The sequence below is a fragment of the Mercenaria mercenaria genome, chromosome 11 (genome assembly GCF_021730395.1).
Source record: "Mercenaria mercenaria strain notata chromosome 11, MADL_Memer_1, whole genome shotgun sequence".
Taxonomy (NCBI): domain Eukaryota; kingdom Metazoa; phylum Mollusca; class Bivalvia; order Venerida; family Veneridae; genus Mercenaria; species Mercenaria mercenaria.
The window spans coordinates 2,701,091-2,773,179 of record NC_069371.1 but is presented as its reverse complement, the minus strand read 5'-3'; the positions used below and the strand labels follow the sequence as shown (position 1 = coordinate 2,773,179).

At 33.8% G+C, this 72,089-nt stretch overlaps 1 protein-coding gene and 1 long non-coding RNA gene across 2 annotated transcripts; both read left to right on the top strand.

Moving 5' to 3' along the window:
- The first annotated feature begins 44,195 nt into the window (after window positions 1-44,195).
- Window positions 44,196-53,132, top strand: LOC123532672 (uncharacterized). The gene is made up of 4 exons (XM_053518404.1): window positions 44,196-46,375; window positions 47,252-48,105; window positions 50,947-51,011; window positions 51,148-53,132. Exon 4 carries the CDS (start codon window positions 52,280-52,282, stop codon window positions 53,129-53,131), a length of 852 nt encoding a protein of 283 aa, XP_053374379.1. The 5' UTR covers window positions 44,196-46,375; window positions 47,252-48,105; window positions 50,947-51,011; window positions 51,148-52,279; the 3' UTR covers window position 53,132.
- Window positions 53,133-63,170: 10,038 nt separating this feature from the next.
- Window positions 63,171-71,305, top strand: LOC128546977 (uncharacterized). Its single transcript, XR_008366241.1, has 3 exons — window positions 63,171-63,469; window positions 64,045-64,138; window positions 70,988-71,305. It is a non-coding gene; the product is annotated as an uncharacterized LOC128546977 (long non-coding RNA).
- The last annotated feature ends 784 nt before the right edge of the window (window positions 71,306-72,089 follow it).

Here is a 72,089-nt window from a genome sequence, read left to right as displayed (position 1 = left end):
ATAAAAATAATACATTTGTGCTTTTCTACATTGAATTTATTAAACTCGTTGAATAAAATTGATAAAATACTCGGGAGAGAAGAAAAGACACTCCCGTAATATCCTCTTTTTGTTTAACGAACAACTAGAGTGAATGAGTCGACTGATCTATGAAACATTGCAAATAGTTTTCAGCTTACCTGGTTCCCAGTTGACGTCTTTTATTTCAGCGCACGTGTTGCCGTCCCATGAACATTCGGAAAACCGGAAGTTATCAGTCCGCTTCAAATTTGTAACCATACATACTGTAGAATCTAACATACATGAATATGGATTAATCAGACTGAACAATTGATATAAACGTAACAGTTGTTAGATGCTTTTGTACCTTTAAAAATTTTATATTCGCAAAAAGTCTGGCTGAAAAAGACACTAACTGACAAAATGGAAAGTCGTAATGATTACAAATCGTCAAACACAAGACTTTATCATTAAAATGTAATTACATTAAGTTGTAAGTGAAATGGAGAATCACGTAACTTTACGCAGTTCAAATCATAGCATTTCATGTGAACTTCATTACGATAATTTCTAAACCAAATATTTCACGAACACTCAGCCCGTTATGAAGGACATGATTATGCTAGGTTATCCGAAGACATGATGGTTACGTATACTCACCGTATTAGAAATTTTAAATCTGGAAAGAAAATTAACATATAATCGAGATAATGAAGTCGTCGTCAGTGTATTTCGCAAAACTTAAAAAAAATCAAATTTAAAGTATGGTTCCTTGTTAATGTGAAAATTAAAATTTTAAGAAATAGCTACTTCAGTGCAATTACCTGTTATAAGTAGAATGGTCACTAACAGTTGCGTAGTTCCGTGAACATACATTGTAATATGGCGCACTATAAACAATGTTGTATTTGAATATAACGACCGCCTTGAAGTAGAATAGACACAGCAAGTCCAGCAGCTTTTATACTACATAACAATACTTACACTATTGTCCGAGTCAAGTATTTCGTAACAAGGTTTTCATGTGTTTCTTTTGGAATGTTAGAAAATGCTACTGATATTTTACGTCACTCACATGAAAAGCAAGAGTGGAAGTATTCATTATTTTATCAGGAAGTTGGAACGATTTTCATAGTTAGACGTTGTTAAACATTATATCATAAAATTACATAATTTTGTAAAAGTTCAATAAAATTTGAAAATGAAACTGGAAATTACAATGCATTAATAATCTACACTGGAATTTTCTAATGAAAAGTACACATTAAAAAGCTGAATGCATCTTCAAAATTCAAACAGTTAACATGACGAGAATTCTGTTTTAAAAAGAAGCACAAATTAGAAAAAAATCTCGTGCTGTTCATCTAATGAATCAAACAGTAGATAGAACTATTGTGGCGCTTTTTTTTATCGTGCTATCATTTTCAGTTTGAAATTAGTTTCCACGTAATATCATATTAACTGCTTTCCGTTATTCGTCTCCCGTAGCTAATAAAATATTATCGCTCCTAGCCAGTCGTTTAGCTTCTCGTGATATCGACTGGAAATTAAAAATGTGTGATTTTTAGTTTTGTTTAATGTTCAATATGTTACTAAGACCATATTAACTATTCTTACGTACGGGAAATCATATCATTTTTTGTTATCTTTTGTATATGTACATACTTTCTCGAGATTAGCGGATTACACAGCTTCACTGAACGATTTGCATATTGAGTAACACCGCCAATAGCCTAGCAATAAGGCTAACGTTGCACAAAAATTGGTTTGAGAGCGTATCAATTTGAGAATTCTTTGTCTGTGCCGGCTACAATTTCATGTCCTAATTTCAAAAATAAAACAAGGCATATCGTACTACACATACCTGTTGAAAGGCAGATTTCTTGAAAGAAGAGTTCTTTTGAAAAGATCTTCGCCCTTTTCAAGATTCAAATTTATCTTACAATGCCTATTACCTTAATCCATGCCGAAACACATACATTTAATACACGTGTATCATAGAATTTCGAACATAGAGCCTCTGCAATAGCTTGTTCACAGCTTGTCACTCAGCTTGTCTATCGCAAAGATTTAGCAAAGTGACTAACAAATCTCTGTGGTATCCCAGCTTGTCTATCGCAAAGATTTAGCAAAGCGAAACAAATCTCCGTGGTATCTCACTTGTCTATCGCAAAGATTTAGCAAAGCGAAACAAATCTCCGTGGTATCTCAGCTTGTCTATCGCAAATATTTAGCAAAGTGACTAACAAATCTCCGTGGTATCTCAGCTTGTCTATCGCAAAGATTTAGCAAAGTGAAACAAATCTCCGTGGTATCCCAGCTTGTCTCTCAGCTGCCTATCACAAAGATTTAGCAAAGTGAAACAAATCTCCGTGGTATCCCAGCTTGTCTCTCAGCTGTCTATCACAAAGATTTAGCAAAGTAAAACAAATCTCCGTGCTATCCCAGCTTGTCTCTCAGCTTGTCTATCACAAAGATTTAGCAAAGTGAAACAAATCTCCGTGGTATCCCAGCTTGTCACTGAGCTTGTCGCAAAGATTTAGCAAAGTGAAACAAATCTCCGTGGTATCCCAGCTTGTCTCTCAGCTGTCTATCACAAAGATTTAGCAAAGTGAAACAAATCTCCGAAGTATCCCAGTAGTGCTTCGGTCTTTTTCGTTGTTTTTAGAAAAAAAAAAGTTTACGTAATTTTATCGATTCGTTGAGACAGACCGAAACACTTACTATCCAGTATCGACGTAGATATAATACGTTCGTTTATTTTGTTGGGTTTAACGTCGCACCGACACAATTATGTCATATGGTGACTTTCCAGCCTCGATGGTGGAGAAAGATCCCAGGTGCACCTCCGTGCATCAGAACAGACATTTAATTAATATCTAACTTGAACATTTACAGTTCATCGTTACATACAAATAAAGTGATACATGTATTCAGCAATGTAATGAATAATGACAAATGAAAACAAATAAAAGGAAAATAAAACATCTGTGGCTGTCAGTATCTGATTGTGACTGCAGCTGCACAGGTTTAATATAACATAATCTGATAAGCCTTTTTTTTCGCATTTAACTCTACTGACAAAATATCTACTCAAAGACGAGTAGATGCAGTTCAAAACGATTTTGTCATCGTTAAGGGAAATAATAAATATATTTCTGACAGCACTTAGGATAATGGCAACAGTTATAAACTATTTATAAAGGAAGCGATAGCATTTTAAACGAGATATTTATCTGCTTCATGTTTTAGACTGATTAAATGTAACATTTACCTATCTCAGGAGTACTACAGGTGTATACAATTTATTGTAAAATGAGAATGTCCATTGAATTTTAATAGCCACTTTAAGATGTGAATACAGTTATTCTGTTAGATATATATCAGAGTAAAGGAAATCATGACATCCATAGTAGTATAAGAATTGTTTGTGCGAAAACAGTATAACCTCATTTGACCTTTTGACCCTTGGTCAGGACTGGTCAATGCCGGACAATTTAAAAACCACAGGTTTTAAACCCAGTAAAAACCGACTAAAAAGTTTTAAAGTTAAATTTAAACATATATAATATAAGATGAGTTTACAAAATAAAATATATTGTTTGAAAGAAAGAAAATTTACAGATAATGTAAATCCTCACTTTGTTACAGCAAAAAACGGGAGGCTAATGATAAAAGCAAAATGTAAATCTTGCGGAAAAACGAAAGCAAAATTTGTTAAAAGTACTATCAAAGCAGGTAATTTAGATATTCATAAAGCAATGTTACCTTTATTACCTAAAAAAGGTTTAACACTTCCAGGATATAACTATTGTGGACCAGGAAATCCTTTAGATAACGGACCTCCTGTCAACGAACTGGATGCAGTATGTATGGACCATGACTTTTGCTATGACAGTGGTGTAAAAAAGAGTACATGTGATAAGCAAATGCTTTCCAATTTAAATAACACTAAATCAAAAACATTTGAAGAAAAGATTGCAAAACATTTAGTTGTAAAACCAGCTATCAAAACGAAATACAAACTTGGGTTGGGACAAAAATCAAAAAACGGGAAAAGGGGGTAGAGTATACCCCCGGAATCACATGGAGCGATGAATTAGCAGAAGAATTACACAAACCAATTAAAAGGAAATTTAGGAAACGAAGAGTGATAGTTAATGACATTGATGATACTTGGTCAGCTGATTTAGTTGACATGCAAGCTTTTTCAAAATACAATAAAGGAGTAAAGTACTTGTTAACCGTTATTGATATATTTAGTAAATATGCTTGGATTATTCCATTAAAGAATAAAACTGGAGAATCTGTTACTGAAGCATTTGAAAAAATAATTTTAAAAGGGCGATTACCAATAACTTTATGGGTGGATGAAGGAAAAGAATTTTATAATAAAAAGTTTGAATCATTTTTGAATAAAAATAAGATTAATATGTATCATACATTTAATGAAGGTAAAGCTGTAGTAATTGAAAGATTCAATAGAACTTTAAAAAGAATAATGTGGAAATATTTTACAACAAATAATACTTATACTTATTTAGATAATTTGCAGGATATGGTTGATAAATATAACAAAACAAAACATTCTAGTATAAAAATGACACCAACCGAAGCCAGTAAAAACTTAAATAAAGGTACTGTTTACTTTAATTTATATGGTGATTTAAAGATACCAAAGAGCAAAGCAAAATTTAAAATTGGTGATCGAGTTCGCTTAAGCAAACTTAAAAGACATTTTGAAAAAGGATATACACCAAACTGGACAGAGGAAATATTTATAATTTATAAAATTAATAATACAAATCCCAGAACATACTCTATTAAAGATTTAAATAATGAAATAGTTCAAGGTTCATTTTACGGACAAGAACTTTTACCTACTACACAAGAAGTTTTTAGAATTGAAAAAGTTATTAGACGAGACTATAAGAAAAACAAGCTTTAGTAAAATGGAAAGGTTACAATGAAAAATTTAATAGTTGGGTACCATTTAGTGAATTGGAAGAAATTTAATTTAGAAAATAAAAAGTTTAATTATATAAATGAGTAATAAAAATCTAATTTCTAATAATAATGGAATAGAAACAATAGATCAATTAATTATTCACTTAACTAAACTAGCTGCTGCTTACAGAAAAAGTTATAAATTTTGTGGGAGAGTAAGTACTAGGTTATATATTACAGCAGGTGTCTTTGGTTGTTCAGCTGCATTAGCACTTGTTCCAGCTATTCCTATATTTGTAGCAGTTTCTGGCACTGTTCCATCAGTAATTACCATATTTACTAACAGACTAAAACTTGACGACAAGAAATTTATTTTAAAAGCACATCATCACAAAATAAAACAACTTATAACAAAAGCACGAATTGGAAAAGTAAATAAAGAAGATCCAAATAAAGTTATTCAGGATATTTTTACAATACTATTAGAAATGCAGGAAGAAAAAAATTATTCAACACCTCTTGAAATGCATATGAAGGAATTTAAACTTAACGGATATAAAAGTAAAAAAGAAGAAGAGTTGTATTAAAGGTTATTAAAGATTATTAAAGATTATTAAAGATTTTTTTCTATAAGTATTCTATATAAATGAGAAAAACTATATCAGTTGAAGGTAATATTGCATCAGGAAAAAGTACGTTTTTAGATATTATTAAAGAATATAATCCTAATTTTAATATAATTCCAGAACCAATTCACGAATGGCAAAATGTTATGGACTCTGATTATAATTCATATAACCTTTTTGAACTTGCTGCTCAAGAACCTTCCAAATATTTATTTCCTTTTCAGCTAACAACTTTAAATAGTCATATAAAAAAGTTATCTTCTGCTAAACAGTTTGATGGTGTTTCTGTCCTTGAACGGTGTTATTTAACTAACAGTAACGTTTTTACAAAACAACATCACGACAACGATGTTATAAATGACCCCGAGTGGGCAGTATACAATCTTTTCTTAACTGATCATATTATAAAACCATATGGAAAAAACCCAATTGATGGATTTGTTTATGTTAAAACCGATCCAGAAATATGTTTTAAAAGACTTCAAAAAAGAAACAGAACGGAAGAAAACAAAGTTGGTTTAGATTATTTAGAAAAACTACACAAATTACACGAAGAATGGTTAAACAGAATGTTTCAAGAAGGTATTAAAATTTTAACAGTTGATAACAATTTAGAAAAAATGACTTTAAAATCTTATTCAAAAGATATAGATAATATAAACAAATTTCTCAAATCAATATAATTTCATTAGGTGCGTTTTTAAAGATTTTTTTCTATAAGTATATTATATATAGATGGTTAATAGAAAGGTAGATAGAATGATTATGCCAAAATTATCTAGCACTTTAGGAGAAATAATGAATCCAGACAAAAATTCATATAAGAAAGTTCTTAAAGAAGAAATGTTATTAAATCAAAACTTGATCAAATAGTTAGCGATGAATATAAAATCATGTCATTGATAAATTACAAAATGTTATAGATCCTTATCTTTTAAAAATAATTTATTTGAATGGAACTGCGGTTGTCTATTAACTGAAGAGAAATGCTGAAAGATTATGTGATTGTCCCAGACCAAATAATATTCGAAACAATCCTAAAAAAGTTATTGTAACCGACTGTGATACTAATGAAGAAAAACATATAAAAGCAATTATGCAGCGTCTAAAGACCTTGGTATTAATTCTGGGTTAATAACAATGTGCTGCAAAGGAGAAAACCGAGTAAAATGTGGAATATCAAAAACTAATGGAAAAAGATATAAGTTTAAATATTTTAATTCTTCTTAAAGATAATTTAAAACTTTATTTATTTTATTATTTTTTTAATTATTTTTTTAATTATTTTTTTAATCCTTTTTTGCTTAACGAATTTTATTTTCTAAATATAATATATAGATGGAAATCGAGAGATCTACAAAACAATATTATAAGAAATTTGAAATTAAAATTACATATAGACAAGATCCAAAGAATCAATTATATTTAACTATAAACGACTCTTATGAAATACTTAAATCTGAACTTAAAACTTTAAAAGGTATAAAAATAAACGTTGTTTTAAAATTAACTTTTGCAAAAATGGACAAAACTGATACAATATATAAATCAGCTTATTTTCAATCAAAGGCTTTAGAAATTATTAACACAAATGAAATAAAAAAAACTTTACATCAAGCTTTTGATGAAATAATAAATAGAATTGGTAATTGGATTTCTGAAGGAAGTGGCTGGAGAATAGAGTCAGTTGATGCTCATTATATAAATAGATATAAGTATAGTCCATTGGCTGCTTCAAGTTATTTAGAATTACCAAATAAACTACAAAATTCAATGAAAGGATTAATAAATATAAAGAACGATGATAATGAATGTTTTAGATGGTGTCATTTAGCTTATAAATTTCCTGTTAAAGAAAACCCTCATAGAGTTTCAAAATATAAAAAACATATAAACGATCTTGATTATACTGGAATTAAATTTCCTGTTACATTAAATCAAATACCTAAAATAGAAGTTTTAAATGAAATATCATTTAATATATTTGGATATGAAGAACCTACGGGAATTTATCCATTGTACATATCAAAATATCAATACGAAGAACACTGTGACATGTTGCTAATTACTAATGATAAAATAACTGATGATGACTGTAAGAGGGTTAAAACCACTGTAGTCCAACATTATGTTTGGATAAAAGACTTTAATAGATTAATGAATAACAAAACAAAAAATACAAACAAGAAACATTTTTGTAGATCTTGCCTGCAACATTTTACTCAAGAAAGAATATTAAATGAACACATACCAAACTGTTTAGCTATTAATGGTATCCAAGGTGTAAAAATGCCAAAAGAGGGAAGTAAAGTACAATTTAAAAATTATCATAAAGGTTTAGCAGTACCTTTTGTAATTTATGCTGATTTTGAATCAATAACTAAAAAAGTTTTAACTGCTTTACCATCAACTGAATCTTCATTTACTGAACCATATCAAAATCATATAGATTGTGGTTACGGCTATAAAGTTGTTTGTTGTTATGATAACAGTTATACTAAACCAACCCAGATTTCTAGAGGTCCTAATGCAGTTTATAAGTTTATTGAAAAAATGCTTGAGGAAGAGGAATATTGTAAAGAAATATTTAGAGATAATTTTAACAAAGAACTAAAAAAGATGAAAGTGAATTTAAAAAACAAAAGTTTTGTCATATCTGTGAAAAAGAATATAAGGAAAATGAAAATCCTGTCCGGGATCATTGTCATATAACAGGAAAATTCAGAGGAAGTGCTCACTCAGAATGTAATATTAATTTTAGACTAACACACAAAATTCCTGTTATTTTTCACAATTTAAGAGGTTATGACGGTCATTTCATTATGCAACAAATAGGGAAATTCAAAAAAGAAATTAATGTTATTCCTAACAATATGGAAAGATATATGGCATTTATGATTTCTGACTTGGTCTTTATTGATTCATTCCAGTTTATGTCTCAATCATTGGATAACTTAGTAAAAAATATTCCAGAATTTAAATATTTATCTCAAGAATTTGATTGTGAAAGCATTAATTTATTAAAAACAAAAGGTGTTTATCCATATGATTACATGGATTCATTTAAAAAATTCAAAGAAACAAAATTACCTTCTAAAGAAGATTTTTATTCAATTTTAAATGAAACACACATATCAGACAACGAATATGAGCATGCTAAAAATATCTGGAAAAAATTTAAAATAAAAACAATGGGAGAATATCACGATCTATATTTAAAAACTGACGTATTACTTTTAGCTGATGTATTCGAAAATTTTAGAAAATTATGTTTAGAGTACTACAAATTAGATCCTTGTCATTATTTTAGTAGTCCTGGGCTAGCTTGGGATGCAATGTTAAAAATGACTGGAATTAAGTTAGATTTAATAACTGATATTGATATGTATCTTTTTATTGAAAAGGGACTGAGAGGAGGAATAAGTTATATTTCAAACAGATACAGTAAAGCAAACAATAAATATATGAAAGATTATGATCCTAAACTTGACAGCAAATACATTATGTACCTCGACGCCAATAACCTTTACGGTTGGGCTATGTGTCAACCTTTGCCCTCTGGAAACTTTAAATTTATATCCGAAAAACAATTCAAGAAATTAATTGCAAAAGGTAAAAGTAATTTTATAGTTGAATGTGATCTTGAATATCCAAAAGAATTACATAAAACCCACAACGATTATCCTTTAGCTCCAGAAAAAATTAAAATACCAGACGAATGGCTTTCCAATTATAGTAAAACTATTAAAGAAGAATTTGAAATAGGAAAAAGTAATGTAAAAAAATTAGTTCCAACTTTAATGAAAAAACAAAATTATGTAGTTCATTATAAAAATCTTGAACTATATACACAATTAAGGTTAAAAGTAACAAAAATAAAAAAAAATATTAACTTTTGACGAAAGTCCTTGGTTAAAAAAGTATATTGATTTTAATACTCAAAAAAGATCTAAAGCAAAAAATTCATTTGAAAAGGACTTTTTTAAGTTAATGAACAACTCTGTATTCGGTAAGACGATGGAGAATTTACGCAAGAGGATTAATATTAAATTAACTCATGATGAAAACCTTTTATTAAAATATATAGCCAAACCTTCATTTGTTAGTTCAACGATGTTTAACAAGAATTTGTTTGGTATTCATAGAATAAAAGAAAGTTTGTTATTAAACAGACCTTGTTATGTTGGAATGTGCATTTTAGATTTATCAAAATATTTAATGTATGATTTTCATTATAATTACATTAAGGAAAAGTACGAGGGTAATTGTAAATTACTATTCACTGACACTGATTCATTATGTTATGAAATAAAAACCAAAGATGCATATGAGGATTTTTATAAGGACAAGGATTTATTTGATAATAGTGATTATGATAGTAATTCAAAATTTTATTTCGATAATAATAAAAAAGTAATTGGAAAATTTAAAGATGAAGCTGCCGGCATTCCCATTGTTGAATTTGTCGGATTAAGAAGTAAAATGTATTCATATTTATTAGAAAACGAAGTTAACGTTAAAAAATGTAAAGGAATTAAAAAACTTGTTGTTAAGAAAACAATAGTTCGTAAAAATTACAAAGATACTTTGTTTAATTCAACCCAAAGTAATCACACCTTTAAAGTTATTCGTTCTGATAAGCATAATCTTTCCAGTTATGTTATAAATAAAACATCTTTATCATGTTATGATGATAAAAGATATATTCTTGATAATGGTATTGATACATTAGCTTATTCTTAAATTAATTCTTAAATTAACTCTTAAATTAACTCTTAAATTATAGAACCATAAATTGTTAACTGAATATTTTTAACGTTTTAAGAATTAATATAAATAACATCATTTATTTTAAATTTATTAGCATAATTAATAGAAATAGATTCATTTTTTCTGTTATTTGTTACATTGTAACTTTGAAGAATTACATTTTCTTTATTTTTTAGTTGTAATTTAGCTTCTCCTTTATCTAATTTAATTGCATCAACAAGAATAATTAAAATGCAATTAAAATTAATTCTTACATTATTACCATTTTGAACTGAACCAGGACTAGCATTTAGTTTTCCATTTAAATTATTATTATTATACCACATTTATATAGCACTCTTTTCATGCACTTGTACACGTTCAAAAGTGCTTTACAGAATAAATTGCAAAAATACAAACAAATACGTATACAAAGATAATGCATTCCACATTAACAAAAATCATGAATGAAAACAAGTATAATTTAAAAAAACAAGATAAAAAAAATAAATGTATCGGTCAATTAACAAAATATTGTACAAAAAAGTGGGTTTTGAGCAGGCTTTTGAAAGCAGCTAGCGTGTCAGCTTCCCTGATTTTGACAGGAAGAGAGTTCCAAAGCTTTGGAGCAGTGCACGAAAAGCTGCGATTGCCATACATCATGGTATTAAATAATAATCCACTATCGGTATCTTCGGTATAACATGTTAAGAACAATGGAGGTTTTCTTATTAATTGTTTTTCTAGTTTATTTACTTTTTCATTTATATTATTAAATATTCCCATTATATTAATTATTCCAGTTAAATAAATGTCCTTATTGGTTAAAATAATTTATAATAGTTTGTTCATTTTGTTTTACATTTTTAATTTTTAGTATTTTATACAATAAATCATACAACGGTACTTTATCCTGTAACATTTTAATGAAAAATAAACAATAATAACCACAAAGTGTACTTGTTTTGTCTTGATATTGAACATTGTTGTATTTTACATTTGGTATATACTTAATTACTTCTTTCGGCGGAGGAAGTCCAAATGGATCGAAATACATATTATTTAAGTAACAAACCCAATGTGTTCCAGGACCAATAGAGTCGTCCAAATTTATAATTCAACACTCGTCCTTTACTTTTAATTTTAATAAATTATTTCTACTAAACACTCCCCTAAAGTTTTTAATTTTTAATTGTTTTACCCATTGTTCAATTTCAAAGTTAGAAATTGGTTTGTTTATAAATTTTATTTTTTTTTACTATAGGAATTCGTCTGTAAGGTCTTTTCTGAGAATCAATCTGTATGCCCTGACCATGTCCCTTACCACTTAACAAAGATGTAATCAAAGGTATCCCTAGACTAGCAGCCAACATACCTAAAAAGCCGCCATTTTGTTTTTGTTTTTGTGTTAATTTAATCACTCCAGATCCTACTAGTTGCTTTCTTTGATTAGGTGTAAGATATGGTGATATCATATTTCTCTTATCATTAGCTACTGAAATCATACAATTCCCAAGTAACTTACTGACACCAGTACTGGCCAGCCCAGAGAGGGCCCCGATGCCTAGAGGGGCTAATATTTTTGGAGCTATTTTTGCTGCCATTGGAAGAATTGTTTTTCCTAACAAACCAGCCAAAGCTCCTAAAAATCCGCCATTTTGACCTTGACTGGACATTTGTTTTTTTGAAATTTTAATTTCTAATCCCTTCTTATTTGCAACAGCTTTTTTAATTTGATTAATTTGTGTTTCTGTTAAAAGTAAAGGAAAGTTTCCATGTAATTGTTCATGTTTTAATCTAAAAGTATGTGGAATTTTATTATTATAAGCTTGTGCTAAATTTTTCTTTTGTCCATCTGTAAGGTTAACTTTATTTTCAATATAATTTGATACCATTATATAATAATTTATATTTATTTTATTTAAACAATAACAAGTTCATTTCCAATAGTATTTATTTCAACTGTTTCCTCATATAATACAATTGCGTAAACACGAATATTAGCTGCTGGTGGAATATTTAATTTAGCTGTTAATGTAATATGCTTAGGATCTTCTGTTATTACTTCCTTTTTATATTCCAAGTTAAAATGAACAAATCCAAATAAACTATAAAAGTTTGATCTATTTAAAAGACTTCCAGTAGTCTTATTATTTTGTTTATAATAATAATTAATTACATCATCATATATTCTTGATATACTTGTGTATTCTGTTTCTGGAAAAAAAACACCATTACCAACTTCAAGACGACAAGAGCTCAAAGTGCAATTTTCATTTGCTGCATTAATTTTAAATGTATCTAATAAATGTGGATTATGTTCTTGTGAATTACTTTTATCAGGTCGTTGTAAATAAACAAATACATGTTGTGGTTTTGTTACACCAGCCGTTATTCTAAAGGTTATATTAGTTTGTTGTGTGTCACTTGATTGCGTCACCATTTCCCGTAGGTATGACCATCTTGCTTTTGTAAATCTTTCAGAAATTAAATTAAGTCCAAATTCATTGAAAATTAAACGTGGAACCCATAGAATTAATTTTGTTACAATTACTCTACCAGCATCAGCAGCATTAGCTCTAAAAATTAATTCATCATCATCTGTCAGCTGCAGTGTTATTTGAATTTGACTTGGAGGTATAATATTAGTTTCTAAACCCTGAAAAAATGAATAATTATTTAATGGAATCTTAGCATTTACCTCTTTACCACCCTGGATTGATAACTTCCTAGAAGCAAAACCACTATTATATCCAGCTTGATCATTCCTGCTCTCAGCAGTAGCAGTAGTATCTAAATAAATAAACTCATTTGTTCCAGTTGATTTTGCATAATCCTCAGACAATTCAACCAAACTTTTTACATTTACTACCTTATATAAATTATTACAATCATATACAATTTTTCCATTTTGTTTAACAACTAACTGATCAATTAATGAAGCAGCATTATTAATTAGGGCAATTTGATTATCATCATAATTATTACCATTAGCAAGTTTATTTACTTTAAAACTTACTTCAAAATAAGCATTAAACCAATCAAAATATGAGCTTCTATCATTAATTATAAAGTGACATCCGTTTTTTTGTTGCTTAACATTATTTCCCAAGACAGATATTAAGGCTGTATCTAATTGAATAGGAGTTAATTCATATCTTTCACAATATTGTTTTGTTCTAAACATGTATATATTATATATTATTTTATTTTTTATTAAAGTTAAAACTTTAGTTTTTATTAAAGTTAAAACTTTAGTTTTTATTAAAGTTAAAACTTTAGTTTTTGTAAATTAATCTGTTAATACGTTTACGTGTCTCAGATCCTGACAATATTCTATTTATTCTCATATGAATATCCTCCTCTTTATTATTATTATTTTTATTATTTTTACTGTTATTCTTTTCTTGTAATTCCTTAGCAATTAAATTACCAACTGCCGGAGCAGGTTTCTTTTTAAATTTTTCAACAATTTTATTAGTATCTCCAGTGAAGCTTCCAATAAGCTTCGCTGCAGCTAAATTTCCAACTTCTGTTCCAACCTTTTTTGTTCCACTTTCTAGTGCTGCTTTTCCTGCTGTTTCCAAAGCTTTTTTTCCAGCTGTGCTAATTGAAGATGCAACTCCGCTTGGAAACAATTTCGTTAAAGTGTCAAAGATACCTGTACCATGTATGATTTCTTCTTCAGTCTGAGCATCAACATAAATAAATATTCCTTTATTTTTGTCATAAACTTTTTTGTACATTATATAAAACTAAATTTTAATAAAAGTTTTAAAACTTTAGTTTTAATTAATTTCTTTTAATATTAGTGTAAAACTTGTTTCAACCTCATTAAAATTAATTATTCTACCAAATACATCTGTAATATATATTCTAATTGAATTTATAATATATTTATTAATTTCAGAATATCCAACTCTTTGTGGTTCTTTTGTAAATGGATAAGCTCTTGTTAAATCTGCAGTACTTAAAGCATAAATAATATCGCTGAAATTACCATCAACAAGTGAATTATCAATAAGATCGCAATGAATGTAAATTGTATCCACAGAGTTGGTTATATTTGGTGTTGTAGTTCCCCATTCAGTTTTGTTTACAAATTTTTTCTCAAATCCAAGCAATGTATGAAAATTAGATTTTTCTAAATCCAACATAAAATTATCTTTAATTGAAATCAAAATCTTAAAACTACTTAAATCAAATTCCAAACTTATTGGAGCAATGTCTGATTTATCAAATTCATAATCACTATTACTTATTAATGTTTCCCTAATATAATTATTAATATCTGTGTAACTGTAAGAACCATTTGTAAATATGATATCTTTCCAATCCTTACCATTATTATAACGAATTCTTTTATTATCATATTCATCACTAATATTATGCCAAGAGTAGGTCATAGTGTTAATACTATCCAAACCAACAACATAAGTTTTATTTTTATCTAAAATTAAAGAACGACTAAATCTGATTGTAAAATCACTCGGAGTATTTTTATTATCTTTAACTGTTTCAGAACTTAATACTATTTTTTGTTCCATTTATATATAACTAAAATTTAAATTCAAGAAAAATATTTTTTATATAACATTTCATGTTGTTCTGGTAAGAGTGAATTCATTTTTAATAGTTTATCAATTATGCTAATACCTTTAATTTTTTAGTTCTTCGTTATTATTTCCTGCATCAATCGAACCACAAATTAACTCCAACTCATTAACCAATTCTTTTGGATTACATGGACAAACGTCATAACCTTGTCCTCTAATTACTTTTTTAAATTTCATAGATCTTTTATTGATAGGTAATCCTGACTTTTCTGTTAATTCTTTAAATATTTTTCTAGAATGAATTGAATGTTTTTTTATTATTGTTATATCTTTTATTAATCAAATCAATCAAATCATTATCTACTTCAGTATTAATTATTTCTTTTCCAGTTCTTTGATCCTTAGCAATTAATTTGTTGTGACCATAAAGTTTATTTAAGTTAATAATTAAATTACCATATTGTCCATTTGGTGAAACTTTATATGGGTTATGATATCTTATTCCTTTTCCCATATACTTTTTTCCTTGTTTTAAAATATCAATGATTACGTCTCTATATTTTTTATAATTTTCCGACTTAGCTATAATTGCTTCCTTTTGCTTCAGATCGAAATTTGTTTTGTTTTTCTTTCTAGTTATTGCACCAGATTCATTACCCAATTTTTTTATATCCTTTGATGCCTTTTCTATGATAATTTCTACTTCTTCTCTAGTCATTTTTTCATCTGGATCTTTAGATTTGCTGTGAAAAAAATCAAACACTTCTTGCGGTGTATAATATTGTTTTTCATCTAAAAGATCTAAATCAATATCTTTATTAAAATTAACTGTAAATTCTTTTGGTCTTGCTCCCAATTCTTCTTCTAATTCTTCTGATTCTTCAGGAAATTCTCTAGGGTCTTCAAACTCATCATCTTCATCATCCAAACCCAAATGATCTTTCGGCGGTAATAATCGTATTGGTTCTTGGAATAGCTCTTCCAACCCTTTTAGATTTTCTGCTTCTTGTATCTTATCAGCAAACTGTTCTGGAATTAATGCCAGTTGTTCTTTAATTCCAGGTAATGCTTTTAACTGACTTGATAATTGTTCTTTTTGACTTTCTATTCCTTCAGTAATTGGCTTATAAATTTCAGTATACATATCCCGATTTGTAGCTTTTTTTAATTTTTTCTCTCATTATTTCTTCTCTAAGAGCTCTCATCTTTTGCTCGACTAATTTTTTTCTTATTCTTATTTCATTAAGTTTTGATTGCATTTATATAATAACGTAAGATAATGTAAAATAATGCAAGATAATGTAAGATATATATTATTATATATAAATGGAAATTCCAAATTATGATACAAAAAGTGATAAATCCAATAACTTTACACAATTTTATCCTTTTATGACAGATTCATGTTTTAGAATGTTAATATGTGGAGCGTCTGGATCTGGAAAAACAAATACACTAATGCATATACTTCGAAAACCTCTTATATATTATGATAAATTATACTTATATGCTAAAAACCTAGAACAATCTAAATATCAGGATTTAATTAAACTTTTAAATGGAATTGCAGAAAAAAATAAAATAAATCCAAATGAAATACTTGAATATTCAGCTGATCCTAACCAAATTGAACCATGCGATAGCCTTGAATCAGAAAAACAAAAAGTAGTAATATTTGATGATTTTGTATGTGAAGATAAAAAAGTTCAAAATGAAATAACAAAATACTTTATTCAAGGACGTCACAAAAACTGTTGTGTTATTTATTTAAGTCAGTCTTACTATAAAACACCAAAAGATATCCGTATTAACTGTTCACATTATATTTTATTTGAAAGTCCAGGTAAACGAGAAATGATATGATTTGTAATGAACAAAATATTAACCTAACTCTTTTGCTAATGCAACAAATCAAAAATATGATTTCTTATATATTGACAAACAAGGAAGTTTTTTAGAAAAAACTTTACTGGTAATATATAATAATTATATAATGGGAGTTTTTAATAATATAGAACAAATAAGTGAACCTGGCAGTATAAGTAAAGTTAAATTTGATATTGATTTAAGTGATTATGCTACTAAAAAACAATTCAAAAAACTTAAAAAGGAAACGGAATCGTATCTTCACAGAAATAAGGAACTTGATAACACAATGAACAGAGCATTAGATATGGGAGGTAATAACCTTATAAACCTAGGAGATCCAGATAAACCCAACGATGCAGTTTTAAGACGATTTATGTTTAAAAAAGTTCAAAGTGTAATAGATAACTATAATCTTGAAGACATCAAATCTATAAAACAAACACTAGAAGCAGAAGTAAAGAATATTGAAGAATTAACAAAAGATTTTAAAAAGAATTCATTATTAATAGTTCAATTACAAGGTAAAATTGAAGAAGAAATGAAAGCTATGGTTGATTCTATTAAAGAACTTGAAGAGAAATCTGATTTGACAGATGACAACATAAAAGAAGTATTTCGAGTTAATTTAAACATTTTATTCACTCAAATTCAAGAATTAAAAGATAGTATGATTAAACATGAAGAACTAAAAGACAAGATTATTGAGGCTGAGAAAAAGTTACAAAATATGTATCAGTTAGAAATCAAAACAGAAATAAATAAACTAAATACTGAAACTGAAAATAAGCATAAAGATTTATTAGAATTAATTTCAAATAAACTTGCAGAATATAAATCTGAACTGGAAAAGGCAGCTTCACAAAGAGGTGATGATCATGACACAGCATTAAATCTTAAAAAAGAAATTAATTCTAAAATAGATGACTTTAAAAACAAATTCGAGTTTGGATTAGTACTGTTGACAACCGTCATAATTTAAAGTATGCAGACTTAAGTAATAATACAAAAAAATTACAAGATGATATTAATGAATTTAATGCTAAAGTTGAAAAACATAAAAATGAACTGGACTTTGTAGTTGAAAAATCAGTTAAACAAGGAGAATCGATCGCTGCTAATGCTAAAGCAATTAACACAATTAATGATCAGGTAGAAAATTTTAAGAAACAACTTCAGAACTTGATTAGTACTGTTGACACACGTCACAATTTAAGGTACGCGGAATTAAGTACACTTACAGGTTTATTACAAAAAGATATTAATGAATTTAAAGATAAATTTAATGATAAAATTAAAAAAATAATAAATGATCTGGACTCTGTAGTTGAAATATCAACTAAACAAGGAGAATCAATTACTGCTAATACTCAAGAAATTTCTACTAATACCCAAGAAATTACAAAAGTAAAAAATGTTTTTCTAAAACAAGAAACACAATTAGCTAGAACAAAAGGCGTTGTTGACAATTTATCTGCTTCTGAAGTTGCTACAACAAAACGACTTGATGATTTAGCTGAAATAATTCTTCAACTTAAAAAGAAAGATAAAAAAATAAAAGAAGAATTGGAAAAAGAAATAGAAAAAGTAAAACATGAAGTGTTTCTTTTTGAATATAACAGTTTTTATGAAACAAATCCAATGTTTGGATACAATTTTTATGAATACGTAAAAATGAAAAAGTATTTTAACCGTCAGGGTATCTGGATATATTCAACATATGAAGATATGACCGGTCTGAGCTATTTGAATGCACTTCAATTAAGATCTGGAATTACCGTAGATTTTAAAGATTTTATACACATAAACCAACAATATAAAATAGCTGTACCAGATGTACTTTTGAGGGGTGTGTTTATAGTCGAAAAAACCGGAATTTATATAATAGATATTATGATTTTATTAACGGGGGCCAAGCCCATAGGTGAACCGGATAAACCGATTAAAAGCCCAATATCAAATTTTATATTTAGGTGGTGGAATGATAATGATGATCCATTTCTTAGTATATTTGATAATGTAAATATAGCAGCCGAGGACTTTGACACTTATCAGTTAGTATCTATTTATAAGAAAAAAATTAAGATTTATTTAACACAAGGGACAATGTTTGACATTCATCCTTATGACGATTCAACATCTACAGAAGTAACATTTACGCTTTTGACGGATAGTTACATCAGATTCTACATATCGGATGAACCTATATCTTATGATAGAAACAGACTTTTGAGTTAATCTTTAGTTTTTATTAATTACTGTGTTTTTATTTAACTGGAATAATTAATATAATGGGAATATTTAATAATATAAATGAAAGCGTTTGTTCAATCATGCATATGCCTATGGCATACTCAAACGATTGAGTGATTTTCATAACATAAAAGTATTATGATATTCAATCATGTGTATACCTAAGTGATTTCAGTTGTTTGTACTTAAATCTTGTAATACTTGTTTAAAAATGCAAAAGCCGTGTTATGTACATTTATTTTAACCCCGACGCCAGGTAGAATTTATTACGTGCACACCCGACGCCGGGGTGAACCATTAGTCTTTCCTAAGAGACCTCATCTGTAGGCTCACCATACAGCTGGTTTTTCCTAAATCATCAAACCTGCCCGGTTTTGCAGCCAGAATCACCTTCAACCCCATTGTTCGTTGCCTCCCGAGACCTTCGAAACTAGAGACAAGAACGAAGTAAGGCAATCCAGTGCTATTACAACATTGACGGAAGAATTCTTTATGTGCACAACCAGTCAATGTCATAACAGCAGGCTGTAACCGTTAACAGACAAGGCGACCCAGTACACAAACCATACTGCAAGCTACCTTTAAACAGACAAGGAAGCGTCAGATCGACTTCCGGAACTAAGCGTAACATAACACGACTCAATGATATAAAAGTTGAAACCGGTTATATATAGTGTATATTCTTTATTATAATAGTGTTATGGTTTTGAAATTATCATAATTTTATTTTCATGTGTTATAATTTATTCAATTACTTTTTGTTTTTAAATAATAACAACTCCTAAAGTAATTTTATTCTTCCAATATTAATTAAAATAATTTGTATGAATTTCAATTATCAAAGGGAGATATTACTTGTTTTTTAATAAAAAGGGGGATAGATTTATAAATAACCTGACCTTGTTATATTTGTTATATTTAGCATTTGGTTTCCCGGTCTGTGTTATTTTTAGTTTGAAATTTTCTTGTTTCATGGATAATTATTAATGTATTTATTGGTATTGTGTACATTTTGTGTCATTTCTAATGTCTTTAACAGTTGTTTTATCTATGTAGAAGGATTACAAAACAAGGAAGTAAAAGAGTTATTTAAACAGAAAATAAATGTGGTCTAAATTCAACCACATTATATTTTACTTCCTGTATGTTATATTAGGCCAAACTTATTCTACATTTTGTCTCTCGGTGTAGTGTTAAAGTTTTAAGTGGAAACTATTTTAAATAAAGACATATGTTTTCTTCATTTTAAATCATCTTTAATTAAATCATCTTTAGTTAAATCAGAGGTTTTTACTGGGTTTAAAACCTGTGGATTTTAAATTGTCCGGCATTGACCAGTCCTGACCAAGGGTCAAAAGGTCAAATGAGGTTATACTGTTTTCGCACAAACAATTCTTATACTACTATCCATAAAATATAACATATATCTATAATATCATTTAATGGCCATTCAAATTAATAACAAAACTGTTGTCTGTTCCGATCTGTTCATGAAAGTTAACGTGTGAACTTACTCTACCCGTCACGTGATACATTTAATGGCCATTCAAATTAATAACAAAACTGTTGTCTGTTCCGATCTGTTCATGAAAGTTAACGTGTGAACTTACTCTACCCGTCACGTGATACATTTAATGGCCATTCATAACAAAACTGTTGTCTGTTCCGATCTATTCATGAAAGTTAACGTGTGAACTTACTCTACCCGTCACGTGATACATTTAATGGCCATTCATAACAAAACTGTTGTCTGTTCCGATCTATTCATGAAAGTTAACGTGTGAACTTACTCTACCCGTCACGTGATACATTTAATGGCCATTCAAATTAATAACAAAACTGTTGTCTGTTCCGATCTATTCATGAAAGTTAACGTGTGAACTTACTCTACCCGTCACGTGATAAGCGGAACGATTTCATAAAATATTGTTCTAAAACGACAAGGTTTGTTTTCCTACTGTGTGTTAGTATGTAAGTATGTAACAAAGTCATTGTTTCAATTACTGGACAAAGCACAGGTGCCAATTTCACTAAAAACTTTCGATTATGCCTAGTTAAGTCTGTTACTTCATATCAGACCCGTGTATGACTATTTCATAGATCAAAATCCAACTATTCTGAACCTTACAGAAAACGAAGTACAGAAATAAGAAATATACCTAAGCAAATACTTAAACTCGTTATATCGTGCTTAAATAGAAATATCATATTTGGTGACTGACAGAAGTACTGCAGACAGAAACTACTAACCATAGTTTTACTAAGCTATAAATACATTGGTATAGAAAACAATCAACATTAAATAACAATAATAGCTTTAGCGAAAGCAAGATTTTAAAATAACACACTTTACTAAGTAATTACTTAAGTCTTTTCGTGAAATTTGGGCCAGATTTCCAATTTTTTAATTCAACATAAAATCAGTTTGGGATTTATTATTTCTTAAACACAGAAGACTGAAACTGTGTATTATTAAGCCACACAACGACTATTTGCAAACGTCATAGTAGCGCGCTAAATGGAACAAGAGGGCCATGATGGCCCTGTATCGCTCACCTGAGTACCATTGCTCAAAATGATATGATCAAGTTTTGACATAGCGCACATAGGCATACACATTAAATATCATCAGAATAAACATTTTCTTGTAACAGTCCCTTTCGACCTAGTCAGGGCCAATTTCCATACCAAGTTTGAGGGTCCTAGGCTTACATGCTGCAATTTTGTACAAACATGACTATTCCTTACCCTGGAAGACAATAATAACATTTAAAACCAATATCATTAGATGCTGCTGAGATGTATTCATTTACATAAAATAAAGGGAGGTAATTTATCATAAATTCGGTCAGAAATTATCTACCCTGATTGTCCGAGTCCATCTGATGGCACAAATGACATTTCAAATCAGTATCTTCATTGGTTACTGAGATACACCCATTTTAATTTGAAACAAAGGGAGGTAATTTGATATAAAATCAGTCCATAGCTATCTACCCTGATTGCCTCAGTCCAACTAAAGACTATAATGAAATTTCAAATGAGTTCTATAAATATTTACCGAGATAAATTCTTTTGTATTAAAATCAGGGGAGGTAATCATGCACTGGTATATGCATGTAGAAGATAAAGAGTACAAGCCTATACAACAATATATTAGTAAAGTTTTCATATCGATAAATGTTCAATCAAGAGTTATCTAATATGACTATTTTTTACCATGGAAGACATAAATAACGTTTCAAACCAATCTCATTAGAAGCTGCTAAGGTGTATTCATTTAGATAAAAATAAAGGGAGGTAATTTGTCATAAATTCAGTCAATATGTATCTTCACTGATTGTCTAAGTTCATCTCTTGACATAAATGAAATTTCAGATCAGTATCTTCATTAGTTATAGAGACATACCCATTTTAATTTGAAATAAAGGGAAGTAATTTGAAATAAAATCAGTCCATAGTTATCAACCCTGATTGTTTCAGTCCAACTAATGACAATAATGAAATTTCAAATAAGTCCTATAAGTACTTACTGATATAAATCCATTTTGATTACCATTAGGGGAGGTAATCAGATATAAAATAACTCTGGAACCTACGATTGGATCTGACAGGTCCGTCATAGAATCCAAGATTTATTGTTGTTAAAGATATTTTTGAAGTTTGTATCAAATCAAACCATAAACGAAGTCTCTATATGGCTGTAAAAGCCAAAATAGCAACTTTTCGAACTTTAAGGGGCCATAACTCTGGAACCCATGATGGAATCTGACCAGTTCAAGAAAGGAACCAAGATCTTGTGGTGATACAAGTTGTGTGCAAGTTTGATTAAATTGAAATCATATATGAAGCTGCAATTGTGCAGACAAGGTCAAAATAGCTAATTTTGGCCCTTTCAGGGGCCATCACTCTGGAACCAATTAAGGGATCTATCCGGTTCAAGAAAGGAACCAAGATCTTATGGTGACACAAATGTTGTGCAAGTGTGATTAAATTCAAATCAAAAATGAAGCTGCTATTGTGAAGACAAGGTCAAAATAGCTAATTCTGGCCCTTTCAGTTGTGTGCAAGTTTGGTTAAAATAAAATCATAAATGAAACCACTATCGTGCAGATTGTTGACGGACGGACGGACGCACAGACGACGAACGAAGGGTGATCACAAAAGCTCACCTTGTCACTATGTGACAGGTGAGCTAAAACACACAAAACAGGCGAATAATTGGTGATTATAGTCAAGGATGTAGATTACAATCCTTGACATTGTGTTAGCATCGGAATGATATCTCATAAATTTTCTTTAAAGAAACAAGAACATCGTTTGCCATTTAGATGCCTAGAGCTGCGCCCATGTGATATAATTCCTTCGCACCTTAACTACAAACTATAAATAATATCGAGTCAGACTGATCGGAACGGTGGGTTTCTCTTGAACAAAATAATTGTTCAGACGTGTATTCTTATATCACTCACTGCGCCGTCGTGATAAAAATCCTTCGCATCTGTATTCCAAACAATGATTTTAGAAAGAAATATTTCATCGTCTTTCCATCCGACTGTTTCTGTGACTCCATTGTGTGTGTGTGTGTGTGTGTGTGTGTGTGTGAGGGGGGGGGGGGGGGGTTGGAAGCCAGTCGTGCGGAATAAGCAAGCGACAGAGCGACAAGAGCCACTCCTCATTATGTCAAGTACAGATGTTATCAAAAATAAAGAAAAAATGAAAACTATGAAGGGAAAACTACATACAGCGCAACCTCTGTAGAGCGGCACTCTTTGGGAGATAAAACTATTGACTGTTATGTAGAGGTTGTCGTTTGGAGAGGTTAATTTGAAAGTATATTTCAACTTAGGGAAATTTTGGTGATGTTGTTATGGAGAGGTTTTTGCTTAAGAGAGGGCCGCTCTGGAGAGATTTTACTGTAATCATTATGGCAGCAGTCAGTGCATTGAGGTATAAAAAGTCAAAAGGTTTTCGCTGAGTATAGAAATGACTTAGACTTCCATCATTTGAGTTTAGTGTTTTCACCGCCGTGATTTCGACTTTCACTACAGTGATTTCGTCTTTCAAAGTATATGCTCAGAAATATAAATCCTGATTTTTCATACCCAAGTTGTATGCAATTTAGCCCTACTACATAACTAATAACATAACATAATTCCTTAAAACTCCATGTGTCTAAAGTTAGATTCCTGATCTATTTAACATCATTTCTTCTATTTCACCTTTCACTTTCGTATCCTATCCTTTTAAATATTGAAATTGAGAAAAGTTCATATCTGTGCCAACTCTGAGACAGTTAATTAATTAATCAATATTCTTTGCGAGAGACATTTGTTTGTCTATTGGATCAGAAATGAAGTCAAATGATATTCCCGGCTTTTCGAAGACGGTCAAGACATGTATTACAGAATATAGAATACATGGCGAAGACGGCGCTTAAAAACTGTCGCTTGCGTAAGTAAACCAATCGACACATACTAAGATTCACAAGACAGCTAAATATAATTATCGTCAATCCCCCAAAGTTCGTGACCACCGGAAGTTCGTGACTTTCATATAAACAAATCCCGTATTATCGCGCGCGCACCTGCGAGATCAAAACAACAGCCGATAAATAGGTCATGACGTCAGAAATGTCACCGTAGTATTTTCCTCTCAAAATGCGCTTTAAACAAGTAAGTACACATCATTCAATATCAGATCATTAAAAAAAAAAAACAACATATATTCTACTATTCCCCCAAAAAATTTATTGTAAAAACATCATTTTTCACCCTAAAAAAACATAAATAAATTTTCAGGCCTAACTAAACTAAAGGAACCAGCGTGGGAGCCATCTGGTCTAGTCGCGTAATGGCTGCCAGGTATTTGAACACTAAGTTTTCACTTGGCATGGCAACAGAGGTCTAAATTAAAGCTAGTTTCTGTTTAAATTTCATTATGGATATATTTGTGACATTTTGGTAGGAAAAAATGTGAGAGCAGGTTGTATTTGGTGAAGTGAATCTCAATTGTAGTATGAGTAGTACTTCCAGGTCACAGCAGTGTGATTTTGATGTCAGTTTACAGTAAGCAAATGTGACCAGAGAAATCTCTCTTAGAAGATATATGACCCCTACTTTTCTCTTCATTTTATATCAATTTTATCATAACTCTTTAAAATGAGGTAAGGATTTGTTCTCTGAAATGGGTCTAGCTATGTTTGGTAGCTCTTTAAAAAATGTCAGTTTTATATAGAATATATAGGGAAAACTATTTAACTGGTTGCGACCTTCAGAAACCGGTTCGTCTGTTTTATTTACATTCTGATATTGACAGCCTCGTTTTGAAATTAGGCTATGTTTAAGGCCAAATGAAAAAATCCTGGTCAACTGTACCTACGTCCCTTACCTGAAAGCAAGCAAAACTTAAGTTTTTTTCTTTTTCATTTAGGCAAAGCCAGTGCATCTGAAGCACAAGTACAGAGCATATTCGCCCTCAGCTTTGCATAATGCATACAAAAGTGTTGTAGATAATGGAACACCTGTTCTCAGAGCAAGTAAGATGTATGGAGTGTCCCAGCAGACTCTTAGAGACAGGGTATTGGGTAAAATAGACCCAGAGTGTGTAACCACTGGGAGAGAACCAGTATTGAGTATGTCTGAAGAGGCAAAAATAGTACAGCATATCAAAACTATGGTAGACTATGGTTATGGTTACACCATGCAAGAATGTACAGACATTGCCACTGAGTATGCAGTTAGTCCTGGGAAAAGAACAAGAGACAATCCTTTGGCATTAAGGTGGATGGATGGTTTTCGCAAGCGTTGGCCAGAAGTAAAAGTTTCTAATCCAAGAAGTGTTGAACATGTCAGAGGTAAAATGACTACTGAAACAACAGTGAATGCATACTTTAGTAACGTAACTGACACTCTCATCAAATAAGACTTACTTGATAAGCCACACAATATTTAATGTGGATGAAAAGGGAATTTCTCTTAATCATAAACCACCCTATATTGTCTCATGTTCTAGTGGCCCATTGCAGTTACTACAGGTAAAAGCAAAACCATAACCATACTCGGCTGTGGAAATGCTGGTGGCATAACTATACCTCCTTATTATGTGTTCCCTGGTAAACGTATGCTTCCTAACCTTCTAGCAGGATCTTCTCCGGGTACAGCTGGCACAGTGAGCGAATCAGGATGGTCTAACAGTGCAATATTTAGGAAATATCTTTAGGAACATTTCCTTAAGTACTTACCTGGTGGTAATGGTGAACCTGTTTTGCTTCTTTTGGATGGACACAAGTTCCATGTTTCAGTAGACTTGGTAGAGTGGACAAAGAGACATAACATTATATTTTTTTGTTCTTCCTGCCCACATTCCACACATACTCCAGCCCCTTGATGTAGCAGTGTTTGGGCCTTTCCGAAAAATAAACAACAATGAATGTCACAAGTTTATGCGTGCTACCTCTGCTACCATCACCAGCTATAACGTTTGCCAGCTTGCATGTAAAGCTTATGTAAAAGCATTGTCCGGTGTAAACCTTCAGTCAGCTTTCAGAAAGACTGGAATATTTCCCTTAGACAAAGGTGCAATTGCAAGAGACAGTCTTATACCTGCAGTCGTGTTTCAGTGTGACAGTATGGACAATGAGAATGATGATACAGACAGCCAGGCTACAGTTGAATGTGGGTATTTTAGTGGGAGAGGAGATGGTAGGGGATTTTCTGTTGGAAAGATGAATCTGAAAAAACTTAAAAGTGAAAACTCAAAGCAGAAGCCAAGAAATACTATGAGTAGGATTGTGTCTGGGAAAGAGGTAACAAATTCATCTATACTTGAGTCTATGAAACAACATGAATTAAATCAGAAAGGTCGTAAAAGTTTCGGCCAAAAAAATGCAGATCAGTGAAAGGTAAAACATATACAAAATATGCAAATTTGAGTGTTGAACCTCAGCCTGGTCCCTCCCACATTAGAATTGATGATGACCCATCTTCAGATTCTGATAAAGATCAAGAAAATGAAAGTGAGCGGTGTTGTGTTTGTAAGAGATATGAGCCCACTGGACTGGCCAAAAAGAAATCTATTACAATTGTTCAATGGGCACAATGTGATGGTATAAATAACCATGTTCCATGTAAACACTGGATTCACCTGGGCTTCTCTACCAGCAAGAAAAGTGTTGACAAAAATGAAAAATTCTTTTGTCTTCACTGCTCTTCTTTTAATGAAGAGTAACAGATTATGATATTTTTTTGTAAAGAAATATAGTTTTGTATGTTTGACAGTTACTGTTTAATTGTTAATCACTTGCACTGTTATATCTTATACTAAAAAACACTGAAAAACATTTAATTTGTATACTGTGGCCTAACAAGGGAGACAACTCCCAATGTCACGAACTTAGGGAGGTAATTCTAATGACAGTTTGGAACATGGTGACCTACTTTGAAGTAATTTTGTGTAAACTTGCTGGCATTCTGATTTGGATGAACGGAAATGGTGGAAGAAAATAGATTTTATTAACAAGTAAGTGCAAATTTGTAAAAATTTATCCTATTGTTATTTATATATGATAAGTTGTTTGTTTATGGTCACGAACTTCCGGTGGGCTAGGATATTACGTTAATGCATGTTGCGTGTCGACCCGACGACGACAAAATGCTAGCATTTAAAAGCCGCCGTTGTCATGTCGTCTCTGTCAATGCAGAACGAACAATGTAAAATCAGAAAATGTCAATTTGACGGGCGTGATAGAACAATATTTTTTAAAATCATTTTGCCTTACCCGTCACTAAGGCAAAATAACAAAGACAGAGAGGTTTTGCGATACTTTATCGCTGTTAAAGTAAGTGTCATTCTTTCGTTTTATTGAGCGACATTTTTCAATGTTTTTATTTCTCATTTTGGTGGGGGATAGAATATATAACGATATAAATTAAAGCTGAATCTATCGTACTAAAATTTTGGCGGTGGCGATACAACGAAAAAAATAATGTCCTTTTAATGAGACATATATATTTCCTGTGGCTTCGATATTCTACTTCCGTTTATAAACAGGCAATAGAAAGCCTCGTTACATAAAGGAAAGTTCTAAGGATAAAATATCATAATATCCAGTGCGAATAGCGGAATTGATTTTTGTGATAAGAATTAAGAATATAAAACGGGCATTTGGGTAAAAACACTTCTCTGTCGATGCCCATCGTATGCATTCTCCGCACGTGCCAGGGGCAAATCCAATAGCGGTGCGAGCCAAGTGGCGAAATCAGCGACCTCAGTTTTGGAGGTCCAATATTTTTTTTAAACAGCTCCAAATAAGAAACATAAAAGGAATTTCACTTACTAATGTTGTCCTGTTTACATTGATTCCATAAAAGTGTATAATTACATTATGTTTAGTAGAAAATCTGGCTTTGTTTCAAACTGTACATATCAAATCATATCAGTAAAACATTCATGGGCGGTTTTCCCCTTTCAATGACCCTATTTAGTCAATCTTTAAGAGAACAGTTTAAGTTGTCCAAGCGGCACCTCGCTGTTGTCAAGTCCTCAATGTCTATTTTTTATTTGACGTACTTTTGTGTATTTTGAGAGCTGCACGGCAAACTGTCGTACCGTATACTTTATTTTATGAGTTAAGACAGTTTCCGCTTAACACTCCATACATGTACATATCCATGCACACAGCTATGTGATTGCGGGTTTTGGTAGTCTAGATAATGAGACCTCGGGTAGACCGATTTTACATTCTGATATTTCAAGGGACATCGACCATTGAAAAAAATATAACGATATTCAACGCTTGAGTACAATTATTTGGACTAGGGGTTTGGAAGCCGCGTTTCTGGAACATAGTTGTTCCTACAGGATGTTTTCATTGTTTCGATTTACAATATATCGTATACTACAGGATTGTTTTCTTAAATCAGCCAAACGGAACCATTTAAATAAATTGAAAAGAAGACCTTACTAGGATGCTACAGACAAAGCTTTAAGCTTTTTCTATTTTTAGCTCTTGCGGCCCCTAATAACAATCAAGCGGGAATTTACATGGATGCTACTGACCACGTTTGCTGCTGTTTGATCAAACAATTCGTGAAAAGTCATTAAAACGTTTTCTATTTTTAGCTCTAGCTGCGCCTAGAATAAGTCAAGAGGAAGAATTTGAACAAATTTGTGGTGATCCATCAAGATATTAATATGAAGAAATGATTTTAATGTCTTTCTATTTTTAGCTCTGTCAGCCTCTAAAATTAGTCAAATGGAACTACATGTATTTGAACTATCTGACAGGGGACCTCACAGGGATGCTACAGACCAAGTTTGACGACGATCCACCAAGTAGTTCATGAGAAGTTGTTCAAAGGGTTTCTACTTTATGCTCTGGCGGCCTAAAAAATTATATAAATTCAAGTGGAATCATTTGAAGAAATCTGAGAGAGGACTTATTAAGGATGCTGCCAAGTTTGGTGATGATCCATCAAGCGGTTCATGAGATGTTTCAAGGTTTTTCTTTTCTAAGCTCGGCGGCCTCTAACATGTCAGGTGGAGCCATTTGAACAAAACTGAGGGAGAACCTTAAATCCGGCTGTATATATTTCAGAGTAAATATGGAAAAATTGTGGACAAGTGCAAAACTTCCATGGTAAGTAGATGTTCTTCAAGGAATAGTATGAAAAGTGAAGCTGTTTTATAACATGGCCAGAGAGTTTGCAAAGATTTTTCACGAACTTCTCTGAAAATCACTCTAGACATCTTTCAAAATGTTCATTAAATGTTTATGGGCATTGCGGAAAAGTAGCACTTAGAAAAATGTCTGACCGTTTAACTCTGGAAAATAGCTCCGAGGGATTTTAAACACGCCAGAAAACAATTAGCTTTAGGGTAGAATTACCATGTGATCAGGTTCAACTAATTAAATCAATTGATCTTACAAAGAGGAATTTTGATTGTGTGTAGTTAACAGGTTGCATAGTTCTAAATTAGTGAAACTTTATTATGCGAAGTACATGTGATGCAGATACATGTGATACAATTCAAAGTTAGTCTTTGGGATTCTATAAATTGCTCAATGAAGCTGTTCATGAAATGTAGTTAATAGGTTTCTAAGCCTTGGTGTCCCCTTAAATCACTCAAGCTGAACCATTTGTATAAATATGACCTGGTTAGGATGCTTCAGACTAAGTTTGGTAATGATACATCAACCATTTAATAAGAAAAAGTCATTTAAAGTTGTTGTTCTTTTTTGTAATTTTACCTCTGGCTGCCCGTAAAATCTGTTGATCGGAACCATTGAGAGGGGACCTTACAACAAAATTTGATGTTTGATTGTTTATCACGCGGTTCATTTAAAGTTATTAGAAGTTTTACTTTCAATTTTAATTTCTGGCTGCCACTAACATCATTTGAAAGAAGAATTTGCAAAGATGCTACAAACCAAGTTTGTTGACGATTCAACAAGCAGTTCATGAAAAGGAGCCGTTTAAAGGTCTTTCTGTTTTACATCTTACGGCTCCTAAAATCAGTCGAGCGAAACCATTTTTTAAAACAGAATTGAGCGAAAAACTTACAAGTATGCCACAGACCAAATATGATGATAATTGATCAAACGGTTCACGTGATGTCATTTTAATATATTTTTGTTGCTATATTTTAGCTCTGACGGTCCCTAAAATCAAATCAGAAACATTAAAACAAATGTGAGAGGACCTTACGATGTTGTTACATGAACTGTTTGTTGATGACCGATCAAGTGGTTTAGGGAAAGAAATTGTTTACACGTTTTCTATTTTTAGCTCTGGCGGCCCCTCAGATGAGTTAATTGGAACTATTAGAATACACCTGAGGGAAGGCCTTGCAATGATGCTACGAACCATGATGACACTCTATCAAGCGGCTCATCAGAAATTGTTCCGTCTTTATTTTTAGCTCTGGCGCCCCTAAAATCATTAAAGCGGAACCAATCTAATAATATTGAATGGACATTGCCAGGATGCTATAGACACAATTTGGTGTAATTCTGGCCAACAGTTTCTGATAAAGAAAATATTTATGCAAACATATGTACAACAGAGGCCGAACGCTGGACCAATGCTATTTACTAATAATCATGTGAGGTTTGGAAAATCTAGTGAAAATACTGTTCGAATGATATGCATTTTCAATTTCGGACAGAAGGACGGATGAACAGCCGGAAAGATAACGCCAACTCAATTTAGCAATTTATAAGTCTAACTTTTGTACAACGGAGTTTTAGCATGTCAAAACAACCACTTGTAAAGTAGGTTTAGGCGGTAGTATAACAAAAAACATTAGAAAATTTTTGTTTTTATTTCAAAAGTAAAACACAGATTTTAACAAACAGTTTATTAAATAAATTCAAATCTGAAAATAAACATCCTGTAAATCTAATATACAACAAATATGGTATCATGTGATTTATACATGATATAAAAACCTAAACCGTCTTTCTAATCTGCCAGCATAATGAAAATAACGATACTATCAAAAGTCAACATTAATTCAATCAGTACATTAAAAAGGAGGACCCTGAAGACCCTGTATCGCTCACCTGTCCTAGTTCTTACCCTAGACAACCAAGTATCTAGTTTGACCTAGATATCATAGAGACAAACACTTTGACCACGTTTTAAATAAATCAGATAGATCATTGACAAAACTGTTCAATGATTGGATTTAGTGGCATAGCTTTGACCTTTACATTCTGAACATGACCAAGATTTCCTACAAATATTATGATAGGTTGAAAAGCTACATCCACAGTCTGAACACAGCTTTTCTGTGATCTGACCTAATGACCTACTGACCCAGTTTTATACTTGACCAAAATGTCATAGAGACAAATATTCTGACAGAGTTTTAAGAAAATAAAACAGAAAATGTGACTTAAAGTCTTAGCTAGGTGTTTCCTATAAACTGATCTAATAACATAGATTTTGACAACAGATGACCCATCAACAAACTAGTGAATATTCGAACCAAGTTTCATTTAGACTGGGCTAAAGTTTTGACCTCTAGAGTGTTACGTCTAACTGATGATGGCAACGACAACCGACAAAGGGTGATCACAATAGCTCACATTGTTCTTTATTTGCTCAGGCGAGCTTATAACTTAAATTTCAAAATATCCATGAAATCACGTCAGCATACTGAAAATGAGTATCTTGAATATAAGTTCAATGTCAAAACATCAACATAATTGAATCAGAATACTGAAAAAGTACAATGTCAAATATCAACGTAACTAAATCAGAATTCTTAAATAAGTACAATCTAAATATCAACATATTTTAACCAAAATATTAAAAATAAGTACAATGTCAAATATAAATAATGTCAAAGTACTAACATTTCCAAATGATAACACATATAGAAACAACGATGTCAAAATAATAAAAATGAGTACAATCTCAAAGTATCAATATTTTTATAATAAGTACAATGCCAAACATCAATAACGTCAAACTATCATCATTTCCAAATCAAAATACTGAAAATGAGTACAGCAGGAAAAGATCTATATAAGCCTTAGGCTTTCGATCCTATCCTAAGCGTTTAAATCTTTAATGCAATTTTTAAGAGAAATTGAGTTTCTATCTTTAATGAACGTAAGGTTGAAGAGCCAATCTGATCTTATTTAACCTGTAACCCTTGATCAGCCCACACAATTAAAAAAGCCCACGAGTTTAAATCTATTTAAAACACTAAGAAACAATTTTCAATAGTAGTGTCCTTAAAACACAACGCATTAGATTTATACCATAGCAAATATCAGTCTGGTTGCCATGGCGACAGACTAAGACAGAGTTGCGCAGCACCAATAATCCAATCAGCTTCAACAAGGAGATCGATTTTGTCTAGGCATAACACGCAAGGAATTTTAACAATTGGCAGTCATTTTATCAGACGGATTAATAACGTTTACACAAATAAACAAACAGCTTTATACTTATAAATAATTACAAAGGAATAAAGGAATTTAAACACATAAAATGTAAGTTATATTTTATTACCTTTTAAAAGATTATGCCACTCGAGAACACTCGAAAGCGGAAGCGATGAATCATTTACACTAACCAGCTTTCATAACAGATATATTCAATAATAGAACAGTAAAGGGATAATTTAAACAACTAAGATGTAAGTTATCTTTTTAGCAAGTCTTAGAACAATATTTGTGTCTTTAATTATTTACCCACTGCTTGAATATTTCTTATTTATACCAGAAGTGGGTCAAGGAGGCCTATGCCCCCACCCAAAAACATCTGGTCTGGGTTTGTATATGTTGTGGAATATGTAATGAGTTTTTTTGTTTTCATTTTAGGGATAAAGATACAACAACGGAATTGCTGGGAGATATGACACGGATAACATCCCATTTAAGAGATAAATACAGCCAAGACGAAATATGCGCAAAATGGATTGAACTGTTCGACACAAAATATTACTTCAAACTGGCAGACGCCATAAAACCAACCGCCCAACGACCTCCACACAATTTGAAAGAAGAATTGAAAGACGAATTGGTAAAATCGTTTGGACAGGGTGAAAGTGTACAGAGTTTTAATGTGTCACTATGTGACAGGTGAGCTAAAAAGCGTATACACCATTTAATGGTACGAACTTGCAAGAAGCAACGTTTCTACCTATGTTACAACAAGTGTTCGCTATTTAATGTTTACAAATTTCAAATAGGAAGACAAGAATGCGGAAACGCTCAAAATTATATCATTCTTTTCAGAGACGTAACAAGAAATATTTATTTTTTTTCAAACTTTGGCCCACGCCGACAGGTTCCGTTTAAAGAAAGATTATGTTTTAATATACATATCTGCCTGCATCTAATCTAGCCGAGCAATATCACTTTCGTGAAACCTAACAGTTCAAGGAATGTATATGCTTTTGCACATTTTCAGTATTGAGATAATGTCATTGTTATATACTTGTATATCTTGCTTTGGGTTTAAGTTTATTTTTATGCATGAGCTAGTATATGATTTATATCTGACATATATTTTGCTAAATGATATATCAACATTTAGTGAGTACTTTATTCAATATACATGAAAATATATAAAAAAGAACACATAGAACAAGAAATGCCCCCCTTGACCAATGATACAGGCATACTTCCGTGATGAAGCAAGATTTTGATTCAGGAAATCAAGCCTCAGCAATCAACTGATGAAAAGAAAAAGTCAAGATTGGAATATATGAAAAAATGTATGAAGAAAGCAAGAAAACAAACGCAGACCAATGCCATTCAATTGATCTTAATAGTAAAAGGAAGGCAAGAAAAACAAATCCAGACAAATACCATTCAATCGACCGCATTAGTAAAAAGGGCAAGAGAAGCAAATCCAACAGAAACACATTTCATGGAACGTGCAACTAAAAGGAAAGTACAAACATAAACCCGAACAAATATCATGCTATCGATCTTAAAAGCAAAAAGACATTTAGGCTTGATCCAGTAATAACGCAAAAAAGGAAATTTCACAAGATGTTGAAAGACAAAGTAGGTTAAGTCAAGGCATTTCGGAAATAGAGCGAATAAAACAGTGTGTGAAAAATCGACAGATAGGAAGCGTATAATTCATGGATGATCTTGTTTTAATCACTATTCATTTTAATCCTCTACCAATGTATTTACATGTACATATATGTATGTATGTGTTCTTTATGTCTTTGTAAAGACCTTTTGAACGCACGTATTTTGTACGTAGAGTGCTATATAAATTAGGTATAATAATAATAATAATATCCACCCCGAAGAGTGTTGCGGGCACAAACATGTCACTAGGTGAAAATTAAGGTCAAGACCGCAGCAGGATAGTGGGGACCTGAAAGTGTCAGACAACATAAACGCAATCGCTTAATGGGGGTTCTTCTTAAAGAATTTAATGGCATCTAGATCCTATGAAATTGAGAGTTTCATTATCAACTATTGAACTTACAGCAGGATTCATAGAACAACTACAATAAATATGTTAACAATGCCAAGGCGGGACAAAAAGATAGAACATGAATAGACGCAGCTGCTTATTTTAAATTATATTTTTGTAAGATAAACGTAATAATCTAATTCAGGAAATTCGTTGAAATACCCTATTCGAATTGTAACCTGCACGCCCTGGTCATCACAAATCGATATATAATAATAAAACTATATTAAGTTCTCTAGCTGGGGATGTTTTTACATCAATCGGAAAGTCACCTCCTTGCACGTTGTGAGTACTTGATTAATAAGTCTACTGGTTGTTTTCAAAACAACAGTTCTATCAGCAAGCATAAATGGCAGTTTAAAAAAGTCAACTTTAATCAACAAACGCTGGAGTATTTTTGATAAGATCACGCGCATTTTTTGTGCGCTTTTTGCCATATGTGAATCCCTGTATGTCTCAGTCTCCTGGAACATTTCGCACAGCAATATTGTCTTCTAAAAACGTGTTGTCTTAATTTGGAACCGCAAGTTAAGCAGTATAGCAAAAAAAACTTAGGAAGTGTAGGGACGCAAACAAATTGTCCATGAATGTGACACTGAAATATCAGACTTTGAGAAAAAGAAAAAGTGGCTTGAATGTTTACGTATAGTGAAAGCAATTGAACAGACGATAAACAACAATGGTAGTGCAATCCATGTATCTGGCTTAGATGCATCTATATCCGGTTGTTTTGCAGATATAGATACAATGCTTTCAGATGTAACTGGTGTGCAATTTTCATCCGGCGATGGTTCTTATGATGTTCCAGTACCAGCATCTTCATTAAGTCACGATGTTGCTTTACCCTGTCCATGTCTTGGCATCCACATCATCAACGTATAGTGCCACATTTTGCTCAGACAGAGAAAATTTTTCGGTCTCAATTTATCATACTGGAGCTGTGCAATCCTCATCTAGAGAGGGTTCTTATGATGTTCCAGTATCGGCTTTTTCAGGTCAAGATGTTGCACTCGTGTCTGGATCGCCAAGACAGCCTCTTCAGACATCCTCAGTATTAAACAGGCTTCCTGAAGAGGTTTCTTCTGCTGAGGACGTTGCTGCTGTACACTCTTCAAACAAGGGGGCCATAATGGCCCTATATCGCTCACCTGTCATCATTGCACTTAAGGACAAGAAGGTCACAAAATCATAATCAAGATCAATCAAAAGAATCATGAGAAAATATAGTCGAAATTTTCTTATAGGTACCGATATGTCAAAATACACCTTTAAATTGGAGATATAACACAGAACAACTAGCCAAACAGGAAGATGAACATACTTTTTTAAGGGAAAGAAAACCTAAAAATAAAGATTCTGTCAGGATGTGCTCTGGATGCCATAGATTCTTTTCAAATAGAACATTCTAGAGACATAAATTTGCATGTTTGTTTGTTTGTTTTGGGTTTAACGCCGTTTTTCAACAGTATTTCAGTCATGTAACGGCGGGCAGTTAACCTAACCAGTGGTCCTGGATTTTGTACCAGTACTAACCTCTTCTCCGCAAGTAACTGCCAACTTCCCCACATGAATCGGAGGTGGAGGACTAATGATTTCAGACACAATGTCGTTTATCAAATAGTCACGGAGAACATACGCCCCGCCCGAAGATCGAACTCACGACCCCGCGATCCGTAGACCAACGCTCTACCTACTGAGCTAAGCAGGCGGGCTTAAATTGGCATGTAATCAAAATTTTCCCGAAGTTATGAAAACAGAAACTCAGGAGTCATACACCCAGACTCGGACTTTGTGACCAATATATTAAACAGGTTTAGAGATAACGAAGTTGGTACATTCATAAGGAGCCATCCAAGCAATCGGCTATCGTCACTATTGCTTGAGAAGAGTAAAAGCCAGCAAACAAAATGAAGTGAGAAAAGAGATAATGAGTGAAATGAGGGAACAAGCTCTGTTATTTATAATATTCAGAGAATTATCGGACATACCTGTAGCATTCACGGGTATGTTTTATACCAGACAAATATTAATAACTTTAAGGGAAGCAACTGAAAAGATGTATGGAAATGAGGACATGACTGAGAAAACTAGACTGAAACAAAACCTAGATACATTACCTTAAATAAAAGCATAAAATGCTTCAAAGGGATGTATTCAGAATCTATGAAAGACGCCGCATATAAAGAGCTATCGAAATTTAAAACAAGAGCGCCACCAAGCGGGGCAATTTACGCCCTAAGGGTTACATCAAAGGATGGGAGCAAAATTTAAAGAACTTGACTTTTGAAGCCCAAAGGACAGGACCAACAAAAGAAGAAATTCCAAAATAAAAATTGTCCAAGTCCAAGAAAGAATTCTTACTACGTAAAGCTATGTCAAAATATATCTAAACCTTGGATGTACCATCCATGCTATACCACAAAAAAGTGGTCTCAGTTTTTCCCTACTACAAATAATAAAAACATTTCAAAATAAGCTATTTATAGGCAATTGATAGTAACAAAAAAGGAAGTAATTAAAAATATATTGTAAGAGAACAAAAAGGCATTTTGCCAATTAAAAACAAGAGCACTGCAATGCAGAGCAATATATACAAAGCAAAGTCATATATGACCTTTGACTCCTGTGACCTTGACCTTGAAATGAGACATCCAAACATGCGCTTTGCACGTCGTCTTGGTGTGGTGAACATTTGTGTCAAGTTTCTTTGAAAACCTTCAAGGGGTTAAAGAATTAAGAGCGGACATGAAATTGCTAACAGACAGACGGACACCGGGACCATAACATATTACGCCCCTTCGTTCGTATAAAAACATACATATATAGATCTGGACAAATCCTAGCAAATGCAAGGTATCAATCTGAAAAAGGTCACTTCAAATGGCCAGAGTTCCACAGAATTTACCAAAGGAAGAGGACCTGCGGGTTCTTAAAGAATACATTTCGTCTGAAGTTACCACCATTACACTTGCTTCGGATACAAAGAAATATTCTTAGCTTATATCTCTTGTCGTCTCAAGACTCACACTTTTCAACGCAAGTCGCGGAGAAAAGCCTTCAAGAATGCTTTTTGAGGAATGGAATGATGCAGGGAAGAATTTGAAATTACTGATGAAAATCCTTTTCTGTTCCACAATGTCCTGTAATGCTCACTGCTCCGGGTGGCATGCCGTGAAGTTTGTTTCAGATGGTGTTGGTGTAAACATCAATGCAACGAAAAACAGACTGTTTTACAGTGTATTAAAGTTAATTTATCACACTGTGCTCCGGTTGGAGTGTTTGTGGTACCGACAGCTAAGATCACATAACTAAGTCCTATATTTTACATATTAATAAGTACAAAAGCAGTGAAGAAACAAGAAGCTGCGTTAAATAAACGCTTGATGCCCTCGGTGGCATCCTTGTCGAAACAAGGCAACGTAAGTCCAAAACAAGGTCAAGTTCAAGGTCAAACTGAGGTCAGATGATGTCTGAAGATGAGGAATGGTCAGAGGTTACATCTGCATTAGTATCAAGTCATTCTAGTTAGTGGTATTGATGCTAGGCGAAACGGTCCCATTTGGTTAACCAAGAGATGGCCCATATAAAGCAACCTAAGTCCAAAATGAGGTCAAAGTCAAGGTCAAACTGAGGTCAGGTTTTGTCTGAAGATGAGGAATGGTCACAGGTTATATCTGCATTAGTATCAAGTCATTCTAGTAAGGGTTTTTGATGCTAGACGAAACAGTCCCATTTGGTTAACCAAGAGATGGCCCATATAAAGCAACTTAAGTCCAAAATGAGGTCAATGTCAAGGTAAAACTGAGGTCAGGTGATGTCTGAAGATAAGGAATGGTCGCAGGTTACATCTGCATTAGTATCAAGTCATTCTAGTAAGGGGTATTGATGCTAGACGAAACGGTCCCATCTGGTTAACCTCGGACGGACAGGATGATCACTAAGTGCCTACATGCAAAATAGTTAACGTTGTGACGAACGAACGAGTTAACATTGGCCCCATTGACCTTCGACTTGGTGACCTCAAAGTCGGTAGGGGTCGTGTGCTTAATAAGCACTATCAGCATCTGAAGTTTGAAGGTCCTGGGTGCAGTGGTTTGCGAGTAAAGTGCATTCATGCGAAAGGTTAACGTTGTGACGAACTATAGCTAACGAACGGACTTACTGTTGAAAACTAATATGCCTCCCTTCGGGGGCATAAACATAAGTGTTGTAATAGCAGGATATCATTTTGACTATATTCTGTGTAAGAAGATACATGTATATTAAATTCTATATATGAATCATTTAATGGTGATATTCTTGATAATTGTTTTCCAGGTCGCTGTGGTTGAATGGACAAGGAAAAGAGTTTTTATCGGAATACTTGCTGATAATGGTAAAATAGTGTTTTCCAAAAGGCCAGTTGGATGCATTATCAGGAAAGGAGTTTTAATCGGAATACTTGCTGATAATGGTAAAATGGTGTTTTCCAAAAGGCCAGTTGGATGCGTTATCAATATAAACTTTACTGTTAAGGATTGCCTTAAGCTTAACAAGAAAGATGAACTTGAAATCGTTAAGTTATATGATAACTTAATTTTGTGTGAAAATCAACAGAGACAAAATCTTTTTTGCCGAGAGTTCCATTCAGATACATTTGAATTTTAGTAACATTTACCCATTTTAAACGTGTAACAGCTTACTTTGACTAAATTTGCAACTCAAAACAAAGCAGTATTTGTTTCAAATTATGGAATACCATGAACATATTTAAAAGCAATAATTTGCAAACAAGAATTCTTTCAAGAGATATTATGATCCGTATTTGCAGTATGTCTTATTCACTTGATTGATATTATGGTGTCGTTTTAGATACTGTGTTGTAAAGTTCTATATGGAAAATGAATACAGATATTGGCTTTGTCCTGCAATAATTTCAAAGAAATGTGGATATAAACTTTAAAATTGGTGAAATTGGCGTAAAGTTTCACATTTTCAGGATTTTAAATGGGCTTTGGAAACTTTATGGCTTTGGAAACTTTACTCATTACTTGATAACACTAGCAAGGTTATTATCTTTTTGGTTGGGTTTAACGTCGCACCGACGCGTTTTGGTCATATGGCGACATTCCAGCTTTGATGGTATTGGAAGACCCCAGGTGCTCCTCCGTGCATTATTTCATCACGAGCGGGCACCTGGGTAGAACCACCGACCTTCCGTAAGCCAGCCGGATGGCTTCCTCACATGAAAAATTCAACGCCCCCAGTGAGGCTCGAACCCACATCGATGAGGGGCAAGTGGTTTGAAGTCAGCGACCTTAACCACTCGGCCACGGAGGCCCCTAACCAGCAAGGTTATGGAAACGTTAATTTGGCACCCGAATGTTGAAATAATTTGGTTTGAAATCGTCTTGTTGTTTGTAGTATTGCCCACTTTAACACGGTATCTCATAAATTATTTGTTTACTTGATGCATTAATGTTTCTGCTTTTTTCAATTATTTGAACTTACAGTAGGATAAGGATTCATAGAACAACTACAATAAATATGTTTACAATGCCAAGGCGGGACAAAAAGATAGAACATGAATGGAAGCAGCTGCTTATTTTAAATTATATTTTTGTAGGATAAACGTAATAATCTAATTTAGGAATTTCGTTGAAATACCTTGTTCGAATTGTAACCTGCACGCCCTGGTCATCACAAATCGATATATAATAATAAAACTATTTTAACTATGTTTTTACATCAATCGGAAAGTCACCTCCCTGCACGTTGTGGGTACTTGATTAATTAGTCTACTGGTTGTTTTCAAAACAACAGTTATATCAGCAAGCATAAATTTTTCTTGATTTATGCCATGACAGTTTAAAAAAGTCAACTTTAATCAACAAACGCTGGAGAATTTTTGATAAGATCACGCGCATTTTTTGTGCGCTTTTTGCCATATATGAATCCCTGTATGTCTCAGTCTCCTGGAACATTTCGCACAGCAATATTGTCTTCTAAAAACGTGTTGTCTTAATTTGGAACCGCAAGTTAAGCAGTATAGCAAAAAAAACTTAGAAAGTGTAGGGACGCAAAAAGTGTCCATGAATGTGACAATGAAATATCAGACTTTGAGAAAAAGAAAAAGTGGCTTGAATGTTTACGTATAGTGAAAAAAATTGAACAGACGATAAACAACAATGGTAGTGCAATCCATGTATCTGGCTTAGATGCATCTATATCCGGTTGTTTTGCAGATATAGACACAATTGTTTCAGATGTAACTGGTGTGCAATTTTCATCCGGCCATGGTTCTTATGATGTTCCAGTACCAGCATCTTCATTGAGTCATTTAATTATTAATTTTGTTGGGTTTAACGTCGCACCGACACAATTTTAGGTCATATGGCGACTTTCCAGCTTTAATGGTGGAGGAAGACCACAGGTGCCATTCCGTGCACAAATTCATCACGAGCGGGCACCTGGGTAGAACCACCGACCTTCCGTAAGCCAGCTGGATGGCTTCCTCACGTGAAGAATTCTACGCCCCAAATGAGGTTTCGAACCCACATCGATGAGGGGCAAATGGTTTGAAGTCAACGACTCTAACCACTCGGCCACGGAGGCCCCCTCATTAAGTCACGATGTTGCTTTACCCTGTCCATGTCTTGGCATCCACATCATCAAAGTATAGTGCCACATTTTGCTCAGACAGAGACAAATTTTTCGGTCTCAATTTATCATACTGGAGCTGTGCAATCCTCATCTAGAGGGTTCTTATGATGTTCCAGTATCGGCTTTTTTAGGTCAAGATGTTGCACTTGTGTCTGGATCGCCAAGACAACCTCATCAGACATCCCTAAATGTTCTACTGAAAGCGCACGCATGCCAATGTTACATAATAAATTTGTTGGGTTTAACTTCCCACCGACACAATTTTAGGTCATATGGCGATTTTCCAGCTTTAATGGTGGAGGAAGACCCCAGGTGCCCCTCCGTGCACAATTTCGTCACGAGCGGGCACCTGGGTAGAACCACCGACCTTCCGTAAGCCAGCTGGATGGCTTCCTCACGTGAAGAATTCTACGCCCCAAATGAGGTTTCGAACCCACATCGATGAGGGGCAAATGGTTTGAAGTCAACGACTATAACCACTCGGCCACGAGGCCCCCTCATTAAGTCACGATGTTGTTTTACCCTGTCCATGTCTTGGCATCCACATCATCAAAGTATAGTGCCACATTTTGCTCAGAGAGAGAAAATTTTTCGGTCTCAATTTACCATACTGGAGCTATGCAATCCCAATCTAGAGGGTTTTATGATGTTCCAGTATCGGCTTTTTAAGGTCAAGATGTTGCACTTGTGTCTGGATCGCCAAGACAGCCTCATCAGACATCCCTAAATTTTTACTGAAAGCGCACGTATGCCAATTCTACATAATGAAATATCCTGAATCAGCAACCATACTAATGTCATAATTTAGTCTCTTCAAAAAACAGAGGCATATAATTGAAATGCACCATTACAATATCGTAACAATATGGTTCGTACTTACAGAAACCGATCCGATTTTGCATATACTGCGACAAAACAGTAAAAGGAGGTAAACTAAAAAGACACATCATGACCCGCAAAAACACTGAAGACGAAGTGAAATCTATCTTATTAGAACTAAAATCTGTTCAAAATACATTTAGATTTTTTCAGAAGAAACGGATCGACGGTATTTTCAAATACAACACAGAACAACTAGCCAAACAGGAAGATGAACATATTTTTTTAAGGGAAAGGAAACCTAAAAATAAAGATTCTGTCAGGATGTGCACCGGATGCCATAGATTCTTTTCAAATAGAACATTCTAGAGACATAAATTCGCATGTAATCAAAATTTTCCCGAAGTTATGAAAAAAGAAACTCAGGAGTCATACACCCTGACTCGGACTTTGTGACCAATATATTAAACAGGTTTAGAGATAACGAAGTTGTTACATTCATAAGGAGCTATCCAAGTAATCGGCTATCGTCATTATTGCTTGAGAAGAGTTAAAGTCAGCAAATAAAATGAAGTGAGAAAAGAGATAATGAGTGAAATGAGGGAACAAGCTCGGTTATTTATAATATTCAGAGAATTATCGGACACACCTGTAGCATTCACGGATATGTTTACCAGACAAATATTAACTAGAACTGTCACAGGAGTGACTCATACCCCCACCATACGGTCTTGTCACAGAAGAATGGCAACCATAAGGAATCTTAAAAATACTTTGGAGTACTTCATCCTGGGCTTCCACATATAAGTAATACTAGTATAATAATAGTAATGTAATACTAGTAAATATATTAAATCTCTAATATTAGAGATACACTAAAAGCGAATACAAAAAAGTGTCTTACCGACCCATGTTACAACAGAAAAATGTTTTTACTTTTTACATAGGACTTATAATAAAAAAGTTAGAAAAATACCTAAAATATGGAAAATCTAAAAATAGGATTTCTAAAAATAGACTAATTCCTGGAATGTAAGGGGAAGAAACTCAGAACAAAAGTTAAAAAAAGGTTACTTCCCTTTGGCTCTAAGCCAATCAGAATGAGATATAGTGAAAATACATCAAAATTGACCTTAAATTCTAGGTAAAAGGGGACACAATTCAAGAAAAATTAGTGTCAGAGTTATGCACCTTGTGTCACATGATGTGGGTGATGAGGTGGAACATCTATTTTAAGTCTGAATCAAATCCATTCAGTAGTAACTGAGATATAGTGAAAATACATCAAAATTAACCTTAAATTCTAAGTAAAAAAGGGATATAATTCATGATAAATTGGTGTCAGAGTTGTGCACCTTGTGTCACATGATGTGGGTGATGAGGTGGAACATCTATTTTAAGTTTGAATCAAATCCATTTTGTAATAATTGAGATATAGTGAAAATACATCAAAATCAACCTTAAATTTAAAGTAAAAGGGGACATAATTCATAAAAAAATTATGTCAGAGTTAAGCACCTTATGTCACATCATCTAGGTGATGAGGTGGAAAAACTATTTTAAGTTTGAATCAAATCCCTTTAGTAATAACTGAGATATAGTGAAAATACAACAAAATTAACCTTAAATTCTAAGTAAAAGGGGACATAATTCATGAAAACTTGGTGTCAGAGTTATGCACCTTGTGTCACATGATGTGGGCACATGATGTTGGTGATGAGGTGGAACATCTATTTTAAGTTTGAATCAAATCCATTCAGTAGAAACTGAGATATAGTGAAAATACATCAAAATCAACCTTAAATTCTAAGTAAAAAGGGGCATAATTCATAAAAAAATGGTGTCAGAGTTATGCACCTTGTGTCACATGATGTGGGTGATGAGGTGGAACATCTATTTTAAGTTTGAATCAAATCCATTTAGTAATAACTGAAATATAGTGAAAATACAACAAAATTAACCTTAAATTCTAAGTAAAAGGGGACATAATTCATGAAAACTTGGTGTCAGGAGTTATGCACCTTGTGTCACATGATGTGGGTGATAAGGTGGAACATGTATTTTAAGTTTGAATCAAATCCATTTGGTAATAACTGAGATAATAGATTTCGGGACGCGACGGGACGCGACAAAACTGACTCCTATATACCTCCCTCAAACATGTTTGGTGGGGGTATAATAACTTTAAGGGAAGCAACTGAAAAGATGTATGGAAATCAGGACATGACTGAGAAAACTAGACTGAAACAAAACCTAGACACATTACCTTTAATAAAAGATTAAAATGCTTCAAAGGGATGTATTCAGAATCTATGAAAGACGCTGCATATAAAGAGCTATCGAAATTTAAAACAAGAGCGCCACCAAGCGGGGGAATTTACGCCCTATGGGTTACATCACAGGATGGGAGCAAAATTTAAAGAACTTGACTGTTGAAGCCCAAAGGACAGGAACAACAAAAGAAGAAAATAAAAATTGTCCAAGTCCAAAAAAAATTCTTTCTACGTAAAGCTATGTCAAAATGTATCTTGGATGTACCATCCATGCTGTACCACAGAAAAGTGGTTTCAGTTTTTCTCTACTACAAATAATAAAAACATTTCAAAATAAGCTATTTATAGGCAATTTATAGTAACAAAAAAGGAAGTAATTAAAAATATATTGTAAGAGAGCAAAAAGGCATTTTGCCAATTAAAAACAAGAGCACTGCAATGCAGAGCAATATATACAAAGCAAAGTCATATATGACCTTTGACTCCTGTGACCTTGAATTTGAAATGAGAGATCCAAACATGCGCTTTGCATGTCGTCTTGGTGTGGTGAACATTTGCGTCAAGTTTCTTTGAAAACCTTCAAGGGATTAAAGAATTAAGAGCGGATATGAAATTGCTAACACACAGACGGACACCGGGACCATAACATATTACGTCCCTTCGTTCGTATAAAAACATACATATATAGAAGAATTTACCAAAGGAAGAGGAAGTTACCACCATTACACTTGCTTCGGATACAAAGAAATATTCTTAGCTTAGATGATCTCTTGTCATCTCAAGACTCACACTTTTCAACGCAAGTCGCGGAGAAAAGCCTTCAAGAATCCTTTTTGAGGAATGGAATGATGCAGGGAAGAATTTAGAATTACTGATGAAAATCCTTTTCTGTTCCACAATGTCCTGTAATGCTCACTGCTCCGGGTGGCATGCAGTGAAGTTTGTTTCTGGTGGTGTTGGCGTAAACATCAATGCAACGGAAAACAGACATCGTGTACCAACGTTCTATGCAAGTTTGGACATGTCACGTTCAGACCAGAAACTATTCTTACAGAACCTTGGTTACGATAACTTTAATCTATTACTGATTCGGTGGCGTGCAAGGTATAACAAGATATACATATTAGTTTCAAATGTCGACTTTATGGATAGAGTAGTAAATATCGCCTTCAGATAAAAAGATAGTTGCTATTTGAAAATGTAAACAAACATTGCACAATATCCTATCAAGTCAATACATTATTGAGTTTCTTTTAGTATTAATCTTATACTCTTCTGCCAACAGAAAACATTTCAAAATCGGACTTTAGATCGTACGCATTAAAACTACAAAATGCCTTCAAAATTTGAAACAAAAAGAAAACAACAGAAAGTCAATGATGAAATCGAGCTTTTGTTGAGGTATTTGATACAAATTCCATCTGGAAAATTTATAGATAAAAATGTTATTAAAGAAATAGCAAAAAATATTAATACAGACAATACTGAATCAAATATACAGGAGAGTGAATATGGATTGGAGGTTTTAAACGAACTTCTCAAACTGTTCAAGCTTGAAAGAAGAAGAAGATATTTAAATAAAACATTTGAGATTAACAAATTAAAAGACATGCACCAAAACAAAAAAAGGAAACTTGAGACGGAGGCGGAAGAAGCTCTTCAAACTGAAATAAAAAATCCATACAGTAAGTTGTTTTGAATATTTGATTCGTATCTGTTTTTATACTATTTAAATACTTTTTAAATTTATTAACAAAAAATTTTGTTTACTTTTCAGACTTGAGAAGTACCCCACCACAAAGTCTCCAGTAAAAAGGAAATGCTGTGTGTTTTGTTGTACAAATATACTAATAAAACAATACATTAAAATAATGTTTTTCAATTTTAATAAAACACTTTGATTTAACAAATGCTAGAAATCTGCCAAAGTTTTGTCAAAGGTTTTGTCAAAGTAAAAGCAAATGACAGTTTGCTGCCTTCGTGGCAGAAAAATGGCAGGCTTTTGATTGGTTGAATTTGTGGTTTCCTACATAGTCATTTTTAGAAAATGCACTTGATTTACCTATGACACAACAGGTACATAAAGGACAAGTATGTGTCTTACAAGTAGGACAAGCTCTCAATACACAATAGAATTGTATTTGCTATAGCGTAGTATTTGTTCTCCAGTTACACTGAAAATTTGATCTTTATCTTGATATGCACTGTCAATCAGGAAGTAAATACGCTACGATGTATAGATATTTAAGTCAATTTTATTTCAGCTTGTATCTTTGATAAAACCTGTGGGTTTTAAATTGTCCAGCATTGGTCAGTCCAGACCAAAGACTAAATGTTTTTTTTTTGGTTAAACCCAAGGTTTTCATTCGGTTTAACTAAAGATTTTCAGGGTATCAAGGGTACCAAGTTAGTATTTTAAGTTTAGGGTAAGGTTAAAGTGCACTTATAGAATAGGGATTTTGGGTCAGGCGCGGTCATACTGTTTTCGCACCATCATTTTACATTACTACTAAGACTTTTGTAGTTATGGCTAATGAATATGCATTTTTCATTCATTTCAGATGTGTGACCAGAAAAGAAATGATAGAATAAAACTACAGATTGGATGGATGCATTATTCATGTAAAACATCGAAATACATTCAAATTAGGTCAGGAAAGGGGCAGGCGGGGGGAACGTTTGAATGTGTGGTGGAACGCGACATCAGTTATGATGAATTACCATTCTCATCCATCAGAGGTTCGTCAAAATCCCGAGACGAACCTCTGATTTATTTCCATCGTTTACTTGGTGAGCATGCGCACTCGTAATTACTATCGGGAGTGGTTTCAGCCAATCATTGTTCGCCATTATTTGGAACTCCGAATTGAAACTTCAAAAAATATGTAAACAACTATAATTAAGATACTTGCTTACGATGGATAAAGGCTGTATTCCACGATTGCGATAAATAAAGATTTATTCCTGTAATTCGACGTTCAGAGATTTACATCAAGAAATAATAATATTCGCCGTAAATGGACATCGTATTCCCTCGATAATATGGTAAGGACGCGGTCACGCTTTTCACGGACGATTTTGATTGGTTCGCTACGATTTGTCGCGAAACGACGCTGATTGGCTGAAACGTTTTACCTGTAATGTAACCAAACCATAAATATCGGCGAAATGTGCCAGAGGTTCATCCGGGGAACCACGGTAGACCTCTGGTATGCGAGAATGTGAATTACTGGAGAAAGCTTTAGGAAAATTTTATCCTAAAGGAAAGAGTAAGAAAGGTTACAAAGGAAATATGTCTATGTACCTTGGAACTTCTAAGGGCGTTGAAATAAGCAGAGATGGATTCAGTCTAATGGAATATATTAATACAAGCATCACACAGAAATTCAGGATATATCTTCTTTCCAAGCCAAAGGTATGGACTTTGTTTATGCTTGTGATCAAAGTCAAACAAACCTTTTCAGTAAAAAAACAGAAATTTGTATTAAATTTTGCAGTGATGAAATTTTGTGCTATTGTCAAAAAGTACAGGCTCCACTAAACATAGGTTCACACGTTTCATAGTTCCAGGAGATTGATTGTAAATTGGTTCCTAAATACTTTCACTGATTGCAAAAATCTGCCTTGTACAAATAGATACAGTAAAAGTACTTTAAAAAACTGTTATTCTTCTTATTAAATTACGTTGATGTGAGGAATACCAATTTGCTTTTTATGCCCAAACTTTTTGGGGTGTGGTGGCATACAGATTTGCCCTTGTCCGTCCGTCCGTCCTTCCGAGAATGTTGTGTCGTGCCTAGCTCCAAAAGTATTTGATATAGAGTCATGAAACTTTACAGGAATGTTGGTCAGCATGTGTTGTTGTGCACCTGGGGTTGCGCATCTGGATTCATCCAGTCATGTAGGAGTTATGGCTCCTGACAGTTAAAAATTGGTCATTTTAATGTTTTTTCGCACGTAGCTCCAAAAGTATTTGACCTAGAGTCACCAAAGTTTACAGCAATGTTGGTCAGCATGTGCAATTGTGCACCTGGGGTTTCGCATCCGGATACTTTCAGTATTGTAGGAGTTATGGCCCCTAACTTAGTTAGAAATTGTCATTTTAATGTTGTGCCGCGCATAGCTCCGAAAGTATTTGACCTAGAGTCACCAAAGATTACAGGGGTATTGGTCAGCATGTGCAGTTGTGCACCTGGGTTTCGTGTCTGGATTCTTCCAGTCATGTAAGAGAGTTATGGCCCCAGACTTAATAAAAATTGTTCATTTTAATGTTGTTTCACACATAGCTCCAGAACTATTTGACCTAGAGTCACCAAAGTTTACAGGAATGTTGGACAGCATGTGCAGTTGTGCACCTGGGGTTTCGCATCCGGATACATTCAGTATTGTAGGAGTTGTGGCCCCTGACTTTGTTAGAAATTGTCATTTTAATGTTGTGTTGCGCTTAGCTCCAAACGTATTTGGCCTGTGTGTCATCAAAGTTTAGATGAATGTTGGTCAGCATGTGCAGTTGTGCACCTGGGGTTTCGCGTCCGGATTCATTCAGAATTGTAGGAGTTATGTTCCCTGACCTAGAAAAAAATTGTCATTTTAATGTCATGTAGTGGTGGTATCTGTGTCCCATGGACACATTTCTAGTTTTTTTTTTTTTGTTTGTTTTTTTTAAACTCAGAAAAGACATATATTTGACCATTGTCAATATTTTACAAATTAAGTATATAAAGAAGTAGTAAGGAGTAACTGAACTGCACAGAAAAGAAATGCATTGCATGAAAAGTCAAGCTGTATTTTCAATTTTAAGCTTGCTTGTCTGATTTTTGAAAAAGTCTTCAAGGTATAGCCGTCAGTTGATCATCGGCATTGGTAAAATTGCTAACAATAACTAGAGCTTTTATACACACAGTGTTGGTACAACACCTTTGGTAAGTTTTTCATACCAGCCACAGTTTGACAAAACCTTTTTACATTTGGCAATGAAACTTTCTGTGCAGGGTTGGCATCTGTAGGCGGTGTTCTTATTGAGCAATTCTTACAGTTGCAGGTGTTTCCCTACGACCAAAGTTTTTGTGCCTTTTATAAATAAATAAATAACTTACTAATGCCTGACATTATCTATATAGAAAAAAAATCAAATGAATAGACGTATGATAATCATAGAATTTCTGGTTTTTCTTCAATGTTTGAAATGTAAACGATTTATCCTACAAACATACCAAATAAATTATGCGCGCCGCTGAAATAAACAGTAACAGGCATCCCGAACGTGCATTTGTAAGATCGGTGTACATGTTGATATGTTCATTTTATATCTGTAGTTGAAATGTATAGGATTTACACTTAAAAGTATTAAAAAAATCGCTGAAAACTGCACATCTGTTTCATTAATTGATTCATTTATTATCGTATAAAGTATAATACGGTACACAATAGTAGTACGTGGGAAAGCAAGATCCATGCTGTTCACAAAGCTACTAATACCGTGTTCAGACTACGTTTTTAATCCTACATTAACTTGGGTTTATTTTTTGAACTCGTTTGCGTCCACACTATATGCGGTGTAAAACGTGAATTTTGTAAAGGTCGAGTGGTTTCTGTAATGTAGCATTAAAACTACCTTGGGAGGTAGTTTTTAATACTACTTTAAAAAGTAATGCTACATTAATTTACAAATATGAACGCAAATGTGGGTTATAACTGGTTTTACGATTCCAAATCCACTGATCTTACCTTTTGGAGGAAGAATACCATGTGTTTCTCTTTTGTTTCAAACACACTGATGTTGTGGCTGGCAATAGTAATTGGAGTGTTATTGAAACAAAAACATTAAATTGCAATATGGAATCATGCTGACGCTCAAAATGGACGATAGATGTAATGAACAGAAATTATTTTTAGATGAACACAGAAGTTTAATATTGATGTTTCTGTTAGCTTCAATTCTTTGTAACCTTTTTTCTTTTTGCTTATTGCAAGATATTTTTTAACTTCAAACATTGCATGCATATATTTAAACCACATTTCTTTGCCTAGTATGGATGCAAACCGGATTATATTTTGATGGGTTTTGAATGTCAAATACCAATTATAGCCAATTAGTGCCTAATAAAAATAAAACCGTTCGGCTAGTGTGAACATGGTATAAGAGTGTGTGTTTTTTGTTTTTGCTATTCAGACCAGTGATCATAACAAGAGCATTATCTTAGAACTATTTTGTTGACTAGAACATGATCATTTACTGTGTAATTTTTTATTACAGATGCGGGCGGCTGTGTATAATGTTGTAAGATGCTACCGGACAACCGAAACATGAAATTTTACTAGGTAACAACTGCTACATATCATAATTTTGTTTAAAAAAAAACGCTTTTTTAATCTATATTTTTCTTTACAAGATACCTATATCACGTATACTATATAATAGCAATCAATACTGGATATATTTCTTTTTGTATTTCAGTTTTGACCCATTTTATGAAAGGGCAAGAAATATTTTTACAGCAAGGAGGCGGTCAGTTATCCCATGGACATAAAAAGTGTGCAATCATGTGTTTTTCTCTTCGGTAGGAATAATGACTATTGACAAAATTAATCTTAGTACTCGGAAGTAGAGATATCGAGGGGTAAGTGCCAGAAGGTGCTATGTACCACATTTAACGATTTTCACTTTTTGGCATTTTCAGGTAAAGCTTTTCAAGGCGCACATTTTGCACAAATCTGCGTCATTATATCTTAATTATTTCTTAATTAATTCAATCAAGATCAAACCAGTCATGTCAGGATCTCCATTAATGAGTTATGCCAAAAACAGCTTTCATTACATAGCATGTTACCAATGTAAGTTTAGCTTATTTGAAATTGACCAAAACATTCTATACACTTATAGCTGCCCTTGGCAGGCTGCATTTTAAGTTTTTAGAAGGTTAAAAAAATTTCCAAAACATGATATGTGAAGATAGCTCGTTTTAGTAGAGCAGTTTACTACATGTAACAAATTAACCCATCTTTGCCAGTACAGGCTATATAAAGATGGAACCTAAATCTTACTAATAAAATACAATAGTGCAACAGCCATATTATGCTATTTCAAGATAGAAGATTCTGGTTGATGCCCCGGTAGTAAGATCGTATGTCATTTGCGTATCAAGAAGCAGACATTCCATAATAGGTTGTTTAGGCGGTGTCAATTTCCACTGTTGTTTCAATAATTAGGTGTTGATAACAGGCTATTAAATTTAAAGTGTGTGGCAGATTTTGTATTTTGCACTGGAATGTTGAACATTATGGTCTAGGAATTCCTTCTGTCTGAATGTTTTAGTAAAAAAAGGTGGAAGTTATTAAAGGTAAGGTTTAAATTACTACTTAAACATACAAAAGTTTATAAAAGTAAATTTGATATTTATTTGAGTCTTAGTTTGACCATTGAACTTTCATTGTTATCAATTTTCAGCAATATTTATTTAATTCTAAATACACAAATATGTAAAATAAATCATGTTAAAATATATGATTTAAGCTTACCTACATTGATATTTAAAGTTTAATTATAACTAAGAACTGATAATAAACAGACAATTATAACCTTTTTTCAGATGGAAAACGAATGGAGTGATTGGTCAGATGAGGCCACAATGACACAATCTGATAGTGAGCTAATACCTAAAAATGGAGATGAAAGCATTGCAACACAATATGATACAGAGAACGAAAGCAGTATTAAACAGAGTAAAACACAAAATGATGAAACAGAAGAAAGAAGTGATAAACATAGTGAAACACAAATTGATAAAAAGGATAAAAGCAGTAACAGACAGAGTGCAACACAAAATGACAAAGTGGATGAATTAAGTGTCACACAAAATATAATGCAAAATGATGAAATGGACAATATAAGACCTGTTGATCTGAGTGCAACAAAAAGTGAAAACCAGAGCGAAAGCAGTCTTATACCGTGTGGACCGCAAAACGAGAAAACAGACGAAAGTAGCGTTAAACTGAGTGCAACACAATGTGAGAAAAAAGATGAAAGCTGTGTTAAACAGTGTGCAACACAAAGTGAGAAAATTGATGTTAGCAGTGTTGAACAGAGTGAAACACAAAATGAAGAAGTGAATGAAAGCAGTGATCAACAGGGAGCAACACAACATGAAATAATTCATGATAACAGTGTTGAACAGAGAGCAACACAAAATGAAGAACCGAATGAAAGCAGTGATAAACAGGGTGCAACACAACATGGAATTATGCATGAAAGCAGTGTTAAACCAAGTGCAACACAAAATGAGAAAACAAATGAAAGCAGTGTTAAACCAAGAGCTACACAAAACGAGAAAATTGATGACAACAGTGTTGAACAGAGTGCAGAACAAAATGAAGAACTGAGTGAAAGCAGTGATAAACAGGGTTCAACACAACATGAAATTATGCATGAAAGCAGTGTTTAAAAGACTGCAACACAAAATGATGATGTGAATGAAACCATTGTTACAGAGAATGCAGCAAAAAATGAAAAAGAACACAAAGAAACTGAGCAAAGTAGCAAAAACGAAAACACAGCTTGGTTCAGAGAGTATAGAATTACCTTAGACAACGATAATCAATCAGATGCAAATGACAGAAAAGAATCAGATTTTCATCTAAGTGATCTGTCACATGAAAGTGATTGTAAAGACAATGCAATACCTGAACAACAAAACAGAAAAAGCAAAACTAAGAAACAACGCCTTAGAAAGCGCAGAACTAGACAGAAATTGAGATATGTAAGTAGCAGTGATGAAGATATCCCTCTGAGTGTTCTTGCTAAGCGTGCATGGACAACATGCTTTGATGAATCAGATACAGATTATACCTATAACCCTGATAAAGAGGAAGACGTGAATTCAACCGACAGTGAATTTCTGGAAAATCTGAGCAAAAAAGGTCTTAAAAAACATAAACAGGACAAATATTTACAAAAAGAATGGGATGAAACAATAAAAAAATTACAAAAAAAGAAATCTAATACCAACAAGCAGAAATCGTCACCAAGAAAAATCAAGAAGAACAAAGATAAGAAAACCACTCCATCATTGCATAAGGAAAATGATTCATCTATATCTATGGATGTTCTAGAGCAGGTGATAGAACAGTCGGTCCAGACCGCTAATCTGCAAAAACAGTTAATTGAAAGCCAGACAGCACAAGTAGATTTACTACTGTCAGCAAATAATCTTGTAAGAGACAAAATCAAACCATATGGTAACTGCTTTTTTGAAGCTAGCGGGAAGCAAATTGGCACAGAAGCCTCTCATTTAAGGCAGGAACTGTGTAAGTGTCTTGAAGAGAATATAGAAGAATACATTTCATTTATGTTAAACCGTCATCACCCAGATGATGAGGAAACATTTGTGGCTGATTACTTGTCAGAAATTGAAAAATTGAAAGTTGATGGGTATTGGACAAGTGCTGTGGCAGACCTCTTTCCATTAGTACTGGCAAATTACTCAAAGTGCAATGTTATCATCTACACAAATAATGTTGAACATCCAGTCATTACAATTAAACCAACCAAAAATGATTCACTTGCCATTCCAGATAACAAAAACAGTGTAAAATTGGTTTATACATCAATTCGGGGAATTTTGGAACACTACGATGGATACCTTGAAATTCAAGACTCTGATATATACTTTGCCTCTCCATTATCAGATGAACATTCCGACAAACAGGAACAGAACAAGAATACATACGGCTGTCAGGTGCAGAGTATACATCAGCAGATGGAAAGCCCAAGGCCGCTAGGTCGGTAGAGCCAGTAGACTGTAGCAAGTGCAGACAGAAATGTGACAAAAAAAATAACAACAGAACAAAGGCAACAGCTCTTTGAATTATTTTGGTCATTGTCAAGTTATGAGAGACAGAAAGATTATGTTTGTAAACAGGTAGAAGAGACAGACACTAAAACATATCTAGACAAAGATGGAAAGCCAAATAAAAAACGAAAGCAGGTGTCAAGAAAGTTTTATTTTGAAATTGAAAGTAAAAAGTGTTCTGTCTGCAAGACGTTCTTTATGAAAACGTTGTCAATCGGTAAGGCATATATTGATCATGCGTTGAAAAACAAAAAGGACGGACATTTTACAGGCAATGATTTAAGAGGAAAACACGAGCCTCATAAACTTTCCCCAAGCAGAATAGATGCAGTGAAAAAGCATATTGAATCTTTCCCACGTATAGGTGCTCATTATGTTCGAAAGGAAACAAAGAGACAATTCTTTGGGCCACATCTTACACTGCCAAGAATGTATGACCTCTATCTGGGGGAGTGCAAGAAAAATAAAACAAAGCCAGTTTTATTGGAAAGATACAGAAATGTTTTTAATACAAATTACAACCTTTCTTTTCATGTACCAAAGAAGGACCAGTGCAACATATGTACTCAGTATTACACAGCACAGCGAGAGGGTAAAATGACAAATGAACAACAGAATGTTTTCGACAAACATCAGCAAAGGAAAAAGCGATCTAGAGAAGAGAAAGCTAAAGATAAACAGAAATGTGAAACCCAAAGTAACATTCATGTAGCTTGTTTTGATCTCCAGTCAGTGTTGTATCTTCCATGCTCATTGGTTAGCCTAATGTACTACATGCGTAAACTCTGCTGTTATAACCTAACATTTTACAGTTATGGAGACAAACAAGGCACATGCTTTGTCTGGTCTGAGGTAGATGCAAAAAGGGGAGCATCAGAAGTGGCTACCTGTCTAAAGCTACATCTCCAATCACTTCCAGCAGAAACAGACCATGTAGTTTTGTACTCGGATGCTTGTGGTGGACAAAATAGAAATAAAATCATAGCAAGTTGCTTACTGCATTTGGTGAATACCATTCCAAACATAAAAATAATAGACCATAAATTTCTAGAAAGCGGCCACACACAGATGGAGGTGGATTCAATGCACGCAGCTGTCGAATTTGCTAAAAAGAAAACCATGATTTTTGTTCCGTCACAGTGGGACACAGTTATTCATATGGCTAGAAGAAAAAAAGCCCTATAAGGTTGTGCCACTAAAGTACACTGACATCATAGACTTTAAACAATTTCAGAGTAACAGTACAAAGGTACAGAAAAAATCGGAAACAGGAACCAAGGTACTCTGGTCAAAAATGAAGTGGCTTAGATATACTAAGGAAGAGCCTGATGTCTGTTTTTTCAAATACGATTTTGATGATGAATTTGAAAAATTGAAAATGTTTGGCTCTAGAAGACAACAAGCAAATCCTGTTGTATCTCTACCAATGAAGTATCATTCAAAGATACCCATTTCTGCCGCAAAGAAAAAGGATCTATTGCAGCTATGCAAGAGTGGTACTATTCCTGAAGAATTCCATGAATATTACAAGGCTTTACCAGCAAAAAACAGTATCAGAGATTGTTTGCCAGAGCCAGATGCCCTTGAAGATTCAAGTAACGATTCTGATAGTAACTAACTAAAAGTGTCAGATTTACTACTACATTTCAAATGTGACTGACAATGTGACAGTGTGTGATTTAAGACAAATTCTAAACATGCTAAATATGTGTATTAAGCTTTATTCAAGTGCTTATATTGCATAATATTACATAAAATGTATTATGAAATTCACTAAATTGTTATAGATGATTCTTGTTACTTGATGAAAGACAGTCTAAGAAGAGCCAAATGGAGGCATTTACCTATAGGCCATTTGTGACTTGAAAAGTCTTAATCTAAGACAAAGAATGCATCCTGCCATAATAATCTATATTTCTATAGAAATTTTTGTTTCCAACAAAACTTACATTTATGTCAACATTGCATATGCCAGAGGATTCTATTGCTTTATAGAATGTTTTTGACACTTACAAAAACTGTGATATGCAACATCTTCTCCAGCTATCAGTTTATAGCATGTTCTGGCTCAGTACTGTTTCGAAAGTTATAATGGAATCATACATGCCAAAACCAGATATCTTTCAATGGAATATTTTGGTTATTTAGATTTTTGCAAAAAAATGGACTTTAAGTTGTGCCAAAACAATTTTTTCGAATTTGACCTAATTAACTAAAGACATGTACAAAATACACATATCATGTATTAAATAATACTATCATAAATAATACTATAGTTTTTATATCTCAAAAACCCTTATTATAAAAGAGAAGCAACAAAAAAATGCTCTCCTGTAAAATTTAAAAAAATGGACATAGCAGGTTCTGGCACTTACCCCTCGATATGACAAAAAGTTTACCTTATCATGGTTAGATAAGAAACGTTATAATCAACCAAGTATATGGAATGTATTTTTTTCTGGTTTGTTTTTTGTACATGTGTAGTATATATTTTATAGGAGTTATTGTTATAAAGATAAAGTTATATTTTTTTGGTAAAAATGCACGCATCTTCGACTTAGCTATGTAAACAATTTTTAATCAATTTATTTTATTTATTTTGTTAGGTTTAACGTCGCACCGACACAGTTTTAGGTCATATGGCGACTTTCCAGCTTTAATGGTGGAGGAAGATCCCAGGTGCCCTTCCGTGCACAATTTCATCACAAGCGGGCACCTGGGTAGAACCACCGACCTTCCGTAAGCCAGCTGGACTGCTTCCTCACGTGAAGAATTCTACGCCCCAAATGAGGTTTCGAACCCACATCGATGAGGGGCAAATGGTTTGAAGTTATTGCTAGCCATTACTGTATGTACACGCCCTTGCGCAGTTCTGTCGTTGATTGCTTTATCTCATTCAACCCGAGTGACGAGATATCTCGTCATGTGTCGGAATCAGCGTATATAAAATGATTCATAATTAAATAAATAATTATAAATCTTTTTTTTTCAAACGCCTATAAAAGAAGGGGGGCGACAACGTAAATTATTATTTTCTTTATAATGAAGAGAACTCGTGAACCGATTACTTTATGGAAGGCTGCCCTTGTCAATGGTCGCGCGACGTTCGAATCATGGATCGACAAATTAAAAATGCTCGACCTGAAATGCGAAATCTCGACGGCTGAACCGATTCACTATTCCGATCTTAAGTCGAAATATCGTAAAACGGAAGATAAGTTTATGTATACTTTTTCTGTCAGCCTTAGACCGACCTCTGATCAGAAAAGGACTTTGAATCGGATGCTCAAAGTGAGCAGTTACGCCTACAACTTGTGTAATTCCTTAGTCAGGGAAAAGGGCTTCAAACCGAAGCAGTTTGATTTGCGAAAAGTGGTCGCTAAAACTAACTTGATAGACGTCCCGGCCGAGTACAGATTACCCGGGGACGACTGGTTTTTCGATAATAAAATGTCCACTATCAAGTTGACGGCCTGCAAGAAATTTTGCACCATGTACAAATCCGCTCAGACTAACCAGAAAAAACAAAGGTCGATCTCAGAAACAATGACACTGCTATGTTACGCGAAGGATCTTTCGAAGTGCAGAAATTGTTAGTCAGATTACTGATGAAAAAAGATATCGCAGACGAACGCGCGAGGCTATGTAGAATAGCGTTGATGCCGGGCAATTTCTCTAAAGATAGGTTTCTGAGACTGTCCAAACGCGTGTCCGAGATACCTCCATTGAGTCACGACATGAAGGTGTGTAAAAGAGCCAACAGAAAATTCGTACTGCAGATCCCGTGCGATCCGATCTGTACGCGAAAGAAACGAGTGCGCACTTCGGACTCGATATGCTCCATCGATCCGGGCGGTAGAACGTTCTCCACTTGTTACGATCCTAGCAACATGACTGCTTTTCAGATCGGACCGGAGGCAGACAAGAAGAAAATCATTTACAAATTCCACGGTGAAATCGATTGAGTACACCGTCTCTTATCATATGCTCAAGAGAAAAAGCAGACGTAAGCCGCGCTAGACAGAATCGGACAACTGAAAAAACTGCATCTGAAATTGAAAACGTACGTTGACGACGTGCACTTGAAACTGTGTTCTTATCTGGTCGAAAATTACAAACTTATCGTTCTGGGTAAGATAACGATCTCCTCTATGGTGAAGAAAGGTCGTTTAGCCAGAAGAGCAAATAGATCTGCTCTGCTGGCAGCACTATAAATTTAGGCAAAGGTCGTTACACATAGAGTTTTTGGGACGGATAGAGAAGCCGTTATTCAAGACGAACGCTACACTTCAAAGACATGCGGTAACTGCGGAGTGCAAAACAACAAACTGGGTGGAAACGAAACGTTTTATTGCAAAAATTGCGACATTAAAACTCACAGAGACGTAAATGGCGGGAGAAATATTCTATTTTTTTATCTGAATTTATTTCCGTTTGCGCAGGCATAGAATTATGATTTGTTTTTTCCCAGGTCTTACTCAGCCTGGCTCAATGCGGAATATTGTTTGCTGTTAGACTTTGCTTTTATGCTCATTCTAGGGCAAATGATGTTCTCGGGTCGAATGAGTTATTGGTTGTTGAAGCCCACGGGATTGTACGTCTTCAAAAACGTGTCTCTGATCACATCTAAAGCATTTTGCTTCCTCTCATCTAGGGCATCCATTGCGTTTTTTTCTAATCTCTACCTCATCATTTGTTATTTTTATTTCTGAAAACTTGTTCCCTCTCCGGTTGACAGAAATGGATGATGTATTTCACAAATTAAGCCATTTCATCATCATTTTCAAATTCGGGTGGATCTATACCATAAAGCTCTAAGACAAATTCGGTACTCCTTGACATAAAGCGGTTGACGTAACTACTCATAAAGTTGATAAATACTTCATTTCCTGATCCAGGTGCAAGCTTTGCATACATAGTGATCACAAAATTTTAACTTCTCGGCTAAAAATGATGGCCCATTTTATTTTATTTTTTTAAATTACAACCTTTAATTATAAAAAAATATCTATATAATTCTTTAAAAGAGATAAAACAAAATTATTTTGAATATTGTGCGGCATTTATCTTACGTCATTTGTAGATCAAGCTCTTTGTGTATTTAATACATTCTTTTGCAGTCACTGTATCAGTTTTTGTGCATATAGATGTTGTTTTTTTTTCTCTTTTTTTGTTTCTTTATTTTTTGCTTTAAATTTCATTATTGAGCTCAGAGTTTTAAATAATTGTTTACACGGCAGTAGCATGTTTAACTGTACATTGATAACACAGAGCATGAAAGCGCTAAATAATCATTATCAAGATAGACAATCCAAGTGTAGTCGTATCTGTCAATTACATGACGATGTAGATCAGTTGCTTCCTCTAATGTTTCATAAATGAAAGTGCACCAAGCTGTCCGTTCATGTACAACTGTCTTCTCAGTTGCTCTCCAAGAAAAGTTTGCGCAGTCTTGTCATTGACCGTCCTGTGAATGCTTGAAACAATCACATTTTCACAGATGCTCGAATCTTGCAGCTAAGGCTCTACGTCAAGTATTTGTCGGCTACAGTTGCAGGAGTTTATGAGGCAGCAGCAGAAAAGGCGACACTACTCTCTGCAAAGAGCATGATAAGACAAGCTGCTGGATCTCCATTGCAACGAGATATTTCGAGTCTTGCAGCTAAGGCTCTACGTCAAGTATTTGTTCAACGTCGGCTACAGTTGCAGGAGTTTATGAGGCAGCAGCAGAAAAGGCGACACTACTCTCTGCAAAGAGCATGACGAGAGAAGCTGCTGGATCTCCATTGCAACGAAATATATATATATATATATATATATATATATATATATATATATATATAATATATATATATATATATATATATATATATATATATATATATATATATATATATATATATATTATGTATATATATATATATATATTAAAGTATTTTCTATATATATATAGATTTAAAATTTTGCATCTGATTGAACAGAACAGAGCATACACTTTATTTATATATTTCAATCTTACAATAAAACGAAAAAAAAAAAAATATGTATAATTCATATTGTTCAAGTTATTTGAGCCACAAAGTAAAAGATTTATATATCTGTTGCACATTTGCTTTTCACCTTCCTCAGAATGTCCAAGACACAATTCAATATTTTTATATACGTCCATGAAATAATTCGCGATAGCATAGCCAGGGCTTTTCTATGGCTTTTTGAGGGAAAGACCCCTGGTCAAATTGGAAATTTTCTATGCGGATAATTTTCAAAATTTGGGGAAAAGTATCAAGTAAATTATGAGTTTTTCTCAATTATATAACTTTAAAACATTTTTTCAAGTTTAATGATAGGATTCAAATGCATTACAAATTAAAAGAATCCTCCAGTGAAATTTATAGAATTCAGAATTTTGGGACTTTTTCTCAGACTATTTGTCCGTTGTTATGCTGGAGCTAAAGTATTAGCTAACTTTTCTGCCACTGTTCACTTACACGATTTTCGTACCCACCGCCGATGAGAAAAAAAATCAGAAACTAACAAATAAAACATGCGTGTACGTAATAAAATTATTTCATTTTTTTTTATTGTGATCCGAAACATATATGAATAAGGTTTAGTTCGAGATTTTAATCATTTCTCATCAAGATGGCTAGTAATAATGAACTGTTATTAGAAAACAAAAAGCTTCAAAGTATGGTAGAAAATATTTTGGAATTACTGAAAAAACACGAGAAGCGGCTTCCACCGTTTGAAGTTCCGTCTACAGAAAACTGGATGGATGAGCTGAATGAATCAGAAACGAACACGTTGATTTAATTATTTATTTGCTTGTATATATCTCATTTTGTTTACCGATAGTCTAAGACTGACAAAATGACATTTAATATGAGTAACCCATATGCGGAAAACTATCTTTCCAGCGAGGCGAATAATACCACCACCGATGATATTTTGGGTATGTTCTGTGATGACGAAATATATACAGCAACAGCAACGGGATTGCAAATGGAAAATAAGATAAAAACTAACAACAAGAGGGCCATGATGGCCCTGTATCGCTCACTTGAGTACCATTGCTGAAAATGATATGATCAAGTTTTGACATATAGCACATAGCATACACATTTTAACAAGATTTGAACAAATTTTGTAGAGGTCCACTAGGCAATGCTACATGTCAAAATGCTAAGATCTAGGCCTTCTGGTTTATTTTTAGAAAATTTGGAAGATTTTTCTATCTACAATCAAGTAACCCCATGGGGCGGGGTCAATTTGACCCCGGGGGTCATGATTTGAATAACTTTTGTAGAAGTCTACTAGGCAATGCTACATGTCAAATATCTAAGATCTAGGCCTTCTGGTTTATTTTTAGAAATTTTTTGAAGATTATCCTATGTAAAATCAAGTGACCCCTGAGGCGGGGTCAATCTTGACCCCGGGGGTCATGATTTGAACAAATTTTGTAGAGGTTCATTAGGCAATGCTACATGTCAAATATCTAAGCTCTATGCCTTCTGGTTTATTTTTAGAAAATTTTTGAAGATTTTCCTATGTAAAATTAATTGACCCCTGGGGCGGGGTCAATTTTGACCCCGGGGTCATGACTTGAACAAATTTGGTAGAGGGCCACTAGGCAATGCTTCACACCAAATATGTAAGCTCTAGGACTTCTGGTTTTTGAGAAGATTTTTAAAGTTTTTCCTTTTGGTTGCCATGGCAACCAGAGTTCTGCGTGGAATTCAATTCTTTGAATAATTTCGAAAGGGGGCCACCCAAGGATCATTCCTGTGAAGTTTGGTGTAATTCTGCCTAGTGGTTTTCAAGAAGAAGATTTTTTTTAGAAATTGTTGACGGACGCACGACGGACGACGGACATCAAGCGGTCACAATAGCTCACCCTGTCACTTTGTGACAGGTGAGCTAAAAAGCCAACGGATAAAAAAAGGGTAAGATTTTTTTTCCTGGGCAGATTGTAAGCTTTGAATAAGTGGGATTAATATCAAAATTAATTTTTGTCTACAGAGATGTATTCACAAAAAAAAAAAATACTTACTAAGAAAATGGTCTTCTTTTTTTTTTTTTTAAATCGTAGTAACGTCAAGAATGTTACCATTGCGTCGTTGCTAAGGTTATTTCAGAGTTTTTTTGTTTTTCTTCTTCTTCAGGTAAATAAGAGACCGGCAACTACACCGATCATAAAACAAGACAATAAGAGGGCGACAACGAGTTTACCTGTTGGAGAAGACGATTACATGGAACTAACAACCCGACACACAGAATTTAACAACGTGTACCAGACTGTAATAGTGTTGAAAAATAAATACGCCACCAATACAACCATTCAAAAAGACATGAATAATTGTGAAGAATTGTTAAAAAACATGATATATAATATATTTATTTATTTTATTTTGTTGGGTTTAACGTCGCACCGACACAATTTTAGGTCATATGGCAACTTTCCAGCTTTAATGGTGGAGGAAGACCCCAGGTGCCCCTCCGTGCACAATTTCATCACGAGCACCTGGGTACAACCACCGACCTTCCGTAAGCCAGACACAACGGTTCTAGAACAACATCGAGAGCATGTAGTGATAAACAAAAAAAAATATTTTTAAATATGAGAGGATTAAAAATTTACTTGAAATATTTTTTTTTTTAAATATAAAAATATTTTGGTCTCAGTAGGGGTTGAACCTACGACCCTAGGAATTGTAGTCAAAGTTGGTTTATAGAAGAAAATGAATACTCTTCAAAAAGGGGGGTAGTTGATTAGAATGGTCAAACTTTAAGTCTGGTGTGTAATCTGGTAAACCTGATAAATAAAAGTTCTCTCGCTTGCAGCTAGTAAAGCCGCCATTCATGATTGCTGAAATGGATTGAAAAAAACAACAACAGAAAACAGAAGTAAAAGAATCGATTGGGACAACTCAGGTAGATATTTTATATTTTTAAGAACAGATAGATCTACTAAAGTAAGTGAATCTAAGTGAACACAAGGGTTACTGTAGAGATGTCTTCCAAAAACGAGGCTCGCCACGTGCTGGTAGAGATTTCAGTGACATGGGAAGTTTGAAAAAAGATACCCTGAAAAATGGCCCTAATCAGGTCCATGATCCTATTCTACTTGTACCACTGTGTTCTATTTATACCAGTCTGGTGTACCACTTTTAACATGTATACACATGTATATAGTGGTAGAATTTTACCATGTCTCAAGACCTTGATGTCACTTCCATGGTAGATGTAGAACAGGCCCGGTGATTATAAAGCGTTTTTCATGATCAACTCTATTCCATGCTCAAACATTCAACGTTTCAAACAGTAAAATGTCTCGTGTTTTATTGAAACTTTTATATTAGATCGATAGCCTCAAGGAAAGCAAAGTTAAATTTCCTGATGTAGTAAAGATGTTTAAATTGTTTCAGTTTAGAGAAGCAAACGAATGCCCCCTGGGGCTTCGCCCTATTACTTATTGTTAATTTGTTACTCTGATTAATTTATTTCAGCAGCAAGAACGCAATGCTTTCAAAGTAACAAATAGCAGGAGAATGAGGACAGTTGGGGTAGTAGCAGAAAATTTTCTACAGCTAAAATCTAAATGTAAGTATTAAATAACAAGAGGGCCAAAATGGCCCTATATCGCTCACCTATTATTATTGCACTAGTCTTAAGGACAAGAAGATCAAACTAGATATCATTAAGATGAACATTCAGACCAACTTTCATACAGATCCCATTAAAAGTATGGCCTCTAGAGAGGTCACAAGGTCTAGTTTTCTGATGGCACGTGACCCAGTTTCAAACTTGACCTAGATATCATCAAGGTGAACATTCTGACCAATTTTCATAAAGATCCATTCAAGGGTATGGCCTCTAGAGAGGTCACAAGGTTTTTCTATTTTAAGACCTACTGACCTAGTTTTTGATCGCAGTTGTCCAAGTTTCAAACTTGACCTATATATCATCAAGATAAACATTCAGACCAACTTTCATACAGATCCTATGAAAAATATTACCTCTAGAGAGGTCACAAGGCTTTTTCATTATTTGACCTACTGACCTACTTTTTGACGACATGTAACCCACTTTCGAACTTGACCTAGATATCATCAACATTCTGGCCAATTTTTATGAAGATTCATTCACAAGTATGGCCTCTAAAGAGGTCACAAGGTTTTTCTATTTTAAGACCTACTGACCTAATTTTTGACCGCCGGGACCCAGTTTCGAACTAGATATCATCAAGATGAACATTCTGACCAACTTTCATACAGATCCCATGAAAAATATGACCTCTAGAGAGGTCACAAGGTTTTTCTATTATTTGACCTACTGACCTAGTTTTGGACCGCATTTGACCCAGTTATAAACTTGACCTAGATATCATCAAGATAATCATTCTGACCAATTTTCATAACGATCCCATGAAAAATATGGCCTCTACAGAGATCACAAGGTTTTTCTATTATTTTACCTACTGACCTACTTTTTGACCGCACATGACCCAGTTTCGACCTAGATATCATCAAGATGAACATTCTGACCAATTTTCATGCAGATACCATGAAAAATATGACCTCTAGAGTGGTCGCAAGGTTTTTCTATTATTTGACCTTATGACCTAGTTTTGGACCGCAGTTGACCCAGTTTCAAACCTGACCTAGATATCATCCAGATGAACATTCTGACCAAATTTTATGAAGATCCATTAAAAAATACGGCCTCTAGGGAAGTCACAAGGATTTTCTATTTTTAGACCTACTGACCTAGTTTTGAAATGCACACGACCAAGTTTCGAACCTGACCTACATATCATCAAGATGAACATTCTGACCAATTTTCATGCAGATCCCATGAAAAATATGGCCTCTACAGAGGTCACAAGGTTTTTCTATTATTTGACCTACTGGTCTAGTTTTTGACCGCACGTGACCCAGTTTCGAACTTGACCTAGATATCATCAAGGTGAACATTCTGACCAATTTTCATGAAGATCTTGTGTAAAATATGGCCTCTAGAGAGGTCACAAGGTTTTTCTATTTTTAGACCTACTGACCTAGTTTTTGACCACATGTGACCCAGTTTCGAACTTGACCTAGATATCATCAAGGGGAACATTCTGACCATTTTCTTTTTTGAATTTGCTATAGATCAAATATGGTCAAGTCTCTCATTACGTTCTCATAAGAGGCTTGATTACTTTTCTTTTAAGAAGCAAGTCACAAAGAAAGAATGTTTTTCTGCCCATACTGTTTGCATGGTTTTGTACGTAATGAGTGTGACGTAAAGACTTTGAACAAGATCTTAAAGTTTCATTCACGATCTATGCAGATTTTGAAACTTTAAATAGAAGGCGTTCAACATGTCTTCCAGAACCTACACAGTCAAGCACCACATGTACAACAAAACTTGAAGTGTGTGGATTTGCGTACAGACAAGATACACTAAACCAACGGTGGTGTATAGGGGGAGTGATGCATCACAGAAATTTATCAAAAGTTTGCTACAACAGCAAAATGAAATTAAAAACATTCTCTCTAATATAGAACCAATGATCATTACGACTGACGATTTAGAGGAAATAAGTCGCGCTTCGCGGTGTTGCTTATGTCAAAAAGACTTCACTCCCTTTGAAAAATTTCTCTCCGTTATAGTAAGACATCACGATCATTTAACGGGAGACTCTATTGGAATGGCTCACAACCAATGCAATTTGAAATGTAAACAAGCGAAACATACGTGCGTCAGTTTTCACAACCTGAAGAAGTTTGATGCTCATATCATTTCATACCAAGTATTGGTGAGTTTAAGGGTGAAACTCTTAAATGTATAGCACAAAGTACTGAAAACTATGTGAGGTTTTCCCTTGGTAACTTGAGATTCATTGACAGCTTATAGGTTCTACCCTCATCATTGCAAAGTTTGGTGGAAAATTTAAAGTGTGATGGACAGGATGAGAGTGTGTCTAGAGCTGGACCAGTGCTACAATGGAAAATCGTATTTGACAAGAAATTATGAACAAGCCCTGTACCGAGTCGCAGCTGAACGTCGTATGCTTACCCCAATAGACACAAAGATTTTACTTTTCAAGCAACAGATTTCTATGCTATGGCCATAAAATAGATCAAGGATAAATTAAACATACTATCGAAATCGAATGTGTTCTTTCTATTAAACAAGGCAGTCTGAAAGACAGCTAAATCCCCCGCCACTGCTATTGATAGTGAAAGGGTAAAACCTTTGATTTTAGCTGTGACCTTGACCTTGAACTGACTAGGCTGACTCATGAATTCTGCACCACGTCTTGATGAGGTGATCATTTGACCAAAGTTTCATGAAAATCCTTCAAGGGGTTTAGGAGATACAGAGCTGAAACCTTTGACCTTCAGTTGTGACCTTGACCTTGAGTTGACATGGCTGACTCATGAGTTCTTGATGAGGTGATCATTTGACAAAAGTTTGATGAAAATCCTTCAAGGGGTTAAGGAGATACAGAGTGGACACCAAATGGAATGCTCAAACCTTCGACCCTTAGTTGTGACCTTGACCTTGAGCTGGCATGGTTGACTCATAATTTCTGCACATCGTCTTGATGAGGTAATCATTTGACCCAGGTTTTTATAAAATTCCTTCAAGGGGTTTAGGAGATATAGAGTGGACACGAAATGGAAGGCTCAAACCTTTGACCTTCAGTTGTGACCTTGACCTTGAGCTGACATGGCTGACTCATAAGTTCTGCACATCGCCTTGATGAGGTGATCGTTTGACCCAAGTTTGGTGAAAATCCTTCAAGGGGTTTAGGAGATATAGAGCGGACACAAAATGGAAGGTTCAAACCTTTGACCCTAAGTTGTGACCTTGACCTTGAGCCGGCATGACTGACTCATGGGTTCTGCACATCGTCTTGATGAGGTGATCATTTGACCCAAGTTTTATAAAATTCCTTCAAGGTGTTTAAGAGATATAGAGCGGACACAAAATGGAAGGCTCAAACCTTTGACCTTGAGTTGTGACCTTGACCTTCAACCGACAAGGCTGACTCATGGGTTCTGCACATCGTCTTGATGAGGTGATCATTTGACCAAAGTTTCATGAAAATCCTTCAAGGGGTTTAGGAGATATGGACCGGACACGAATTTGTTACGGACGGAAGGACGGACGCAGAACATTCCTATAATCCCTCCGCCACGGCGGGGGATTAAAAAGAAACCTTCGTTGGTAAATAATGCCGCGGTTTTATCTAACTCACGTTCAGTTTATTTTGATGTTGTTTTCAGTGTGTTCTTGTATTATTGTCTTTTGAAATACTATTTCATGTCAATTGTGATATAGTTTTCAGTTTATTGTGTTTTATGTCTACAAATATTGGTTTCAAATGTATTCATGAAAATATGGCATATGCGTGTATATTAGTATAATAGTCAATTATAATACGCATAAAGGATAAATATTCAAGAATACGTATTTTAATGGGATGTTTCAATAATTGCTTGTTTTTTTTTGTTTTATTTAGACACCTTTAGGGGGAAAACAATTACAATGCATTAGAACTGTTTTTGCATAAAAACGAATAAAGATAATCTTCAAAACGTTTAAACGTTTACTGATATAATTATAACGATCAACTGAAATTTTAAGACAAATATTTAATCCCATTTAAATATTAACTGTTTAGCCTGTGTTTTCAAAAGCATTATAATGGGTATCAAACAGTTTCTGTTTTCTTTCTTATTTTCATATTTTGAAAAATGAAGATTACAGTGTTTATATAGTTTTATTTTATAATGCATTAGAAATTGTTTTGTATATAATGTAATTATCAATGACAAACTGTTGTTAAAGGCAATATATATCATACTTTTATTTGTAATTAGGGCACTTGATTATGCTTTACCAGATCTAGGGTCAATTACTTCAATAATTAAATTACAATTACATGGAGAAATGTCCAATTATATGTTTTGCCTCATCTTCTGCTAATGAACAACAGACAAGCAGACGATTAAAGAGTTGATTACTAATGGACTGGCCAGCATTCACTGATGAAGTAACAGTTAAGATGTGGACGACAGCAACATTGACTGACTTAACACTGTGCATATTAAATAAAATAACACTAGCTTGTGACGACAGAAGCACGCTGAGACTGCCACAAACAGGTACACGCTTTTATAGTATAGTTTATTCATATGCTTTTCGGGAGTGGAAATCACTTTCGGATCGTAAGTGTACGACCATGTACAATACAGGTTAATGGACCACGTACAATACAGGACTAGACTGATGCTTATTAAAAGCGTGTATCAGTCTCTTGTAGGCTTCCGCTTACTGAATGAATGAAATCATAAAATAATCAAGCTTGACATCTCATTTGAAAACAAGAACTGTCACTAATGGTGACAAATGGCACCGCAGCACCCTGAGCTTTGACCTGGTGACCCCAAAGTCAGTAGGGGTGGTGTACGCAATAAGTACTATCAGCATGTGAGGTTTGAAGGTCCTGGGTGAAGTGGTTCGAGAGTAAAGTGCCTTCATGCAAAAAGTTAATGTTAGCCCCTGTAACCTTGACCTTTGACCTGGTGACCCCAAAGTCAGTAGGGTTGGTGTACTCAATAAGTACTATCAGCATGTAAAGTTTGAAGGTCCTGAGTGCAGTGGTTCGCAAGTAAAGTGCCTTCATACAAGAAGTTCACGTTGGCCCCTGTGACCTTGACATAAAACATGCGTGTACGTAATAAAATTATTTCATATTTTTTATTGTGATCCGAAACATATATGAATAAGGTTTAGTTCGAGATTTTAATCATTTCTCATAAGATGGCTAGTAATAATGAACTGTTATTAGAAAACAAAAGCTTCAAAGTATGGAAAGAAAATTTTTTGGAATTTACTGAAAAAACACGAAAAGGGCGGCTTCCACCGTTTGAAGTTCCGTCTACAGAAAACTGGAGGGATGAGCTGAATGAATCAGAAACGAACACGTTGATTGAATTATTTATTTTCTTGTATATATCTCATTTTGTTTACCGATAGTCTAAGACGGACAAAATGACATTTAATATGAGCAACCCATATGCGGAAAACTATCTTTCCAGCGAGGCGAATAATACCACCACCGATGATATTTTGGGTATGTTCTGTGATGACGAAATATATACAGCAACAGCAACGGGATTGCAAATGGAAAATAAGATAAAAACTAACAACAAGAGGGCCATGATGGCCCTGTATCGCTCACTTGAGTACCATTGCTCAAAATGATATGATCTAGTTTTGACATAGAGCACATAGGCATATACATTTAACAAGATTTGAACAAATTTTGTAGAGGTCCACTAGCAATGCTACATGTAAAAATAGCAAAGATCTAGGCCTTCTGGTTTATTTTTAGAAATTTTGGAAGATTTTTCAAACTACAATCAAGTAACCCCATGGGGCGGGGTCAATTTGACCCCGAGGTTCATGATATGAATAACTTTTGTGAAGTCTACTAGGCAATGCTACATGTCAAATATCTAAGATCTAGGCCTCTGGTTTTTTTTTTAGAAAATTTGGGAAAAGTTTTTTTCTGTCTACAATCAAGTAACCCCATGGGCGGGGTTCAATTTGCCCCCGGGGGGTTTCATGATATGAATAACTTTGTAAAAAGTCTACTAGGCAATGCTACATGTCAAATTCTAAGATCTAGGCCTTCGGGTTTTTATTTTAGATATTTTTTGAAGATTAAAGATTACCCTATGAAATCAAGTGACCCCGGGGGTCATGATTTGAACAAATTTTGTAGAGGTTCATTAGGCAATGCTACAAGTCAAATATCTAAGCTCTAGGCCTTCTTGTTTATTTTTAGAAAATTTTTGAAGATTTTCCTATGTAAAATTAATTGACCCCGGGGTCATGACTTGAACAAATTTGGCAGAGGGTCACTAGGCAATGCTTCACACCAAATATCTAAGCTTAGGACTTCTGGTTTTTGAGAAGATTTTTTAAAGTTTTTCCTTTTGGTTGCCATGGCAACCAGAGTTCTGCTTTGGAATTCAATTCTTTGAATAATTTCGAAAGGGGCCACCCAAGGATATTCCTGTGAATTTTTGGTGTATTCTCCCTAGTGGTTTTAAAAGAAGAAGATTTTTTTTAGAAATTGTTGAGGGAAAACGACGCACGACGGACATCAAGCGGTCACTATAGCTCACCCTGTCACTTTGTGACAGGTGAGCTAAAAAGCCAACGGATAAAAAAAGGGTAAGATTTTTTTCCTGGGCAGATTGTAAGTTTAGAATAAGTGGGATTAATATCAAAATTAATTTTTGTCTACAGAGATGTATTCACAAAAAAAATACTTACTAAGAAAATGGTCTTTTTTAAAAAAAAAATCGTAGTAACGTCAAGAATGTTACCATTGCGTCGTTGCTAAGGTTATTTCAGAGTTTTTTTGTTTTTCTTCTTCTTCAGGTAAATAAGAGACCGGCAACTACACCGATCATAAAACAAGACAATAAGAGGGCGACAACGAGTTTACCTGTTGGAGAAGACGATTACATGGAACTAACAACCCGACACACAGAATTTAACAACCTGTACCAGACTTTAATAGTGTTGAAAAATAAATACGCCACCAATACAACCATTCAAAAAGACATGAATAATTGTGAAGAATTGTTAAAAAACATGATATATAATATATTTATTTATTTAATTTTGTTGGGTTTAACGTCGCACCGACACAATTTTAGGTCATATGGCAACTTTCCAGCTTTAATGGTGGAGGAAGACCCCAGGTGCCCCTCCGGGGAAACAATATCATCACGAGCACCGGGGAAAGAACCCCCGACCTTCCGTAAGCCGGCTGGATGGCTTCCTCACGTGAAGAATTCTACGCCCCAAATGAGGTTTCGAACCCACATCGATGAGGGGCAAATGGTTTGAAGTCAACGACTCTAACCACTCGGCCACGGAGGACCCTTGATATATAATATAGAACAACGCATTAATCAAATACCTCATTGTGGGGCTTGCATGAAATCTCCTGTGTCAAATCCTCCTAAAATCATGGGCTCATGTGGACACAACTTATGTTGCTTAACATGTTTTCCCACATATTTTAGTCGGTCGATCGACACGAGATGTTGTTGGATTTGAAACGCGGAAGTAGGGGTAACAATTTTGAAGTAAGGGAACAGACACAACGATTCTAGAACAACATCGAGAGCATGCAGTGATAAACAAAAAAAAATATTTTTAAACATGTTTTCCACTTTTGTATATATCTAATTGATTAAAGGTATCGAGAGGATTAAAAATTTACTTGAAATATTTTTTTTTTTTAAATATAAAAATATTTTGGTCTCAGTAGGGGTTGAACCTACGACCCTAGGAATTGTAGTCAAAGTTGGTTTATAGAAGAAAATGAATACTCTTCAAAAAGGGGGGTAGTTGATTAGAAGGTCAAACTTTAAGTCGGGTGTGTAATCGGGTAAACCGATAAATAAAGTCCTCTCGCTTGCAGCTAGTAAAGCCGCCATTCATGATTGCTGAAATGGATGAAAAAAAAAAA

Coding starts and splice junctions, on each gene's coding strand:
- LOC123532672 (XM_053518404.1), top strand. CDS start 52,280: ATGGAAAACGAATGGAGTGATTGGTCAGATGAGGCCACAATGACACAA.